Below are 70,685 nucleotides of genomic sequence, written 5' to 3'. Positions count from 1 at the left end.
AAAAGAAGAAAAAGAATGGGTACATTAATGCATCAACAATTTATTTACACCTCAAAAAAAAAATATTCTGCCTTTGTGACAATAATTGATGCTTGAAAAAAGCATCATAACTCCACTCCATTCGATTTGTTTTCTATCAAAGAAAATAAAGATTCATTAGCCCTTTCACTTTCAGCGGGCTCATCGTGCAAACACACGTAGACCCCATTAAATTTCACTAACTAATTTTGGTTCTGAATCAATGATAGCCATAATCGTCAAAAAAAGGTGCATGGAACCTTCCTTTAATTACTCCATGTTCATATATATATGTAAGGAGACACTAATCTTCAACACTTATCCAAGAAAATTCAACTTAAGCAAAAGAAACTTCAATTTCTCGCCCACATTTAAGATCTGCAGAATTTGTGGATTACTTTTCTCTCTTGTTTCTGAAAAAAAAAATGTGATGCAACATATCTATCTAATCTGTGGAAGAACTAAGAATAGCTACTTAATTTTAATTTTCAACTTTTTCTAGATGGGGTAATAGTGGAGTCTATCAAGTGTTAATACGATAAAGAACCTCGAAAGATGAAACTTAGGATGATCCGTATGCATTTACTACATCTTACAGACAGCGTGTTGGATCGATTATAAATTAGCATATTAGAACTTAGGATAATTCCATTTCCCTTTCAGAATTTTAGAAGATGCCTCCCAGTATAAATGCGAATCATTTCGTTCTAATGCATTTTTCACCCATAATTTGTGCCTTGGATACCATTTGGTCACCCACCATTCACCGAACTCTATGTCCTTCAATTCTCGATTCAGGTACAGGATACTATCATTGTAGCCTAGCATTCAACCTGTAACATCAGTTAAAGGAAGAAGTCAATTTTCCCTTCTCAGTGTCAAAAATGAAGGACCAAGCGAATAATTGAGATTGCAAATGTCACACGAATTCAGTAGCAGATATTTCTAGATTCAAGGGAGGGTTGAGAGGTTATTCCACATGTATAGGACAGTGTTAAAAAGTAAAGTCAAGAATAGATTGTAATTGTAAGGATATGCATATAGCTATTCTAATTTGGTTTCTTCTTACCAACGAGAACAAATTTTAATCCTTTTCCGTCTGGGATAAAAACAAAATCGAATTTGTACCAAACTGATCATTATTTCTGAATTTTATTGAAAAAAATTTATAGTTGATTCCGTATTCATCCTCCAAATTGAATTCCACTTACACGTTGACTACTTGAACACACATATATAGTTTGATACCCCTTGTTTCATGGAACGGCTAAAAGAATGTTTTAAAACTATCTTAAACATCAGCAGCCGCTTAATTAACAAATAATTCATGCACCAAAATCTCTTTTCCCCATGCTTGAAAAAGAAAAGAAAGTTCTCAACTCCCAATACCCTTGCCGTTGCCCATGTCCCCATAACCATATTCTCTCTTTCTTCTTTCTTTAAATTTTCTTGTTGCCAGAGACATGCATTGCTGCTTCTTAGTTCAACGACAAATACTAGTACATACTAATGTGGTTTATTATCAAAACAAAATGTATATGTACTCTTAGTACTTTTAGTATGTGGCAGGCGAAACCATCAATGCAACTTTATTATATATATTATTGCCTAATCAGCCTGTTGGTTCTAATTCCTGTGGATAAATAATTTATAGAAATGTGTTTTTAAAATGCCACAACATAATTTTGGAAGCACATTACAAGCTATACTGAACATATATGACACATGGAAACAGATCCAGGTTGTCAGTGTTGTTTAATTTTTTCGACACTTTTCTGCCGTTTCTTGGGGTAAGATTCCTAGGACTAAGGAGCATTGGAGGATGTTGGTGGAGTGGGGGATCCCTACCAAAATTTTGATATAGCATGTATTTGTAGAGTTCCAAGAATATATTGCTAGGGAGGAGTGTTATAGTGATGTTAAGAGGATCTGTGTGTAATACTGTAATCTGATTTCCTGATTTCCTAATTATGTTTTGGTTTTCATTGGATAAGCACAAAATTGCTGAAAGTTCAGAGTGGCTTCTGTGTTTTCAACATAAACCTGTTCTCAGTTTGGGTACGTATTGATCGAGTTAAGGCAGCGTAATGCGACAAACCTATGACTTGTTTGTAAAGATATGCCCATGACTCGATTGTTACTATTGACATTTCTTTTTTTGGTAGGTTTTCTTTGTAACTGTTTGTTTTGAAGGAATCGATTATTTTTCATCCCCTTTTGGTACATAAAAAGTTGAAATTTCTTGCAACATTTTTATTTGCACAATCATTAACCATCTGCCGAATGATTGAGAAGCTTCAAGCAAACGTTGCAAAGGGTTTCATTACGTGAATTGCATGATTTCCAATTTCAATCTTTGTGCTACTTATTAAATCCTGGCTTCAATTTTACTTGCATGCATGCTTTACTCTAGAGAGACAGATTGCCATATTATTGGTGACAATTTTGTAATAGAGTTTCCAATGCCGGTAAACATTGAAGCCTTAAGGGTGTGAACATTCATCTCATAAGACTTGTCAACATCTAAACAAACACCAAAAGATCTAATAGTTTGAAAAATAGCAAGCATAAGTTCCCCGTTTTCTGAAATGAATAGTGTACTAGTACCCTAATCTTGCTATCATCGTTTAAATTCATTAGTCAATTACTCATCAAACAGTTAATCTAGTCAATGGATTTGATGGTGTATTGACTAATATATATTAAGAGCAGCAGTCCTCCAAGGAATTACCCCATTCCGGCCTTTAGACTCACAAGTCACAACTTGGCATATTTATCATGTTTTTTTTTTCTCTTTTGGCACTAAGAAATGTCCCAATTAAATGATTCACTATGAAATTACTTAACCCAACCTACGATAAGGTAAAGATTAATTAAGTTTAAAATGCTTAGAAAAAGTAAAATGATAACATGGACATGGTCCATGATTCAGTGTATAATTTACCATCTCTCTCATGATGATAAGAACTTTTGGACATAATTACTGGGGTTGACTAAAAGATATTCTTGGTTGTTTAGATTTTATGATTTATGTTCACAACCAGTTAAATTATATATAAAAAAAAATGGAAACAAAGTTTACGATATGTTTTTCAAACACTGTTAATTAGGGCATGTTGGAATTACAAACGAATATTGAGCTTATTAAACATCGTATCTATGGATCATATCCTAGTACTCCATGTTTGAATTAAATCAATTTGTTCAATGTATGCATAATTTGGCCTAGTGTGAAAAAAAACTGGGAACACCAACCAATCATTTAAAATATTTATTAGTCAAACGAGGCGAAATATACCACATTCTCTTCCATGGTCAAAAGAAGATTAGTCCAAGTTGAAAACAACTTGTAAATATTTTTTTCCGGGTAAGTTAAGCAACTTTGTTCTTAACTTTTTTTTTTTTTGACCTCCCACCATTCCACACATCTTCTCCATTTTCAACTGTTCGATACAGGATTTGAACGCTAAACCTAACAACTTGTAAATTATTGAAACATTAACTGTTCATTTCAAATCTCTTCTCAGTAAAAAAAAAAAATCACTCTTGCTTAGTACTGTAGTGAGAGCTCACTCCAAATAGCTTATATAACATGTTTGTTTATTTGGAATAATAGATCGATCAAGAAAGAATTAATGGCCATGCTGCATTTTGACCAGATAGTTTGTTTGCTTGCGTGCTTAGGACTCTTAACTAGCGGGGCGGCTTCCATAAAAAGACCTGCACCAAAATTTGCCTTTCGGACACCAGAAATTGCTAGAAATTGTTCAAAGTTACATTAATCATTTTGAGTGTCATAATCATGCACTGAGATCAGTAATTAATCAATACCAATCAGAGGTGAAAGAGTCTTGGATTCTTGCAAGTCGGTGGATCATAAACTATGATGTACATAATTCGCCATTAGTGACATGTGCCACAGTATCAGAATTCTGATCAAACAGGCTTTTAATCATGATATAAATCAACAATTAAAAATAATTGAGGACATTATCTAGAACTTAATTCTCTTTTAGGTTCCATTAGCGGCTGCTACTGAACTTTCTATGGTTCACACAGGAAGATTACTACCAACTAAACAACAATTAGCTCCGTGAGATCCCTTTTGTTCTATCTTTTTTGGATTGTATAAATAATTTATCTCCCTGAATCAACATCCCAATTGCTCTTTGACATCATTTGCCGATTAAAATTATCTTAATCTTAGCTGTAATCAATAAAATAGGTACGTCTGTATAGCGTGGTATGTATAAGTATAACGTTTTCTAAGTAGGGTCCTACTTAAGTTATAGGCTAATTCGTACCAGAAAACAGAGGGTCGGTTAGTTGATTAATCAGTTCTAGAAAAGTCAAAGCTGTTATTATTTTATTTGAATTGGTGGCATAAGAAAAGATCAAATAAAAGGACAAAATTGTAGTAGTTGATTCGACATTTGATTTAAATATTTACCCTAGCTGCTTTTTTTCCACTCAAATATCATGTAGGGGAGTTGATAAAACATGTATGCGGACCAGTTGTTTTATTAATACGACAATGTACTGACCAAGATAAGATTGATGGTATGGTCGGTTTATTAATTTCTTTGGACAGGAGATTTATTTGCAAAAAAAATATTTAAAATAATATTATAGCACTTTTTGTGATATGATATGCATGAGATAAAAAAGCAATTGAAAATTGAGTTACATAATATTAAAAATTGTTTTTTAACAAATCATGCTAACCAAACGGGTTTGAACCGTTTGGTATAAACAACAATATCTGGCTACGAGTTATTCAAACTATATCGTGGTTGATGAAAATAGATTTTAGTGATGACTTATTTGATACTCACGAATTACATACCTAAAAAAATGTAACCATAGAAAATTGATTTAAGTAACAAAAAAAATACTAGTCAGCAATATGCTGGCTCAATATTCAGTAAAGAATAGAAATTCAAACTAATGTTTGAAGGTTGAATAAATGATTGGCGATTTGGTGGATCTGTTGTCATCCCCATAGGAGTAAGAGGGCAGGTTCTTCCATGGTTCGCTATCATTCCAAGCAATTACCAAGTATGTTTTTAGCAATACTTTCGGCTTATGACTTAATCAAGAGTTGGCAATGACTGAGTTTGTTATCATCCAACTTGTCTAAGAAAACGATGTATTACACCAAAATTCTTGTTCCAAGATCGCGTAATTAAGGGACCGATTGTGAAGCATTTGTTCCTCGCAAAGAAAAAAAAAAAACATAAGGACCAACGTACTTGAATTCTTGAAAAGATAGCTATTGAGTATTCATGCATTTCAACCACAAACATTGGTATTCACCTTTTAGCTGAAGTCTAAAGCACTGTGTATGGCAAATTAATTAATTGTTCGTCAAACTTTTCAATTCTTCCTAGTTCTCCAATGCACAAGAAAATGGTCGGCAAATTTTCAGCAGAAGTACATGGAATAGTAACAATCAGCACAAGAAATAGGCTTCTACACACACTTGCACCAAGTCCAAGGTCATTGTAATTCTTTTTTTTCACCCAAGAATGAGCATGATATTTCTGTTTGGTGGTATACCTTTTCCTGTTTGCTTTTCTTCCCTAAAAAAAAAAGAAAGAAAGAATTAGTGCCCAAATCATGAATTTGTGATCCAGTTTTTTCGTATAATTAAAATCGCTGTTTTATATTCACCAGACATAACAGTGATTTATTTTCTGTTGACTAGTTCAAAAATCTAATTTCATGCAAATTAATTAGGCGAAAGCATATCCATCACACAATTTCTTCATATGCATCAAATTAATGACTACAAGATACTTTTGGACTCTTTCAATCTGTTGTGAGGTCAAAAAATACCAAGTCTGAACTGACAACCAACTCAAAAGGAAGAAAAAGAATGGGTGCATTAATCCATCAAAAATTTATTTACACCTCAAAAGAATATTGTGCCTTTGTCACAATAATTGATGCTTGCAAAAAGCATCAAAACTCTAGTCCATTTGACTTGGTTTCATCCAAAGAAAATAAAGGTTCATTAGCCCTTTCACTTTCAGCGGGCTCCTCGTGCAAATTCACATAGATTCCATTAAATTTCACTAACTAATTTAGGATAGCCATAAGGACGTATATAAAGAGACACTAAACTTGAACACTTATCCAAGAAAATTCAACTTAAGCGAAAGAAACCTCAATTTCTTGCCTACATTTAAGATGAATTTCTGTCGAATTTGTGGACATTTTTCTTTTGTTTCTGAAAAAAAAAAAAATTGATGCAACATATGTACTCTGTGGAAGAAATTAGAATAGCTAATTATTTCACCACTTAATTTTAATTTTCAACTTTTTCTAGATGGGGTAATAGTGGAGTCTATCACTTGTTGCAAGCTATTGATGTGAAAGAACTACATAGGTTATTGAAGAACCCTCCGAAGAAAAGTACTTATTATAAGCATCTATACGATGCTCTTGAATTATAAGCATATTTGTGGTTGCTATGGACTATGGGGTTTTCACTTCTCTGTGAGTCACAAAATTGTACGCAGGACATATTGCATAGAATTGAATCCAAGAATTTATCATCATAATCTAATTATCCCAATCAAATAATCGAAATTCAGCTGGACATGAGGCTTGAATGTTTTGCTGCACCAATTACAGGGTTTACAAAATAGCTATGTAATACACAAAATGAGTTAATACAACATCAAACTTCGTTTTTATTTTTAGGAGAATAGATCAACTTAGTTTATTTTAATTGAATAAATTACTTAATGATACCTAGCTATATAGTCACTACACCTTATACCAAAGATGACTCCCAGTATATGCTTACCATTTGGTTTTTTTTTTTACTTTTTGATGACCAATAAAATCTGGCTTGGATACCATTTGACACCTTACCTCTACCCAAGTATAGATGTCCTTCAATCCTATTCCGGCATTAGCATATATTCAAGATTGCAAATGTCGCACGAATTCAGCAGCATAGATATACATATGTAAAGAATTCAGTAGAAAATATTCCACATATGTAGGACCATGTTCAAAAGTAAAGCCAAGAATAGATTGTGAGCATATGCAATGACGGAGCCAAGGGGGGGCTGAGGGGGCCATGGCCCCCCCTAAGTTTTGAAATTTTTAATTCATAGTATGTAAATATATGTATAAGACAAAGTTGACCCCCCCTAAATTTTTACAATTTTAATTTATATTATGAGAGTTTTTATATATATATATGTGTGTGTGTGTGTGTGTGTGAATTAGCCACCTTTGATTTAATTTTTTTCTTCAAAAAAGTTATTTATTTTTTATTGTGCTAATTATATAACATTCAAAAAATTAAACATATAATTTGATGATCCATAGTAAATTGACCCAATTTGATATATTATAATAAAAGACTCAATTCATAATTATGAATGGCTAAAATAAAAATAATTACTTTATTGGTCCATATACAAATATACAACTTACCCTAATTGATAAAACAAAAATTAAAATTAGTGATTTATCCTCTTGTTGACACATATACAAATAATTGCTTGAAGGCTTAGTGAAGACAAGAAATTGAGTGATCTATCCTATTGTTGACAGATTGATTATATTTGTTTTCACTCTTCATGTATCAGCTACAACTATAGAACGGACATTTTCAATTATAAGTATAATCAAACCAAAGCTCCAAAACAAGATAAAAGATAATTTCTTGAATGATTATCTAACAATATACATAAAAAAGGGAAGTTGTTCAAAAATTTAACACTGATTCAATTATAAATGAATTTAGTTCTATGAAATAATGTAAAGCTTAGTTTACTTTTAAGAAAAGAGGTTGAAATTTCAAGGTATGCTAACATAACTTTTATCTTTTTTTTAATTGAATATAGTTATATTTATATTGCATAGTTATATTTTTGTTTTTGCACAAGTGACGTATTAGCTAGATCATCTTCTCATACTGTACAATTTGGATAATTTGTGATATTATAAGATATTTAATCAAAGGCTATTTCTTGTCCTAATTTTTGTTATGACTATGCTGCATATTTACAAAATAGACATACCTTTATAATTAAATTTAATATTTGATATTTTAAGATGTCATATATTTAAATCGATGGAAATTATTTTGAATATAACATATTAAGATAATTTTGTTAAAAAAAATTTTGGCCCCCCTCCCAAGGAAAAAATCCTGGCTTCGTTCTATAGTCTATAGAATGGATATTTTCAATTATGAAGATAATCAAAACAAAACTCCAAAACAAGATAAATGATAATTTCTTGAATGATTGCCTAACAATGTACATAAAAAGAGGAAGTTGTTCGAAAATTTAGCTTTGATTCAATTATAGATGAATTTAGTTCTATGAAAGAACGTAAAGCTCAATTTACGTTTAATAAAAGAGGATGAAATTTCAAGGCATGTTAACATAATTTTTATCTCTTTTTAATTGAAAATAGTTATATTTATATTGCATAGTTATATTTTTGTTTTTGCACAAGTGACATATTGGAGTATCTTCTCATAATGTGCAATTTAGGTGGTTTGTGATGTTATAAGATATTTAATCAAAGGTTATTTCTTGTCTTAATTTTAGTTATGACTATGCTACATATTTATGAAATAGACATACCTTTATAATTAAATTTAATATTTGATATTTTAAAATGTCATATATTTAAATAAATGAAAATTATTTTAAACATAACATATTAAAATAATTTTGTTCAAAAAAATTTTGGCCCCCCCAAGCAAAAAATCCTGGCTCCGTCATTGAGCATATGCATATCACCATTTAGATTTGGTATCTTTTGAAAGGACATTATACTTTCTTGTACACTAGAAAACAGATGCACAATTAGTTTTTTAAATAATGGAGGTTGCAGATGTCACAAGAGTTTAGTAGCATATGATACTAGATTCAAGAGTTGAAGAGGATATACCATAATAATGGGCCGTGTTAAAGAGTAAAAGCCAAGAATAGAGTGTAAAAATGTGCACACTGTCATTTCCATTGGTAATCTTTTCAAAGGCCCTTATGCTTCTTTGTACACTAGAAAAGAATGATAATTCCTTGCTGATGGAGATTGAAATTGCAGAGAAAATTTGTTTTTTTTCTTTATAAAAAGAAAAAAATTTCAACTCTTTTCCACGTTGGGTAAAATCAAAAACCAAATTTGGCCCAAACTGATCATCATTTTTACATGAAAACGAGAACCCTGTTAATTAGTTGAGTTTCACATCAGCTAATAAATTTATCACTGTTCAAGTTTGCATGCACCCAAGAGGAGCAAGGTGTGAAGATATCAGAAACAGCTTTTTCAATTTTTTCATTTCCACTCATAGTTTAAGATTCAAAGTTTTTGATTTTTTTATTGAATTCCACCTGGAGATTGACTAAACATACACTCATGGATGGACACCCCTTGTTTCATGGGTCAGCTAAACTAGTTTTTCAACTATCGGCAGCCGGTTTGTTAACAAATAAATTATGCACCAAAGCCTCTTTAGTCCTTTCCCCATTCTTGAAAAAGAAAAGAAAAGAATAGCAAATTCTCAATTCCCTATGCCCTTGCCATTGCCCATTTTCCCATAACCATATGCTCTCTTTCTTCTTTAACTTTTCTTGTTGCCACGGACATAGACTTTTGTTGCTTAGTTCAAGGACAAATACTATATACTAACATGGTTTAACTTTATCAAAACGAAATATATACGTGTTCTTAGTACTTTTCGTATCAACTTTGTTGCTTTGTAATATACCTAGGCAGCCCCTTGTTCTAATTCCTGTGGGCAAATACTATCTACTATCTAGAAATGTGCTTTTCAAATGCTAAAACATGATTTTGGAAGCACATTATGACACATGAAAACATATCTAAGTTGTAGTATTTTTTTTCTTTCTTGACACTTTTCTGCTTTCTCTTTTTCGATTTTCTATTACGGGGTGAAAATAAACAGTGTATCGTGCCTTAGAAGATGGAGATACAATTCTCTATTGGCATTTCTGGGTCCTTTTTTAATGCGCAAGGACGTTGCATGCGTAAGAGTTCCATTTGTGAGGAATTTGATTGGATATAAGACATTTCATGAATACCAAGTCTACGGATCATAGATATGACTGTCAGCCAACACGAATAAGATTAGATGGTTCTGTGGCTAGACAATTAGAGAAACAAAATGACTCCACTTTTTGGTTTTTAGGTAATTCCTGAACCCTTTTTATCTGATGATAAGCACAGACTTTTGTCCTCATCAGACATGATTTTATCAGCAGCCGATGGCCACTGGCCCCTCCTGTCTTCGGCGGATGAAAGTGCTGAGGATTGAAGTGCCCAACATATCGAAGCTGGTGTTGAGAACATCAATAGACCCGTCAATGTCAACTAAATCACATGTTGATCTTGTCGTTTCGAAATAATAATGGGGGATTGCAGCATTGAGATGTTAGGATTCATGCAATTTGCAATTTATGATCCAGGAAAGCTGAAAATTACAGTTACCTTTGCTATAACTCATGCATGTAATTTTATCATAGAAAAAGATTGCGCTCTTATTTACTTTAATTTGCAACAAAACATCAGAACATGTAAAGCAATTCATAATTTGTTCTTTCCATATTTTATGAGTTATTAACAACCTAAATTATACAGTACGAAAGTAATAATTTTTTGTACTCATAAAAAAAAAAAAAGAATGCCTTTAAGAGCTAATAATAAATTTGACTTTCCTTAAACAATCAATAAAATTTAGCAGAGTCAAATGATGCTATGTGCTTGTAACTTGAGAAAAAGTTCTAAGGATGGGGCAAACTGCGAGTGAGAGATTCCGGGCAGTATTTAATTAGGGAAGTCAGAAGCAGAAAAGTCTTGGTTCAGATCAGGATTTGCTCAACTGTTACATTGGATATTAGCTGGTAAACTAATCACGGAATACCTTATCTCCATTTCTTTGCTTGCTCGCTCGTGCTTCCTCTTCATTATCACCTAAAGTCAAATCCATGCGTAAGGTCATGTAGACTTGTAGCCTTTGTATTTGAAATATAATAGCAGCACGAAAAATGGTTTGAGCAATGGTCTTCAAGGCAACAAAAGCTAATATTAGTTCACATTTAAATTCAGAGAAATGTTATTTGTACTCTCATTTTTGTTAATCACAATCCCACTATTATTTTAATTATACAGTTTTCATTTATTACATCATATAATAAAACAAATTGTGACAATGCAAATAAGAAAAAATGGAGTGCGAATAACATTTCTCTTAATTTATTTGCCAATTCGTGAGGTGATCGGTCAGAACGAATTATAGTTAGATAACAGATATAATAAAGCCACTTTTTTGTTTATCTAATTTTAGCAAAACAACTTAGGTTTCTTGTATCAAAGTGAAATATCATTACGTCAAATTGAAAGGCTGCAGCTTCCATCTCCGGCTCCATGACACCAAGGTTGATTTGTGCTGAATATGTCAGTAGCCAAGATATTTATCATCCAAAAGGGCCATCTTCTAGTGTTAGGATTAATTATCTATTATCTGTTCTCATGCATGGTGTTTCATCAAAAAAGGAAATTAAATAACTCGTCTTCTTATATTGGAATTGGGAGATACATTAGGAAGCCATCCTATATAAATCCACACTTTTTCTTTTTTTTTTGGCAACATAGGGAATGTCCCAACTTTTGCCAGACTAATCTTCTTGTACCCGTGCACCCTGCCCTCAAGGATACACGAGACGGTAGGAGAGGCAGAATCGACCACACGACCTGAAGCCTAATAAGGTTATCCATAGCCAGTGGATCTGTGCCCGAGGGGCCTATATAAATCCACACTACACTACATGTTATTCTTTTTTTTTCACCATTATCTTGGGTAGTGTATAAGGAGGAAAAAGAGGGAGTTTTAACCATTTTCGTGTCTGTTTGGAAAGAGAAATGATGGAGGAATAAATAATTAGGGGCCGGGCAAGGCAGGGAGGTTACCGGGTTCTGCAAATAAGCCGCCTTGCACCGCCGTCCCGTCCCTACCTCCATCATTCAACGTTTACCGGTTCTTGTGGATTATATCATATATTTTAACTACTTCTTTGAAAGGAGGATTAGAAACTTTGTATTTTTACGTTTAATAAAGGTTGCACTTATCGAAAATTTGCCGACTTTCCCGTTGTTTTCGACAAAATTGATGCATTAAAGTGGCTCAAGATTTTTTAATGAGTATGATCCAGCTGAGTTTAAATATGTTCTTAAATTAAGATTTACATTCTACTTTATTCATTGCGTATATTGATAATACAAAGTGACTTGCTTTTTTTTTTTTTTAGATTAATCATCTATGCACTGACAGTGTATACTCTTTCAACATTGGATGCGTGGCATATAATCCAAGTTTGAATTTGAAACTCAAATTTTGCATATGTGTCGTGTATTTGACCATGATAGTGTATACACTGTTAGTGTATATAAGATTTTTTTTTTTTTTTGGTATTAATATGCTTCCAAATTGCAAAGGCAAAACTCGTAGTATCCTATCCATCGCTTGAGAATCGAGAAAATTTTACTTGAATCTAGAATGGTTTTACAAGTCTACAATAACAATTCAAATTGAATCTAGAACATTTCTACAAGTCTACAATTTTCTAAGTTCCTTTTCTGTAAAAGTAAATTAATGATTACAAACGACTGCTAAGACCTTCTGTTTCATTTGAATTTTCCGGTTCTCCTTTCCCATTTCCTTCTTCCTTCTATTTTATAAAAAAAAAAAAACGAAAACTTCCATTCAATAAGAATCGCATGAACTGGATGCTATCCCAAGATTCAAATATATTGACTAGTAATCAGCCAAAGAAAAAGTATGAACAGTCAAAAGAATTAAAGATATCTAGTGATGTAGGTTGAAGAATTAGATGAACCGGCGAAGAAGAATTTTGACTAGGAATAAAATATTCTCAAACTAACTACTGAATGAATGATTGAGAAAAACAGAGGTACAAAAGTACATAAATGGACTAAGAATTTTGGTCCAAAAATTGGACGAATTGGCTGATCAACCCTCATGAACTTCAGCACAAGATCTTGACAAAATAAGCCCCGTGACTAAACTCCCTATAAATTGAATAACAGATTTTCAACTTCTGATCAAGACTGAATATGCAAAGTCCTTTCAATTTTAACAGATTTTTTGGTACACTATTTTAAATTTTTGTGGCTGAAATTATTATGGATTTGATGATTCGTTTTGACCGTGCTGTTCCTGGTAAACGTTATATTCTACCCCGTTGAAATTCAACAAAGGGACTCAGATGAAAAGTTGCGTGTCACGGTTTATAATTTGACCAAAATGCGCTGGGAGTTCACGCGCCATTTTAATTTTTTTTTATTTCTTAATCTTGATGACATCAAGATTAATTAAAAACCAAATTGTGTTTCTGCTCTTGATTCAAAAGGTTCACGAAGTATATGAACTTTTCAAAGCACGAGAAAACCCTTAAAGGGTTAAGGGAAAGTGACATAGATTTTTATCAATATAAGTACTTGGAATTGGCTGAATTCATACCTTTCACGTCAAATTTGCACTTTTGATGCATACCCTTTATTATTTTGTACCATTATTATTCAATCTTATATATATGAAGCGATTTTCATTTTAGGATGGAAGGATGCGAATTTAGTGATTACTTAAATCATGACTCAGTCATTTATATTTTTTTTTAAAAAAAAATGAAAAAAAAATCAAAAGCTATCCTAATCGAGATTAAGAGATAAAGGAATTATTAACATTACCATATGGATCATTTGGTTATTGAGCTATTCGTGTATATTATAACTCGTAACTTCTTTTAAACAAACGGATGCTTCTAATGCTCTATGTTTACCCTTTTTTTTGTAATTCATGTTTGACAAAATTAGCCAAAAAAATATGTAGTGCTGAAAAAGGAATACGACTTAGATTTTTCCGGTTCACTCGTTTGATTACGTATATAATTAATTATAGATGTAAAACATCAACTTCTGTTAATTAACAAATGACAACTGCCAATAGTTTAATTACGTGGACTTTTCTAGAGAACTGCAAAAGATGATGCTCCTAGTGTTTATCTCTTTGTCTCACACTTTTATCGCAACATAAGAAAAATGTGTCACTTGGTTAACTAGTTGGAGCATTATTTTGTAGGGGTAAATTACATATAATCCCCCGTGGTGGTTTTATCTATTATTACATGATCTTTCTAACATTTCAAAATATCCACTTCACCCCCTATAATTTTATGAAAAGTGAAAATTTGATGAAAAATATCCTATGTACTCCACCGTTAGTTGAAATACTAATAGTATCCTTATTTAAATGCTAAATCAATTGACGGTTTAACCACCTTGTATAAAAACATAAGGAGATTACATGAATTTATTCATGCAAAAATCACAGAGAGATAAAATGGATATTTATACAAATCATAAAGAGGTCGCATGGATGTTAAAATTTTATCACACACACTTTTAGAGCACGTTTGGTATAAACATTGTAATCGATTGTCTATTCCGTCCATTTTTCACTTTATATAATAAACGATAGGAGGGTTATGTTAAAATTTTAAGAAGCCATCTGATATTATATAAAACTATAGGAGGTAATAAGTAATTTATCCATTTTTGGTGGAAATACTAGCTCAGTGCTGCAGCAGTCTGGGACAAAGAGTGGCAGTATACTTTGTTTTCGATTCGATAATCCCATAAACGATTAAACAATTGCTGTATGGGATCTTCCACCTATATCAATTCCCTGTAGTTAAAGTAAGTAAATCAGTTCCCAAGTGAAAATTAATAAAGGGGTCCATTTTGATTTTATATAAGTGAAAAGTTGCAAGTCTAAATTAGGACTGCCATGAACCATGAATATTTGTCTAAGTCTTGCATTAAACGTTAAAAAGATGAAATTTGAGTTTATAGCGTGCTTCTCAACAGATAAAATTTAAATTACCGCACAATTATCGTGCATTTTACTGTAATATGACTAGCCACCTAATTTACAGTTAGTGCGTTCTTATCCCTTTTGCCTAGATGCCAAAAAAAAAAAAATTTAGGTAAAACCACCGCTAACAGTTTAACTTTAAACATCATCATGTTTCACCTTTCACGCGGTTAATTACTTTATGGGGGTACTTATTGAACCCAGTTTACAAGGTAAAACGTTTGAATTATCAAACACTTAGACCAAAATTATAGATATGTATTAATAGGAGGAGAATAATTTCAAATAATTAACACGAAATACAGCTATATATGTATACGTAACTGATTTTACCTGTCGAAGAGGTCTTGCTATAGTGCTTAAAGTTGAAATATCAAAACTTAGAGGTCATGAATTTGAATACTTATTCTTCCTCCTCGCTTCTTAAATCTCATTCCTCTTCTATTACAAAAAAAAAAAAAATTAAAAAAAAGGACTTTTCCATACAATATTGTCCCCTTATGCTGTGGAACTAATTTAACCTGCAGTTTAGAGCATGTAATTTAGTTACAAATTACGAGTTATGGTAATACTTAACTACTTTTGTTTGTGTGGTGCTTAACCTTTCAATCCATCATTTTTCCACAAGAGTCAATGCTGCTTTTTAGAATATTTAATTTTGAGTAAATTTTATATACACTGACGGTGCACACACTATTATAATGAGATGTACGATATATATGTAAAATTTGAGTTTTAAATTCAAATTTGAATTATATGTCATGCATCTAATAATGAAAGTATATACACTGTAAGTGTATAAAAAATTAATCCTTTAATTTAATGACCTCCTACAAATTATGGTAATGCTTCACCGATTTTGCTTTTTGTGGTGCTTAACTTTTCATTGATCACTTCCACTTAAGCATAGCACAGGTATCAAACAGTTATTCCTCCAAGGGACACGTTGTCAAGCATTTAACTGGAGCTTTATATCCGTCTAACTTTTTTATTGTTTTCATGGGACATTCATTAAAATATAGTTTATGTTTCAAAATTTTTTAAAAATAAAGTCAATTAATATATATATATATATAAAGCAATAATTGTTAGTGTGTATATTTCCATGATAAGTTAGGTGTGATATAGGTATATCAACAAGTGCCTCTTGAACACTGGTTAAGAAAAAACCCTTATTGATATTACCAAAGTAGACAAAAGAAAACAACAAGAAAATCATTAAAATTTGAGAGACCACATTTTACATGAGCTCGAATTGTATTTGACCCTATAATAAACAACAACAACAAAACTAACCTAAATATCTAAAAAAAAAAAACTATTCATTTTCTTTTTTGTTTCCCAAATTCCTTAGCCATCTTGAACCTTCCTATACCTCTCTCTCTCTCTAGAAAAGGAAATTAAAGCCAAATCTAGATGTTCCCACATCTAGAATCAAAATTTTACTAGTCTTGATTAAGGGGCTTGAAACGTGTACAAGTATTAACTTCTTACACTAATAATATGTTAAGGCTTAAATTCTTGACCAATAAAGCGAAAGATATACCGGGACCATACTCGAAATAGGACAAAATTGGATTTCCCTTATAAACTTCACTAAAACTAGAACAATGGTCCACTTAACTTACAGAAGAAAAATGTTAGTGCATCCTTAAAACCAACTTGAAAATTCATAATGTAAACAACAGAACTACTATAGACTAGAAAACTGAAAAAGAGCCAAAGGAAAGATCCATACATAATAAAATAATGAAAGTAAAAGGGAAGAAGATAGATAATACTTAGTTGATGAGGACATGCATTGTGATTTCACACCTAGCCAAAAAACGCGTAGAACACAAGCTCCCCCGTAGCTGCCACGCCAGATAATAAGGGATGACCTCCCATCCTGATTCCACGGGGCAAGACAAATACAGCCTACCTTTTGCGTGTGCTATAATCATGTGTGTTTATCCAGAAGGACTCTAATCTTCTTACATAAAGAAAGCCAAGTGCTCCACTTTTGTACGTCACACAAAAACTTTTACACACAGACACACACTAATTAATTAATTATTTATTTATTTTATTAACAAGGGAATCGATAGTCGTTATTTGAGAGTGTGCACTGAATAAATTCAATCCCGTGCAATAGTCCGCTGACCATACAGAGGAATAAGACATACTAAGCAAATCCCGTGTGACAGACATATATTTCAAGAGAGATTCGAACTCGAATTGATAGGAAGGCATGACACCAACTCTACAATCTCGATCAATTCAAGAGACAACTGATTATTTATTTTACCAAAAGATAAAAATTAATGCCTAACTTAAATGCTAGTAGTGGTAGAAAAAATGTGGTTAAAGCTATTACAAGTGCCTTTTTTGGGTCAATCGTAAAAATTATAATAGTTAAGTCTTGACTTTAATCTTAAATTTAGGTTTAACTCAGGTTATTGAGGAGCAAGTAACTTTTTTTTAGTGTTATAGTATGTCTGGAATGCACATTATTTATACCTTATTTACACACACTGACTTGCTTGTATCATCAACACATTTTTCAATTACTTTTTTATCTCACATACATCACATCAAAAAAATGCTACAGTATTTTTTCATAAAATTATCTCAAATAATTTACTATCCAAATAATTATATTTAGCCATTTAGGTTTAACATTTATTTTCGGGGGGATAGTCTGCTTTCTTGAATATTATTTGTGTGGGTCTCGTGGGAAGGTTTATCCTGTTATTAGAGAAAATAAAAAAATAATGTAAAAGAAAAAATCAACTTATTTAATTTGTCCACTTTCATACGGACGAAAACAAAAAGCTCCATTTATTGATATAGTAGCAATTTAACATTAAATAATGGGATCTGACCCTTTGCCTCGGTATATAAAGCCCTCCCCTTAAACCTTTCTCTTCATCTCCTCATTTTAGACCTTTCTGCCTCAGCTTGCAAACCCAAAACCATAACAGAGAAAACAGAGCAAAAAGAGATTCGTAGCACGCCATTGCTTTGCTGTTTGCCAAAGTATTTCTGTTCTCTCCCCTGTTTTAGCTAAAAGCTTAGGATATCTTTGGTCTTTTGTATTGAAGAAGCCACTAAATTGCCAGTTTTTCCTCGATCAAGAGGCCAACTTTTTTGTGCTTTTGGTATGTATCTTCTCTTCTTTATCCCTCTGTTTTGTATGTGTATGCAAAAAATAGGAAAAGGGTTGCTTTTGAATATCTATTTGCATGAAGAGATTTGGATAAAGTTTGAGTCTTTCTGTTAAGACAATTCAGTATTGGTATTGACCTTCGAACCTCTGAGTTTTTCTGCAATGGCCTTAATCTGTTTTTTGAAAATTCTGATCTTTTCTTTGTTTGTTTTGAGTTATAGAAGGTGAAAGGAAGTGGAATAGAATATTTATCTGGGGTAGCTGGATAAGGCTTAAGGGGCTTCTGTGAGTTCAGGGGGCAAAGCAAATTTTGGTGGATTATGATTCATGGTTACATTGAATAAAGCTTGAAACTTGGTAGAAGAAGTTCAAATTTTTGGTATAATTTAAGCACTGTGTTTCGTACCAATATTTTTTCGCCATTTGGTATTTACATCTTGATTTCGTTTGTTTTCTTTATTGATGAGAATAGTCCTGGATGATGAAATTCTTGTATGTTGTGAGTCCTTTTTTTTGGACTTGGTATTGGGGGTGTTGGGGGAAAGGGGAGGAAGAAGAATTGGGTATGTTTCGCAATTTAAATTGTGCGAGAACACTCTTGTCTTGTGTATTTGAGATCAAAGCTATGGGGTTTTGATTCTTATCAGTTCACCTTATGATTTCCAGGTGAATCTTGTTAGAGTTTGATGTGCTTAATGAAGTATTCCTTCTTGTGAGTTCTGAATTGTACCATAATTTGCATCTGTGGGGTAGAGATGGCGAAATCTCTCAATTCTTGCCCATCTCTACTGAGATGGGTGAATCCTTCTAGTATTTAGTGCCACTTTCTAGATGCAGTGTTTTGCCAAATGGATGTTCCAGCTGCAAGTTGGAGGACCCCTTATCATGCTAGCGTCCAAGCTTTGACGATGAATTCTGAGCACCTTAATTTGTACCTTTCTTGGTGGTCCTTATATGCCTCAAAATGGACCTTAACAATTTTCTTTCTGGGGTTTTCAGTTTTCATTTTCGACATATGGTGCCTTTCAGTTCACCATCCCTTTTTCCCCCAATATGAAGTATTATCTTTTGTTCTTCTTCCTTTTTTTTTCCAACAAGGACCATAGAAATCGTTCTCTTTTTGATTTTTTTCAAGGGTTTGTTTTATTATTTGACCAGATCTTTTAGATCTTTGAAGAATATATCTTTCAGAGAGTCTTGATTTTCTCTTGGGTACAATGAATACCTGAATCTCACCATTGAATCTTGTGTTAATCAATCACATCCTATATCTGAGTATTGAGTTTCTCTTGTACCACAAGTGGATGTGTTTTTTTTGCTTACACTCCTTTAGTTTGGATAGTCTTCTGGACTAAATGGTGCAAAGAAGATGATATGAAGCAGTTGATTGAGTTGTGGCTCTTGCAACATCTTCTAGAAATATGTTTATCAATCTCCACAATCAATGTTCAGGACTTCATTCTGTGGGTGATATTAACTGTTTTATTCTTGAGGTGATAATTGTTCCTTGTCCACTGTTTGTTCACCTATTTATTATGAAATAAGTTGGGTAGTTGAGTAGAAGGTTAGTGGTAAAGTTTCTTAGAACGTGATAGGATGTTTATGTCGCAAAATTAATTTCCAACCAAAGTCTCACCTACCTGTAGTGCAAAAACCCATGATCTCCTTTTTGCCCATCTAAATATGTTTTCAAAGATAGAGATAGAATAGTAGTTAATCTGATTTTTGAAACTTCCTGATATGTTATTTTGTATGATAGAGCTAAGAAAGGATGAAAAATAGGTGATCTTGATAACCGGATAGGCTCTGCTGTGAAAAAACCTTGTAGAAGATTGTGGTTAGCTATTAGAGCAATAATATAGTTCAATCGGAAGTTTCTTTGAATTTTGGGTGGTTTGCATATTTAACAATTAGAGTAGCTGATGTATACCATTATATCAATGGGAAATTGTTTCTTATTTACTTTCTGAACTGGTAGGTCATGGTTTTCAAGTGGTCCCTTGCCCAGCCAGGACTGGCTACTTGTACGCAACCTGTGCAATAGTGTATTATTACTATAAGCTATGTATTGTAATAGCTAAATGGCAGCATTGTTCAACGTTCTGTTCGATTGGATTACTTAAATAATTCAGTCAAATTGAAACGCCATATGATGGATAGTAACCTCTTTCAGTCTCTGCTTCTGATACCTTTTGGATGAGGACATAAACTAAGATCATGATGAGTGGGATTGTGAAGCTTTAACCACGGAATTAGTGTTCAAACCCGTTCATGCTTTTGATGTTGAATAACACTTTTACCTTGGCAGATATTTATGCATATAGTTTGTCAGAAATAATAGAAATTTGCAACTACTTGTTGTTGTGAGCGGTTGAATCTAACCATCTTTATTTCTGCCCTTTTGTTTTCAGGTAGTAGTATCAAAATTTTACTTGACAAGAAAAGCAAATAGTAATGGAGGAGTATTTCCAAGAGCCAGCAGTTGAAAACAACTTCGATCGAGATGACATTTCATTGACAAAGTGCAAATCCCATTCACCGGATGAGCTGGAAGATAATCCTTCGGGGGGTTTGGACTGTAACATTTGCCTGGGTTGCGCACGAGATCCTGTCGTCACGTTCTGTGGCCACCTCTATTGTTGGCCCTGCATCTACAAATGGATCCATTTTCGGAGCATGCCTTCTGAAAATTGCAACCTCCAACAGCCACAATGTCCTGTCTGCAAGGCTGAACTATCTGAAGAAAGTGTAATTCCTCTCTATGGTAGGGGACTCGCTACAAAGCCTTCCGAAGCAAAAGCAGGACAACTAGGCATAGTCATCCCGCAAAGGCCACCAAGCCCAAAATGTGGAAGTATGCTGTCATTACCCACAACGCCGAATATCTCACGTGCAGTTCCACAGCTTCACCGACTAAGTTACACACAACCACCACAATCTTACCCTCAGTTTTCCAGTGGCACAATGAGTCCGAACACGTATCATCCATTGGTGACGATGCTTGGTGAAATGGTTCTTACTAGGATGTTTCGGAACCCACAGGCCTATTCATACCCAAATTCATTTCATCTGTCAGGTGGTAGCACTCCGAGGATGAGAAGGCAAGTGATGCAGGCTGACAAATCTCTCAGCAGAATATGTTTTTTCCTCTGCTGTTCTATGGTTTTATGTCTGCTGCTGTTTTGATACAGTTTTCTCCCAATCCTCCCAAACGTATACATGTAAAAAAAGAAAATCCACCCCTGTTATACAAACTCAGCCTATTAATTTAGCAATAGCAAATCACAGAGTGTGTGCCATCTCCAAATCTGAAGCTGCTGATATATACTATTTGATCTCAGTTTCTAAGTATGAACAATTCTAAATATTTGGTTGTATGCTGGAGGGACTAATAAACAAACTTCACTTCCTACTATCTCAGTCTTAAATAATTACTACTAACATATGTAGGTTAAAGAAGTACAATAATTTCTCCATTAAGCCCTCTATTCCATGTGACCAGACTTCACCTCCATTCCATTATCAAGCTACAATCATACTCTGCTCTAAGGTTTGGAGCACATTTTTGGTGGTGGTTGATGCCACACTACACAGATAATAAACTGACTTATTGAGTGGCTGGTGGGCCACAAAGTTGATTCCCTTGAAACAATTGAGGTTGGAGGAGTAATTGAGGAGTAAATTGCATCAAAGCACTATAGATAAGATGGATATGTTCATGATTACAAGTAGCATAATGGTCCACTATATATGTTGATAGAGGTAAGGTTTAGTCAAATTTGGGAAGCAAGATGGTTGAATGAATAGGCAACTCGTAGACCTTCAGTCCCATGATCAAGAACCCACATGCATTTAACTTTGGTTGCAAGTCAAATTGTGTTCTCCTTTTTACTTCTTGTCATTTTCACTAGTGTCAAAATTGTTGATGAGGGAAACAGAAATATATGGTGGATGGTGGGGGCTATGGCGGTGGTGTGCAATATCGTACAATATGGTGGCAGGAGCAAGTGCCGTGGCGGCAACTTTGGAAGTTGATGGAGGAGAAGCTTCCAAACTTCGGTGACTAACTAAATTTTGATTGGTTTAGTAATCTATTTTGGACATTAACTTTTTAAGATTCTCATCAAATTCTTTGAGAAAAGGCCAACAAAGGTCATTTCTTTCCTTATCACTAGAAAATTCTGGCCCCTCTGATGGTCCATGGTGATTTGAACTATTAGGCGTGTGGGTTGGGTATTCTTAAATCCTTAATTTCTTCTTATCGGTCCCCATTAGATCAAGACAAGCTCATAATGAAGCTTCCGATTTGCCATCATCTGCATCTTCTCTCTTTTTTCTTTTTGGCTCCTAGTAGTTTTCTCATAATGAACCTTCTTCTTCTCCTCCTCTTTATTATTGGTGCTTTGTCTTCACTACCCTTCTCTCCAGATTTGTTCTTCATAATATACTGTCAATGTGCATGTTGGATAGCGTCTAGCTCACAACTTTGTACACTTGATTCTTAAGAAATATCTCCCATTCTTATCTACTTTCTGCTTTTCAGCTTTCATCATGCAATGGCAGGTAGTTTTCCTTCTCCCATTCTGGTATTTTATATAGAACAAAGAAGTCTACTTACAAGCACAAGACATGCAAAATTGTGTCAGTAGATAATTAACTCAAATTTCCTCTTAATAAGAAAACAATGGCAACTGCTTTGGAGGTGGCCATAGCCCATTAAACACTCAAAAGATCTAATGCATTCTTTTTTCTTTAATCTTTAAGTGAATTATAAGTTAACAAGGTTAACTGGGACACAAGAACAAATACGAGGGTGCATTAGCAACGGAAACACTTTACCAACTTTTTTTTTGGTTGTAACCAACTATTTCTAGAATCATTGACCACCACATGTTTTTTGTAGGGTTGGAGGTCAAAGGTTCAAATCTTGACTCTCATTCAAATCTTGACTCTTATAAAAAAATTGCCACTTAATGTGGCTTCTCTTAGATTTACAGAGGTGTCTCTTGCATCCGTATATTCAATTCCCGTCGGTTTCTCTGTGACTATATTTTTCAGCTAATAGGCTTCTTCCTTTTTTTTTTTTTTTTAATCTTTCTGTACCATGTTTTCACACATTTGCCTGGCTTATTTAGTGATCTTCCAGTACAAGTTGTCAGCTACGATCTTCCAGTACAAGTGATCTTCCGTCGGTTTTAAAGGCCTGGTGGTCACCGTCAGTCTTGGTAGTGTTGTCACTATATGTGGCGATCTCTACTCATATCAGTCCCCCTCTCCCTCCCTCTCCCGCTCTCCCTAGATTATCACATCAGTCCTCCCTTGCCCTTCTCGCTAGATTCGGTTAGATTAGGCTATAGAAATTCTATCGTTGCAAAAAAAAAAAGCCATCCTAATATATATTTGGTTCATTTCTGATCTGCATTTTTCTAGCTCTTCTAGTTGTTTACCGTAGGGCTTTACTCCAAGATCCTTCTACTTCATATCATGGCAATTTGTGCCATGGGAAAAAAAGCAAATCAGAAGGATAAGACATTAAAATCACTTGATAGGATTGGTCACAATGTCCCATTATAACATGAAAGCAATCCAAATGATCACGTTACCTTAATAATTTGGTGTTAGTACCTAACTAGTCTTGATAATTTATAAAAGACATTATTACAGGCAAAGGGCGTGAAACAGCACGTAAATGATGATATACCAAATTTATTGGATAGGGCCAGCATAATGCAACAAGTAACGGTGGAACATTCGACAACAAAGAATAAAAAGAGATTTTAAGAGCTATTTTGTTTCCAAATCGTTGTCTCTCCCGTGAATTATTCAGTCATAGATTCGATTTACATGGTTTCGCCCTCTTGAAAAACTAATAATATTGATGAATCCAACCCAACTTAGCAAATAATTGGCATAATTGAAATTAATTTCGAGCATAGACAAATAAGTCGATAGTTAAATTAGTCGTTGATCACAAGCGGGTCTAAATTATTCCACCATCCTGAGATAATACAGGTCCTCTTAATAGAAAATATGACCACCTTTTTTTTATTGAACCATGATCCATTTTTTTGGGATAATTTCAAGAACTTCCCTTGAGATTTTTGAGTATTTCACTTAGTTCCTTTGAAGTTTTAAAAATTACACTTACCACCCTTGATTTGACACTTTGGTAACCAAACCTTAAAACAGGGTCAAAATTTTAATGAATACCCTAAAATGTCCTTATCTTATAAAGTTTAATTTATTCTTCTAAACAATTGTAAAGTAATTTAGCACAATTATAAAAGACAAAGAGTCTCAAGTTTTTCATGCCCATATTTGTTAATTGATAATCAACTATGGCAATATATCTTTTGATATAATAGGCTATTGTTTATAGTGCTCTATTAAGCATATATATTCTTTTTAAGATAGAGAAAAAAGTGCTATCTTTTTTTTTTTTAAGTTTATGGACTATTTTTTTTTAATAAAAGTTTATGGACTAGTTTAGTGATTGAACTACCATAGTTTGGTAGTGATTTTGAGCCATTTGTTTTTAATTATTCTTGATTTTGATACCAAAAAAAGAGCTACTAAAAATTGGATGATATTAAAAGTTATCAAAAAATTACTTGTTTAACATTTGATCTAGACAGATATTAGGGATAACATTGATAGTTTATCTATAATTCTAATGAAATATTAGAGAAATGAATAAGAAGGAAAAAAAATTATAAAATCCATCCTTTGTATAGACATGGCAACAAGGGAGTTTTATTAAATTATCAATATTAGTATTGTCATTTTAAATGGACAAGGGAGGTAAGTGCAATTTTTGAAACCTTAAGGGAGCCAAGTAAAAATATTAGAAACCTTAAGGGACCAGATTGTTTCTCAAATGCCTCTTTAACAGGGCCCTTAGCGTGAACTTCATGGTATGATTTTGATGCAAAATATTTTTGGGGACAATTCGGCCATAATTAGAGATAAGTCAACAGCAAATGGGACACTCATGCAAAAAAAAAAAGATTAATTCAGATTAATCTTAGGCGCTGGTCTACATCACATTCTAACTTTCCCAATCTCTAGTTCGCCAAAAAGAAAAAGAAAAAGAAAAAGAAAAAGAAATGATTAATTCAGATTAATTATTGTCCATAAACGTTATTCATTGGGGCTTAAGAAAACTAAACTAAAAGCATCTGGAAAAGCCATCTTGCAGACCATTCTTCTTGACTTTGTCCACCAATCCTGGGGTTGCTTCCTTAATGTACCAATGCCTTACTTGGGAGTAAGAACTAAGAATCAATCAGGTTTTACACCTTTAATGGGACTAATGTCCATGAAATTTATTTCCTACAATCCAATACGACAAGAAAAGTACAAATAATTTTCACAATTTGACATTGTACTCCATTTGCACTTACCATAGCAAAAAAAAATAAAAAAAACACAGGTCTCTCTCAAATATTTCATGGAAATAGTTGCACATCGAATTAAGGCACTAAAACATCCCACAACCACTAAATAATCATTATCATGCATAAGACTTTCAACTAAATAAGCCAATTGGCCGTGCCTTCAAACCTCAATGCCTATATAAACAAGGCTTTTAAATTAGGATCAATCTTTCCTACACTGACAGTGTATACACTATCAGTGTTGGATGAACGACAATTATGAAAATTTTGAATTTAAAATTCAACTTTTGCACAAATGTCATAAATCAAATAGTGATAGTATATACACTGTCAGTATATATAAGATTTACTCTTTAAATTATCAGTTTGAGTAAAAAATATATAGATTATTCACCTTTCAAGAAGCTAGTTTTTGCCTTATAGAGAATTATTCTCTTCTTCAAATTGACAATAAAGTATGATTTGTAGCCAGCTGAGGTTGACCAATTGATATACACTACAGCTCAACCAGCTCTTAGGTTCCGGTTCTGGGCATATATGTACGTGCTTTTCATCTCTAATCACCAGCATATTATGTGCAAAATCTCATTGATTAGTGTCTAACACTACTCTTTGAGGCCTGCTGGTGCTGTATATACGATCGATTAGAACTAAATTACCACAAAATGGGGTGCTTTATCAAGCTCAAGAAATCGTCACAGCATCACCAATCCTGTTTCTTTTCCTTAATAGAGTAATGCTGCAGGCTGAGGGACGTTTGCCTGGTCAGTGAGGAGGAGGAGAAGAAGGCCATGGTGGCAAGGGATTTGAGGGAGAAGTTGAAACTGGGAGGCAAAGCAGGTCAAGAATACAGAAGTCTGCTGTATATGCTTCAACGTTACCAAAGCGTGGTCCAACACCTCCATCAGGGTCTAGTCCTATTACAAATAAGGAGTTGTAAAGCCCTGGATGTGTCCTTCCCCCCAAGAAAGTGAAGCAAAGAGTACTTATACTATAGTAAATAAGCAGCTTGGCATTCAAGAATGCATGTTGATGAAATTGTTTTATTTTAGCAGCTTAGATAGTTTAAAGACGGAGTGTAATAAAACGTAAGATAGGAGTACTATAACACCAAACATGTTACCGAAAACCCGAATTCTTTTTTTTTTTTTTTTTTTTTTTACATGTGGGTAAGGGTTTCAAAATGTCTATACGTGAAAGGATGTACTGTATTATCATATTTATATGATGGTTTGTGAAGGAATACATTTTTTTTCTTTACAGATGCATCAATTAAAATCTCCTCTCCTTTTAGTATTGTAAAGAGCATTTATCCATCTGGTTTGGTTCTTTATTTTCTTAGTTTGGTTCAAAAACTTAAAACATGTTTTTGCACATCTTGCAATAAGCACATATTTTCTTGGCCGGCCGGTAATATGATCACAATGAGGTAGCATCTATTTTGAAAGTTTATAATATTGGATATAAAAGTGTAAGTTGAATATGTGAATCTGTTTACATGCGTTATATTTTTTGCTTTTACCAAGAACAGCGCTAAGGTGAATAGTGGATTCAAGAATAGCTATGACAAGATTGGAGGACAAATATGTTCCACTAGCACTACCTTTTTTTTCTTTTTCATCAAGAATTGCATGCAGTATATGGGGACTTTATCTGTCAACAGAATTACTTGTCTAGTTGAGCCAAAAACAATTCATTTAGAAAACTCGGCCTTAGTACATCTCAAATTGCTGGTCCTTAAACTTCACTTCTTAATATATATATATATATGCATTTTCTTAAATTAAGATGAAATTTGTTGATTTGATATTAGAATTGAATAAGAGAAAAGTTCCAAGAATCATAAAAGTCCTCCATAGAAATAACCAGTTTGATTTCACATCAACTCCTCCTTCATTTGAAGTCAAAATTGTTTTTCAACAGCAAGCTAATTGAGCAAATCTTGTTGTTAGTAAATTAATATTTCCTTAAAAGGCATCAAAATTTCGATCACAAAGTCAGGTTGTCAAACTTTTCTCAAATGTGCAAATTTAATTCAGGTCCCTTTCTTTTAAATTTTTTGTCCTAGTCTTAATTTTGTGTTTTCATGTTCTACTTACTACTCTCATGTTTCAATATTCACACATTTGGTCCCTTCTATTTCTAAAAAGGATCAGGAATTGCATTTCTTTTGATTCTCCTTTTCTACTTTTCATTTCCCTTCTTGCTTCTTCATTCCTATTCAAGCCTTTCTGAAATTTTTCTAAAAGGAAGAAAAGCATAAATGAAAAGCATCGCATAGGTAAATAATAAAACTGAGGGACTAAAATCAAACAAGAATAACTCAAAAAAATTAAAACGTGAATAGGATAAAGGACAAAAAGTGTCGAAGCTGAATTATAAGGGACTAAAGTAAAACTTGTCCAATATATCTTTTTCACTTTAAAATGATTTAAACTTACAACTCCGATGAAATATTGTAAATAGTAGGTGTCGAATTTAAAACCTCAAAAAAAAAAATAAAAAAAACTTACAACTCGCCCATACGAAAACCCATAGGTACAAAAAGGGCCTAAATCAGCATACTACCATACAAATGAAACCTCGGTGCCAATATGTGATTTTGAAAATAACCCCCCAATCAAATAGAAGCCTTTTTAGCCTCATAAGTCATAGCCCGGACCAGATCATCATAAACCATTGTAAAATCTCCCTCCACAACAAGAAAGAACATACTGCAAAATCATTCCTCTGCCTGCACAAATGATCAATTCCTTCAAAAACTTGTTGAATTTCTGCAAGAAATCACACTATAATTGGAACGAGGCATCTGGGCTTTTCTCATTTTCAACAAAGACCTCAGTTTCCCCCTCCCCAAACACTTTGTTCAAGAGAATTTTACCAGCTGGAGACCCTCAGGTTTCCATTGTCCCAATTCTTGATCAATGGGTTCGGGAAGGCCGACCCGTTCATCGATCCGAGCTCAAAACCATCTTCAAAATCCTGAGGAAAAACAGACGCTACACTCATGCTCTTCAGGCCTGTCTATTAGATTATGCAAGAAAAATGTGATTATTTGTTTATCTGCATTTATTGAACTTGTTGTAAATCCTGTGTTAAGTGATTTGCTATTAGGTTCTAGGTTGTAAATGCTCTATGGATAATGCTATTGAGGAAAAAGAAAAGAAGTGATCTTTATTACTTTATTGGGTATGTGTGACTTATGTTTATGTGAGTATGCATTAAGACTAATGAGGTTAGATTATGGAAAATTAGACCCTAAATTGAAGGTATTTTATGACTTTGAATTAAATGGGAAATGAATCAATATTTTTTTAGTATGTGGTGTTTAGTTTTGGTCGATGTTAGGGAAAGGAAAGACTGCACTAGCTCAGTCTTTCTGACTTGGTACGCTCCTATTGAACCAAGGTCGGAAAGGTTGAAAAAATTAGTCATGCACGCCCACTGATGAAGGATTTTTGATAACTTTTAATGAAAGGAACTTTTTTAGGCTAAAATGGTTGCTGAATATGTTTGATACTGATGCTGATGAAATTTAGGGAAATGATGGGGTTAACTTTGAAAATTCATGCTTGCATAGCACCTTGAGCGATCAGAAGAAATAGGGTCTTTGATTTCAGAAATGTTGTGGATTTGTGCTGCTGAGTTGGTTGGGAAGTAAATTGAAGCATTCCGATGGGAAATTTCTGTTTTATACCTTAAGAGACCATCCCTTGAGATTTGTACCTGGTGCCTTGATGGATGGTTTGTTCCAAAAGGATATAAGGTTTCGAAAAACCTGGTCTGATGTATTAATTCTATGAAGTCAATTTTCTAGTGGAATTTGGTAAGATGTGAAAAGTCAAATCTAAAATATAAAATATAATTGAATTTGCTAAGCTGTGAAGTGCCAAATCTAAAATATCGAAGACGGTTAGAAATGCAATACTATATTTGGGGGCTGTTTCTGAAAGTGAGATAGACAATGAAATGATTGAAAACAAGTATAATGGGAAGCCAACGTGGTGCTGCAATAACTGCAACTGTCCCACTTGTGAAAACTTAATCAGTGGTCAAGTAAAATACTTGGCTACAGGACTTTACTTCTACTGTTCTTGATGTCACATCTAGCAGGTTTTCCATTCAAATCTCCACAATGCTTTGTTCTTCCTACTCAACATGCATCTGAATCTTCATTGCATTGTTGCCATTTGATAGATCATTCCTACTGTTTTCCCATAACTGCTTTTTCCAATTGTTCTTTGTAAGTTATATGGATCATCAGATACAGATTTGGGAAAATCTAGCTGTTAGAACTTGGGGTCTTAAAATGAGAGCCATGAAACTCGTTGAAATCTGTTCAATCTGAAGTGAGTTTATTATGCTTCAAAACTTCGATCTTAAAGTTCTGCACTTTCAGAACTTTCATGCTTTTTATCATATTTTTTCTTGTGCTCTTGCCTCATCTGAATGATTTGGAGGTTTCACACAAAGAAGTAATTAAGGGTGCTTAACAAGAATGTATTGAAAGTTTCTCACCTGAGCTAGGAATCTTGAAATTTCACCGCTAACATGTATGCAAACTCCTCCACTTAAAGAAAGTGCTACCAGTTAAGAGACTGAAAGAACACTTGGCGTGCTTGTGGTATGAGAATAACCATATCAACCTGCATTTTGATTTCTTCTATAAACAAACAGATGCAATTGTGTAGTGCTTATTATCATATGCTTTTTATGATATTATCAAATTAAAAATCATGATGAAGATAAAATTTTGAGAAACAGTAACTGAACATTAAGAAGTTGGTGCTGTCTTATATCTGGATAAAATTGTTGAGATGTATTACTCCCTCATGTCTGGATTCCAATCAGTCTACTTACATAGGATGTTACAGGTAGTGTTGTTACTTTGGTGTTTACAGAAGTTGCACCTATCTTGAGAAATTGTTGCATTTACTAAGTGGCAAAAGATTTTGTATGTGGCAATAGATTACACTTAGAAAGGCTGGTGCTAGAGTGGTTTGCATAATTGCAGCATGTGCTGGTGAGGGTACATTGCGATCTTGAATCCTTCAAATCTCTATTTTTGGAGAAATGGACAAGGAAATGAATTATCCGAGCTATTCATAAGCTGCGATTCCTTTCAAGAAAATATGGCCAAAGATGGTTTTCTCTGCAATACCTGTATCTTGACATTCTTAGACGAATTTAGAGTTGTCTGCTATGTTGTAATATATCTTTCCACATTGATAATCATCATATACCATCTTTCATAGTCAAGTGAGGTAAATTCTTTGTTTTAAGAATTAGCTATTTTTTTCGTTTTAAGAGTAACTTCATTATCATAAAATTAACAATCAAGTTGTCGTCATTATTTTCACATTAATTTGTGATTTCATGAAAAATAAGCTTCTAGCATTACTTTGATTGGTAAAACTTGTAACATGTTTTATTGAATGGAGAAAAAGTAGTCTAATATGTAACTTAAATTTGTTTAATTGAAAAAACTAATAAGAGAGGGGGTATGATGTAAGAAATCCGAGGGGAGATCTTTATGATGTTGAGAAACTAAAAGGTAGATCAAGTTAATGTAGCCTTTAAGTTATTTTTACCGTGTAGACCACAAAAGCTCCTTGAGCCACTTGCTGTTTCTTCAGTATAATATGCAATTCATTTGAACCTGCAAAGTTTCAAGGCTATATTGTATGAATGCCTGAATTATCTCCTCTAATTGGAGCCCCATGAGTGCTGAAACTTTTGGCTCCATTGCTCATTTCTCATTTTTCTTTCAGTTGTCTAAGTGGATCGTTGACAGTTCTAACCTATCACCTGAAGATGTTGCAGTGAGACTGGATTTAATATCTAAAGTACATGGATTACGAGAGGCAGAGAACTACTTTTTTAATGTCCCGGATAGTCTGAAAACTTTTAAGGTCTATGGTTCTCTATTAAATTGCTATGCCAAGAAGAAATTAGTGGAACAGGCTGAGGCAATCATGCGTGTAATGGGAAGATTTGGTTGTAATATGAAGTTATCCTACTGTATTATGCTGAACCTCTACTCTAAGCTGGGAAAGCGTGAGAAATTGGAGAAGCTTGTTCGTCAGATGGAACAGGAAGGCATAACTTTTGATAAACCCGCATACTGCATCTTGTTGAATGCTTATGCTCTAAATTCTGATATAGAGGCCATGGAGAAGCTCTTGAAGAAAATGGAAGATGACCTTCTAGTTAATGTGAATTGGAATGCTTGTGTAACAGCAGCAAAGGGATACTTAGGAGCTAACCTCCAAGATAAAGCTTCTGACATGCTGAAGAAGGCAGAGAAACTTATCAGAGGTAGCAATAGAGGACTTGCCTACCAAATTCTCCTTAGTATGTATGCCAGTTTGGGTGACAAAGATGAAGTCACACGAATCTGGCATCTTTACAAGAAGAGAGGAAATATGACCAACAATGGGTACTTTCACATGATAAGCTCTTTAATCTGGTTGGATGACATTGATGAAGCTGAAAAGATTTTTCAGGAATGGGAATCTGTGAACACTTCTTATGACTTCCGAATTCCAAACACATTGATAAATGCTTATACTAAAAAGGGCTTGCTGCAAAGGGCTGAAGAATTTATAAACAGAGCTATAAACTGTGGCAGAAAGATTCCTGCAAGCACATGGGATTATCTAGCAACTGGATACTACAAAGATAATCAGATGGAGAAGGCAGTTGATGCAATGAAAAATGCCATCTTTTCTTGGAAAGGTACTTCTTGGACTTTAAACCGCACTACGTTGACAGCATGTCTGGAATACTTGAGAGAAAAGGGAGATGCAGAAAAGGAAAAGTTTGAAAGGTTACTTGCAGATCAGGGTATTGTTTTAGAACAAGTTTCCCGTCTACACGAGAGTCGAAGTCCTAGAACTGGTATCTTTTTTGAACTGGATGAGAATGATGAAGAAATGGATTCATCGTTTTCGGGATCAGATTAGTGCAAATGACGACTGATGAGTGATGCTCCTAGGACTGAGCTGCTCTAGCTGTTTCAAGTACATACTTGACTACTATTTTAATGGAATGCGGGTGCTCCAGAAGGAACATCCCATGGCAGCTCTTGAAAGGAAATCAGCTTCGAAGCAAAGCGAGAATTAAAAAGAAAAGTAATATAAAAGAATTCTTGAAGCCTCGCTACAGAAGAAGATATGATCCCAGATTTTGCTAGCATTGGGGTACAGTTTAGTAGTTTGATGCATGCACTGCAGAGAATGGAAAATGACGCCCTGACTACTACTTCCCTGAGGATTACAAAACTTTTCCATTTTATACCAGTTTCTAGCTGCTTCTCTGAGTTGATTGACCTGACTTTTTCTTCTTGTTGCTGCATTGGGTATATTACTTTAACATAGGCGAGATATATATATATATATATATATATATATATATATATATATATATATGAAGCATTTCGTTTACTAACCTAAACGACAATTAAGGGCTGAACCTTCTGGGAGATATATATTGTTCAAGTACAGCTATTGTTCGAATTCGCATTGCCATGCTATTGACCATTTAGTAACAAGGTAAACATCATTGAGTTGACAAGTGACTTCCAATAATGATTAATTGAGAATTTTCTCTTGGGCATTTTTGGTCCCTTTTTCAGTGAGTAATTGCAACTGGCAATTCATTCAATTGTGTCTAACTCAGAATATATGATTGCGTAAAAAATATGGAAAATCAAGGGAAAGAAAAAAAAGAAAAAAAAAGAAAGCCTCAAGAACAAATCTAGGATAAAGCTTCTTATCATCTTTTTGTCCTCGATAAACTAGGTGGCAGAAAGACGAGTGCTCCAAGATCATCGCATAAAACTAATTCGTGCAATCATAATTTACCTTATTGGATTTGTGATCCTTCTCATAAACGCAGCTAATGATGCCATGATACAAATTTTTATGTCAAAGCAACTTATATGGAAGTGTTAATGTCACCTCTTAAGTTTTATACTGGCTATTAGTACCTTAGTTTGAGAGGAATAGCATTGGTATTTTCTGAGAAGTTAAATCTCATTCACCTTGATAAGCAATAAAGCTCATTCACCTTGTTAATATTTGGGATTGACTCAACTGATAAAATCTCATTTGTCTTGATAAGCGATAAAACTCATTCACCATGTTTAAAGGAAGCAAATCCCACCACTTAAGGGACTCCCTAGGCTTGGAATGCGATAACCTTCCCTTCAACTAAGATTTTTTTTTTTTCTTACCTACAAACAAAACGAAGAAAAGAATAGGTGAGGGAGAAAAAAACACAATGAATATGAACAGTGTGTAAATGAGTCGAGATTAATCGAGTAGTTCGTAAGCTTATTCGATCAAAACTCAACTTGAGCTCGAGTTCGAGCAACTCAAACTATTTGACAAGCTCAAGTTCAAACTTATTATTTGAAGTTTGAAAACTTGTTGAGCTTAATCGAGTTTTATATAAATTTAATTTATTAGTGTGAAATGTTTATCTCATCCCTAATTTTAAGGATTAATTTTCTATACGCTGACAGCGTAAACACTTTTAGATGCATGACATGCAATCTGAATTTGAATTTGAAATCCAAATTTTACATATATGTCGTTAGGGGTGAGCAATTACGGTAAATACCGATTTACCGACCGAAATCGATTTCAATTTGGTAAATCGAATTTGGTAATTCGGTAATTCGGTCGGTAAATCGGGGATATAGTACAAGTTGAAATCGAATTAGGTTCGAAAACGATTTTATAGTTTTTGAATTCGGATATACCGAATTCGAATTCATTTCGGTAAAGCGGTAATAATATACCGTTTTCAATTTCGAAATTCCCGAATTAAGTTACATAGGAAATAGTTCATTATGTCCGATATTCATATTGGTCCAATTTCAGATTTTCAGACGTGGTGCCCTAATTCCGCTCTTCGTCCCCTCTTCCTCTCGCTCCTCTGCACTGCCGCGGCCCGCGGCGCAGTCCCATCTTCCTCAGTTCCCCTCTTTCTCTCGTTTCTTCTCCTCTCCTCATTCTGCTCAGTCCTCTCCTCAGTCAGTCCTCTGTCCTTTCCTCTCCTCTGCTCAGTCCACTCTTTCTCCGTTTCCCATTCTGACCGAGGTTTCACCATTGCTGACCGAGCGGAGCATCCACTATCACCAGGAGGTCCAGGACCACAGTTCGCTAGTGCTGATTCCAGTGAAGCCTTGGATAAGCCTATCAGGTAAATGGGTTTATGAAAAAGACTCAATAATTGGATTTTCATTTGGTGTTTTTTTTTTCTTTTGGTATTTGATTCTGGATGTCGTTGTTTAATTTGCTAGTTTTTTTATATGGGCTAATTTAATTTCAGTGGAACTTGTATGATGTTTGATGCTCAATTTCCTTCCTGATTGAATCTTGATAAAAGTTATGAGTTTTTGAATTGGATAAGAGTAGTTGAGCCGGTACAAACTTGAGCAAACTTGGATCAGTTTCATTCTTCTTCTAGTGCAGCAAACTTGAGCCGGTTCTCCCTCTCTTCTTCTTAATCTTTGCATTTACAAATCATCTAATGTTGATTCCTGGATTTTTTGTCCTGTCAGGTATTATTGTTAATGGAAACATTGCCTGGTATTAAGTGACCGTGGACGTTTTATTCGTGTGAATTGCCAAAATGGATAGACTGTTGAACTCAAGTCAATGTCGAAATTGGTTCATTTCTTCATTTAAAGCTTTAGATCTGTTCCATATATTTTTTTTGAGGTTTTGGCCTCTGTTTTGTCATGGCATTAGTGGGAAGTCTTTTGTACAGATTATCACATGTGCCAATTATCTGGCCACTAGAATACATACTCCAATACCCATTGTCTTCGATTATCTGAAAGGAGAAAAGTAAACATTATTCTAGGCTATCATTAAGCTTCAAATTTACCAGTAGCAACTGATGTTACTGCTTACGATTGCAATGCTGCTTAGGATGAAGATGATTGATGCCCACTTAAATGACTAGGAGTCAAGAGCATACTGTTGCTTGTATGGGAGTGACCTTGTAATTATGCAGCTTTATCATATAATTGGAATTTCGATGTTAGATTAATTACTAATGCTTTTGTTTGTGCGTGGGACTTTGTGGTCTTAGTAAAAACATTCCCAGACAGCACTCATTGTGTCTCTAGTTGATTTTCTCAGCGTTCATTGAATGTTGTCCTGAGTTGGTTCTTCAATTTCATCTAGTCTTTTATTTCAATTTTATTGCTAAATGATTGTTGCACTAAATTGTATAATTTATTTGCTCAGATTCTCGCAAAACTTAAGGTATGTCTACTACTAATGAGGGTGAGAGTAATCCAAGTCACAATGAGTTAGAACAAGAAGGATCATCTAGAGGTCTTCTTCCTAGTCCTACAACACAAAGCTGTGAAGAATCTGGTTTTGGCAAGAAAAGAGGAGAGTACAAGAAGAGGTCCAAAGCTTGGGATCATTTTCATGTAAAGCATGTGAATGGAGTTCGTCATGCAATTTGCAAATACTGTGAGAAGGACATAGCCGCGGATCCCAAAAGTCATGGTACGACTCCCCTTAATACTCATGTAGCTAAATGTCCTCTAAATCCTAAAAATAAGCACACTGGCCAGGCTACTTTGTGTTTGGGTGAAACTGAAACATTAGAGGGAGAGGTTAAAGGGGCACTCATAAGTTGGAAATTTGATGCGGAAGCCATTAGAAAAAGCATAGCTTATATGGTAATTGTTGATGAATTGCCATTTAAACATGTAGAGGGTAGAGGTTTTCAATACATGATGCGGACTGCTTGTCCATCATTTAGAATTCCTTCGAGGTGGACTATTTCTAGAGATTGCTATCAGCTGTATTTAGATGAAAAAATTAAGTTGAAACATCTCTTGAAGAATAACAGTGGCAAAATTTGTCTAACCACAGATTCTTGGACATCCATTCAAAGGATAAACTATATGTGCCTCACTGCCCATTTCATAGATAATGATTGGAAACTGAACAAAAAGATCCTAAATTTCTGTCCTATTGCTAGTCACAAGGGAACTGAAGTTGGTAAGGCCATAGAAAAGTGTCTACTAGAATGGGGAGTTGATGATATCCTAACTGTTACAGTTGACAATGCAAGTTCCAATGATGTAGCTGTCAGCTATTTACGAGGAAAACTTCAAAATTGGGGGAAAGCTGTGTTAGGGGGGAAATGGACTCATGTGAGATGTGTAGCTCACATAGTGAATCTAATTGTTAATGATGGCATCAAAAAACTGGGGGAATCAGTTGATTGTATCAGGGCAGCAGTTAGATATGTTAGACAGTCACCTTCTAGATTGAAAAAATTCAAGGAATGTGTGGAAATTGAAAAAATTGAATGCAAAAGATTGCTCTGTTTAGATGTCTCTACTAGGTGGAATTCTACATATCTAATGCTAGACACGGCTCAAAGGTTTGAGCGGGCTTTTGAGAGGTTCGAGGAGCAGGATCCTTACATGCTTCAAGAGTTAGAAAATCTGCCAACAAAATCTGATTGGACAAAAGCTAGATTCTTGGTAATTTTTTTGGAGAACTTTTATCAGCTAACTGTGAAGGTTTCTGGTTCCAAATATGTGACTTCAAATAATTTTTTCACTGATATTAGTCACATACATGGCATTTTAATTGAAATGGCAGCAAGTGATAATGAAGAATTAAGTTCAATGGCAAGATCAATGAAGGAGAAATATGATAAGTATTGGGGAAAGATTGAAAAGATGAATATGCTGATTTTTATTTCCTCCATGCTTGATCCTCGAACTAAACTTGAATACCTTGAATTTGTGGTTTGCCAAATGTATGGTGAGTCCGATGGTACAACAATAGCTGGCCTTGCAAAAGATGCAATGTTTGAGCTGTTTAATGAATACAAGATGCTCAACACACCTGCCTCAAATTCTGTGTCTCATGTTTCTTCACTTTCAAGTGAATCTCAAAGGAGTAAAACTACATTTTATGGACATGGGAATGCCTCTAAAACAATCACTGATCGGTACAAGTTGGAGTTTAAGAAGAGAAAAATGGAACTTGGGGGTAGGGATGCAAAATCTGAATTAGAGAAATATTTGAATGAGGATTGTGAGGAAGATGATGAGAGATTTGATATCTTGTTATGGTGGAAGGCCAATAGCCTTAGATTCCCAATCCTTTCAAAACTTGCTCGTGATGTGTTAGCAGTCCCAATTTCTACTGTGGCCTCCGAATCTGCTTTTAGTACCGGAGGTCGTGTTCTTGATACATTTAGGAGTTCTTTGACTCCTAGAATTGTGCAAAGTTTAATATGTGCTCAAGATTGGTTTCGGTCCTCCAAGACAGAATTAAATGTAGAAGAAAATCTGGAAGAACTTGAAGCCTTCGAATCTGGTATGCTATCAAAATTTTTATTGCAAAATTTGAAGTATTTCTTTATTTCTAATAATTGCCTTTATGATACTTCATGAATTTTGTTTGTTCTTGCAGAGTTGCTGAAGACCGGAACTGAATCAACTGTAATTGACCTTTGAGAGGTCACAAATGCTGAAGTTTGAGAGTTGAACCACCTATAATTGTTTGTTCTTGTGGATTGTGGATTGTTTCTAGATAATTGACCTTTATGATTTCTGGATTGATTTCTGTAATTTCTGATTGTGGATTTATGATTTCTGGATTTGTGGATTTGTCATTTCTGGATATGTATGAAGTTTGGGATAGTTAGTAATTTTGAAGTTTTCTAGATTCTGTTTGGATTTGTGATTTCTTAAGTAATGCTGTTTTGAACTGGTAGGCGTTAGCTACTGGGAAGAGGTTTTATATGTTGTGATTTGGTAGTGCAATCATCTGGCTATTGTGCCTATGGACGTGATTACTACTTCTATTTTTTGATTATTTTGGTGCAGCTTTATGAATGATAATTGTGAACAGCACTTATTTTATTGCTAGAAATTATTTTATTATACAAAGCAAAACAGGCTGCAATTGCTTCAGGAATTCGGTCAATTCGGTCAATTCGTGTTTACCGAATTCAATCCGAATTGAATTCGAATTCGGAATTTGGTAATTCGAATACGAATTAGGTCGAAATATCCCAACACCATTTACCGAAAATTACCGATTTCAACCTACCGAATTACCGAATTCGAATTCGATGCTCACCCCTATATGTCGTACAACCAACCGTAATAGCGTATACATTGTTAGTGTATATAATATTTACTGTAATTTTAAATTATATAAAATATAAATTTATATTACCTAAACTCAATTAGATTTGATTAGGTTCAATTGAATTTGAATTGAGTTTGACTAAACTTAATTTGATCGAGCTTGAGCTCAAGATAAAATAAAATTGACCCCGAATTTGAATTTAACTTTCAAGAGTTTGAGAAATTCGAATTAAAGTTTTTTAACTCAACTCAACTCGATTAGAATCGATTACACCTTCCATACAACAAATAGGGGTCATTTTATTCCAAGGGAAGTGTGTACTAGGATTAAACTTAGGACTCCAGTGTTGCTTAACAAGGATGAGAATGATTAGAGCCCGGTTTAATATCCTTGATAATTTGAATATCTTTATAAAACTTTTTGGGTTTTTCATCCGTTAGTACTTTCTTTAGAGACAAAAGATAAATGGGAAAATCACCATTTTAGTCCTTAAACTATTTCACTTATGTCAATTTCATCCTTCAATGTCTTTTTAGCCTAATTTAGTCCTTCAACTTAAATTTCTTGTCCAATTAAATCCTTTCACAGACGTACCACCAATTAAAATCTTTCAGGCACAAAATCACCACCCACAAATTTGCCACAATTTGTGGCGGTCTTAAGTGACCTTCATCGATGGAGTCTGTACTCACATCGAACCCCCTCTCCTTCCCCTTAAACTAGACTAGATTAGGTTATAGGACATCTATCGTTTCGACAAAAAAAAAAAATTAAGGGCAATCTAGGAATTACAAAGTTAGGGGCAAAGTTAGAACCCCAACAAAATGATTTCCATTAAAAAGGAGAGAAAAACAAATTTTCCACCAAGTTGGGAAAGAAGATAGAGATCGTCAAAAGAAAATCTGAATTATCCATCTACGTCAAAGCATTTTGCCCAACCCAAATCATACCTAGTCTCTTAACAAAAATTTTCACCATTACTACCATCTACTAATAATTATCAACCACATCTTTCCTTAGGCATCGCCATCTTCTCTCATTCTATATTTCATTTTTTGGATTCCATCGCCTTCTCATTCTTTTCTTTTTTATTTGGGTTCTTTTTTTCACAAAGATGTCAAAAAATTGGGAAAGTTTCAAGGCATAGAACTTACGGAATTAAATTGTCAATGCTTTCCAAACCCGTCGAGTCTCAAATAGAGAGGAGCTAAGGCTTTTCCCTCTTCTCTCTAGGACCATCACCAGTATCATCATAAAAAGCTCTAAGAAATTCCTTCAAGTTCTCTATCTACCTTCCATCAAATAGAGGTTGAAAAAGTTTACATGCCTCCATAGCAAGTCTAGAGGTTACATACCTAGCAAACCATGGTGGTTCATGAAACTATAATTCTCTTAAACATTTCATCAAACACTTTTCGGGCCTCTTTAACAAAATGCAATCTAGAATACATATTGAATAAAGAACTATCACAATGTAGACTACGTATTGAGCAAAAAAACTGTTCACAAAAATATCCTACAAATGAATTTCTTTTACGACAATCACACAGGCTTTTTTCCCAATTAATGAATCATCTGGAATTAATAATGCAGCAATACTGGCAGAGAATATGTGAGAGTTAAAATAGAAAATTGCAGTGCCTCATTTGTAGAAATATTTACAAATTTAGAGAGGAGTTTCGATTGTCCAGTTGAGAATGGCCATTGATTTAAGAGTTCAAAAAGACGACGTCCTTGTTTCGGAAGTTTGCCAAAGAAAATCGGTTGACATAGTTGGTGATGACTTGTTGACTAGTGATAAATGGAGATGAAAATTGGGATATTCTTTTACAGATATTTTATTTTTCTCCCCAATTTAGTGTAAATTTTTTGTTTTACCCCATTAGATGAAAAATTTTCAGATTTCTTTATTTTAACGTAGGACAAGACTTGTACTTCCATTCTTGCCCTTTGTTTAGGTAGTGCTTTTTGTGTCGGAAAAAGTTTATTGGGTGGTGCAGCCGTAAAAGGATTTAATTGGACAAGGAATTTAAGTTGAAGGACTAAATTAGGCTAAAATAACATTGAGGGATGCAATTGGCATAAGTAAAATAGTTTAAGGACTAAAGTGGCGATTTTCCCAAGAGGGATAAACAGACAGCTGCAAGAGTTGGCAATTGCTAATGTAGGAAAACACTATGATGGCCAGAAACCTCCTTCGTTCTTTCACTTCTCCTTCTTCCTTAAACCCTGTAACCAAAATCAAGAACTATTTTTCAATAGATAGAAATCTTGGGCCATTGTCATTCTTCTGTTCCACTGCAACTGCTGTTCCCTCACCAACATCATCACCATCATCGCCTGATTCCTCAGAATCTGTCCCAAAGGATTCACTTTTTGCCAGGCTCGTGCGTGTGCGTAAGCCTAAAGATTCCATCCCTCAAGTACTTCAGAAATGGGTGGATGAAGGTAGAGAAGTAGACCTTGATAATGTCAGAATTATTATCAAATCCTTCAGATCTTATAAACGTTACAGCTATGCCCTCCGGGTACCATACTTAATTACTCTTTTTTTTTTGTTCTATTTTTTTCCTCTTTTTCGTATGGCAATGTTTATTTTGACCAAATTTGAACTGGGTTTATTTTAATTTGTAAAATGCTGTAGCGCCTCTTACTTCTTTGTGTGTGTGTGTGGTGGATGGATGAGTTTAGTGACTATCTTTTGATATTTGTCTAATGTAAATGCTTTGTTTCTACTGTACTTAAACTGTGTTGGTTTAAACTTTGTGAAATATTTCCTTAATTTGTTCATGATCTGTGGCATGTACCTGGGAGATGCTTAAGTGGAAAATAAACTTTTCAGTGGGTTGATTTTATTCTGGAATTACCTGGACGTTCTTTACATGATTGTGATGCTAGATGGATGGAAAGCTGCATGCTGATTTGTCTTTTTTTTTCTTCTTTTTTTTTTGACTCTCTTAAATTTTTTTTTTTTTTTGTCTAATCAGCCTCATGATACATTTACTCTTAATTTTATGAAAAAAGCAGGACTTGCACAGCCATCTTGTATTGGGTTCTTTTTTGTTTGTTTTCTCATTCTTTGCCATACAATGAAAATCATGATTGATTGTTTTGATCGAAATTGACTGTAATTTCCTAGAAAAAATAGAAATTGTGTGGTTACTCTTCATAACTCGCAGATTGAATGAGATGAGGTAATAGGTACAGGGTTGAACTCGTGAGCTCAAGCATCCAAACCTATAACTACGTAAATACAAATTGCAATTCATTTGGTATTTTCTGTGGTTCTAACATGAGCATTAGTTTAATTTGGAATTCCTATGAAGGATTGGTTATTGTTGCTTAGGTCATCCTCTATTTTGATAAGTCCTGAAAGAAGACAACAGAAAGTCACAGTATTCATCATAGACTAGAAAGAGGTGGATTTTTTCTTTGCTGAGGTGATGGTGGCCTTTATCTTTCTCCTTGATAACCTTTCCTTTCAGGCTTTGGTGATATATTTGCAGTTCATTCATGAAAATATTCTTCAATAGCACTTTGAAAGATCTATTTATACATGGAGATAGTTACTTTTTAGAGAGAAAGTTGTGAACTTACCCAGCACTTCCTGGACTCCTTATTAGCAGGAGCTTTTTGGCATGTTGTGGTTAATTGGGTTTCTTGCTAAAGAATGCTGTAATGATTTTTGGGACAGGTTTCTGAATGGATCAATGGCATTCAACATTCTAAACTAAAACCTGCAGATGCTGCAGTTCATCTAGATCTGATAGCCAAAGTCCATGGCCTTGAGCAAGCAGAAAAATATTTTGAGAGCCTGCCAGACAATTTAAGAGTTATTCAAACATATGGTGCTCTTTTGAATTGTTATGTTAAATCTAAGTCATTGCGTAAAGCAGAGGAAATCATGCAGAAGATGAGGCAGTTGGGCTATAATAAGACGCTGTCTTACAGTGGTATGCTGACATTGTACGTTCAGACGAGGAAGCTGGAGAAATTAGATTCTCTAGTGCAAGAAATGGATGGCAAGGGCATTCCTTTTGACAATTTCTCATATAACATCTGGTTGAACGCATGTGTTGTGGGATCTGACATAGTGGGAATGGAGAAACTTCTTATGAGGATGGAAGCAGATCCTGTTATTGTAATGCAATGGAATTCTTATGGGATTGCAGCCAATGGATATTTGAAAGCTGGTGACTTTAAGAAGGCTGAAGTGGTGTTGAAGAAATCTGAGAGATTAATCGAGCAAGCAAAAGCAACTGGTCGAACAGGTTCAAAAGCACATAATAAAGCAGATGAAAAAGCTGGTCAGGCCTATGAGTTTCTACTAACTCTTTATGCTACTATGGGAAGAAAAGATGAGGTACTCCGTTTATGGAATCTGTACAAGAAACCTCGGAAGATCTATAATAGAAGTTATTTTTCTGTTATAAGTTGTCTGTTGAAATTGGATGATCTTGATGGTGCAGATAAGATGTTAGATGAATGGCTAGCTAACAAGGAGTATTTTGACATTAGGATTCCAGATTTGCTTGTTACTGGATTTTGCAAGAAAGGCCATATAGAAAGAGCAGAGTCAATTATTAGCAGACTTGTGGACGGTGGAAATGAGCCGACTGCGAGCACTTGGAGTCGTATGGCACAGGGTTACTACAAAACTAATCAAATGGAAAATACAGTCGAGATGACAAAAAAATCGATTGCTGCTGGTGTCGCAGGTTGGGAACCTGATCTTCCCGTTTTGGCTTCCTGTCTGCGGTACTTGAAAAAAAAAGGAGATATTGATGGAGCTGAGGAGATGTTAAGGTTGCTTAAGCGATGTGAGTTTTCTGCAGAATTCAAGGACGTGATTTCAAGGTACATTAGAAAGGGAGATCCAGCTTTCCAAGAACTTTATCGGGCTGAGGAAGAGTCCGAGACTTTGGAACAAGACATTTTTGGGGACACAGAGCTCAATTTCGAACATACATCCTGATATAATGTAAAATAAATTAAGCAATTAGCCTAAAGATGTCCCTTCAACGACAAAATATATTGCACTGGTATTCTAAGCAAATGTCTTTAACACTTGCTCTTGCCTCTCCCCTTCAGTCCCTGGGGCATAGTTAGGTTCTTTTACTGACAGCATCTCTGCAGAAGCTTTCGCAGGTAAGAGTACGTTGCAAAGGTTTTTTTTTTTTTTTTTTTTTTGACAGCACTTGTATTGCTCAAACAAGAAAGTTTGCACAACTGGAGCAACTGCCCCTACATCATTTTTGGACGTTTGTTTGGATGGTTACTTATTTGTAAAAATTTATTTGCGTGAATCATCAACACATTTTTTACCACATTTTTATCTCACATATATCATATAAAAAAAAATGCTACTGTATTTTTTCCAAAGATTATCTCAAATAATCTACTGTCCAAACACACACATTTGATGAAGGAAAACTAACATTTACAAAACCTGTCTGATCTTTAGTATATTTTCCAGTATTGCTTCAATCATTGGGTCATCTGCACATTCATTTTGGATCTTTTCCACCACACCCTTGCGGTCAGACTGAATATACTTCTCCATCCCATCTGTTTAGCTTTGATAAGAGCTGTTCTAATTTCTTCCACCACTGGTTCACTGCACCCGTTTTCACTTCCAGCCCAAACACTGACCATTTCCCCAGCTTAATGTTGCCAAGTTGTTGAGTTGCTTCTTCTGATTCTCCATTTGTGCAATAGATTTTCTTTTTCACAGCGAAGAAGTTGTTCACTTGTAGCACAATTTCACTTGATTTGCATAATATTTCTCATTTGGAGAAGGAATGTTGTTTTGAATCGTTACCGTGCAGTTAATGGAACTTTGCAACTAAATTAATTGATTTCTCAGATAATGCGTGATAGCTTCTCATCAAGATATCTGGAAGAGGTCTCTGCTATATACACTTGAATATAAAACCAAGTAGCCAATTCATAGTTTTCTAACTACCCATCTTCAACAACTTCTAAGCATGCTTTACGATGAATGACAACAACAAAATCTAAGAAAAGAGATTCATTTTTCACCAAGAAAAACAAAGGAAATGAGGACCTGAGCATTTGCATGTATTCTGAATCACCATTTCCAAGGCGGTAATATACACAGGTAGGTAAAGCTGTCAAATGCAGTGATAACAAGGCACCAATATACAAGGCTAACGGTAAAAGATCTAGAAAGGTACCCCTATTCTAGCAACTGAAACTTCTGAAGCACTAATGGTTTTTAACATCAGAATCATGACATTTACAACAGATTACAGAGGTTACAAGAACTAAAACGTCAAATTGCTAAGTATTTCAGAACGATCCTCTGGCTCTCGAAAGGCAGGTTCAGCTCAGTCATTTTGCACGATAAAAGTGAAGCAACTTAAGTGGTGATACCTTTTCCTGGCAACAGACAAATGTGAAAATGAATCATCATCCAAGATTATACTTTCCCAGCAACAATATCTAGATAGCGATCTAAAGATATTTTCTGAAACAAGCATATAGTAAGGGTAAAGGAAGCTCATTTAATATTTTTATAGCAAAATATTTCTGGTCCATAATGTCCCACCTCATACATATCTTCAGACTGGGCAGGAAAGTAAAATCCTGTCGAGCAATTGGGCAACACCTCAGGACTTTTCATCCATGCTCTATGGGCATCACTTGCTTTAATCTTGTATTTAAACATCTATACACACAGGAACTTCAAGGTTAAAGGAAACTAGATGAAGAACAGCAACCAACAATTTAAGTATGAATATATTCAGAACAAGTATGAAAGATACTGTCTGTTGCCTTTGCCTGTATATTTTCCCATTCCACAACAGGGAAATAACAGTCAATTTGCAGGTTGTTATTTTTGTTCGGCTTCTTCCCTACAGTTTCAGAAATTAATAAAAAGATCAGTCCTGAGTCACAAACCTCAGAAAGAGGCACCGTAGGTTTCTCCAGCTCATTCCCATCAATGTTCACACCAGTGCCCTGGCATTCTGGGCAGAAAGAGGAATATATTTGCTTTCTTATGCCTTTTATCTCGCTAAACTTCCCAGACTCACTCTGCTTGGTTCCAGCTTTTCGTCTTGGTCTCCTTTTTGTTTTGGCTGCATCAAACTGTTTTGCATAGATTTCCATCTCACAAAGCAGTATCCAATGAATGAGGCAAGAAACATGAAATACATGAAATGCCTGCAGTAAAGAACAGTGACTGTGTAAATGAACACCTTTACAAGGAACTATAGCTCAATGAAAAGCATAAGTTCCAAAAGATACAGGAAAATGTCTGCTGAACATAACCAAGTTGAAAAGATTGGAGATCATACTCCAGTCAAATTTCTACTACTGCAAACGAGCCTTCCAGTGCTCCTATTCAATAGCGTGGCCACATCTTTGCCTGGCAGCATCTTCTGTTGACAAATGTCACACATTCTCTCAGAAGCTACTTGCTGCTGGCGCCTCAATTCTTTCCTCAGAGTTTTGCTTGATAATACTCTTGAATGCAGAAGCTGATCATCATACCCATCTAGCAGCAATTTTTTGTTACAACTATTTGAATTCTGAGATTCTTCACCAGAAGAGTCATACTGATTAGCCAGAGACTCACTGACATCCTCTGGATCAGAAAATGACTTCCTCTTTCTGTTCCTTCCGCCACCATTTTCCTCAGATTCTGAATAAGGACTGGGTGGAAGCAAGTACTTTAGGTCATCAAGCAACCCCTTTCGGCCTAAATTATAGCTATAAGGAAATGTAACTATAGCAAAATCATGTTCTAAAACCATCAGGGTATCCTCTCCATCACAATCCTTTCTTCCAAGCCACTCACACCATATTCTTCGGATTTCATTTATAATTCCATTCTTCTCACAGAATCGAGCAGCAATTTGGGCAACACCCAGATATGAAACTTCTAATTGAGACACTTCATCTTTACAAAGGACACCTGGAATAACCAATTGACTGCAGAAAGCGTCAGTCAGATTGGTCGGAGAGGGACTATTATAAAGAGCGGTGCCAGCACCAACAGAATCTGGATTCTTCCCAAACCCAATATCATCATGAGATGCATGGCCATTGCTATTATTTTCGAGGTGCTCATGATAACTAACAATAGCAAGACTGCTTTCATCGTAATCATTATTATCTAACAACTGAAGATTATCACGCTTCGATACAGGTAACTCATCCCGTTCAGAAGAATCACCAAAGAACAGTACACCATCATCAAATGGCCAGGGATTGGGCTTCAACAGAGTAGCCTTAGCAGCAGCAAGCCTTTCACAATGAAGACTACCCTTTAAATGATTGTACAAGATCGAGTCACTATAGCAGGGTGCCAAACATAAAGTACAGAAGAAAATTGATTTTTTACCATCTTTCCTAAGATCAACATATGTATGACCTTGAAGTCTTGCATTACGCAACGTTGTCCTAGCCAATTGCTCTTTCAAATTAACACCACTTGCATTCAGAAATCCAACTTCTTTCCTTCCCGCCATTACACTTTAACAAACTTCAGTCTGCCTAAGGTCAGCCCTTTCCCCACCCAAAAAAAAAAAAAAGGAACTCCAAACTTTCTCAATTTCTACAAGCAAACCCTTCACTATACAAATTGAAAACCCCACCACTGCAAAAGGCCATTTAGTCCAAATACGATATAAGAAAAGCTAACCCAATCCTACGAAATCCTCTGAGCAAAATATTCAACATATACCCGTGTTACTGCCCAATAAGGCTGAATTCTATATTACAACCACAAATATAATAGCTTAATCCTTGAAATTGAATGTCGAATTAACAAAATCCAAGCTCCCCATGGTCTTCATAAATTCAACATCCACCAAACTCCAATCGCGAAAATGTTTTCAATTTCATCCAAATCACAGTCAAATAGATCACCGTAATCAGCAAAGCACCAGAAACTGATCACGGTAATCAGCAAAGCAGCAGAAACTAACTAATTTTCACTTCAATTCAAGTTCAAAAGCAACAAAATGAACTAAAACCCTAATTAACAGAATCTACTACTGAAATTCTTCAGAAAACCCTAAACTTACAACTTCGCGGCTTAGATTGTCCTATAGCTATCTGAAAAATTCCTCGACATATTCGATCCTCAGCAACTTCAACTCCATAACAGCTGTAAATTTCCATTTCCAGAACAAGCGATTCGTCCATTGTCATCATCTCCATTTATCGAAGTAAAAATTTAGATTAAAAAAAATGGATAAAGCAATAAAGACGAAGCAATTAACCGGAAAAACTACTGTGAACTCGCAGATCTAACAGAAGTTCGATAATAATTCGGATAAATTTGAATTCCGTTTACGTTATAGAGATACAAATAATTTGTATGTATAGGTAGAGGGAGAATTCTAGAGAGAGAAAGCGCGAAAGTTTTAGTTGGGAGGGAGAAAGGCGACGGACAATTGAAACGACAATTAACAGAATTTTGATAGAAAAAATTATTATTTATTTTTTTGTCTGAATTTTTGGATTAAGTTTAAGCTGGGTTGGATAAGATACACACCGAAGTCAAGGCTGGAGTTGGGTTGTGCTCTGGATCAGCCGTTGAATAGGTTGACGTTTTGAAAATGGATGGTGAGATGTGATAAATGGTTGGATAGAGGGGGTTTTGTTGGAGTATGGTGGAGTGGAGTGGAGGTGATTAAAAGGGATGTAAGATTCGGATTTTGTTGAGAGGATTCCGATTCCCGTACGCTTGTGAAAATGTTGGGGTGAATTGGGAATGAGATATAATCATGGATTTGTGATTATTTTTTTATTTGCTATTTGTTGCTTTAGCTTATTCAATTGATCAAAATGTTTGGATTCAATTGACCAAAAGGGACATCATTATATTATATGCACAATTTTATTTACTTGCATCATAAATAAATTTTTTAACTATTTTTTATTTCACGTACGTTATATTTAAAAGAGAAAACTTTCTAACAGGTTTCTAAACCATTCATTTTGCACGATTTTGGCTTCTCAGCTATAAATCCATCGATGTTGGGGGTTAAATGTAATGGAATTAGGGGCAAAACCGACCAAACAGATAAATCAACTCATGATTTGATTAAAAACTAGGTATATTAAGCCAACTAATAATATAGAATTTAATGTTTCTTCATATTCTTCCATCTTTTCCGGCCCTAATTTGATGAAATGATCATTCAATGAGGCCTTTTAGGCTGTTTTTGTGGGTTGATTTTTTTGTTTGATCTGTTTTGCCCCTAATTTCGTCACTTCTAACAACCAAAATTGTCGGAAGTCCTTAAAGTAAGTATTTTTTTAATTTAATGGCTTATTTGTGACAATTTATAGTTGAAGGGTCAAAAGCGTGCAAATGCGATAGTTTAGAGGATGTCTGAGAAGTTTCCTCAGTTTAGAGGATGTCTGAGAAGTTTCCTCCATTAAAGAAGTTCTACAGTATTTTTTTCACAAAATTATCTCCAATAATCTCCTATCCAATCACACTCTATGTTTAATTGGGCTATGTAGAATGCAGGGCTAAATATAAGGCTCGAATTAAATGTAAACTACACATAAATTTTATTAGGCTCGGCCAGATTAAAGTCCTGCACAAATAATTATAAATAACGTTTATTATATATATATAATATAGAAATATTAAGAATGATTGTTTTATGGATTTTTCTAATAGCTATCCGCTTGTTAAGACACTTAAATCATACCTAAATTACCATGTAAGTACACATACTAATATTTATTGCACCACATGAATTTTAATACTTTACCGAATGAACTACACCTTTTAAAAAAATTAACACTCGAGGCCCTTTTAGCGAGTGCTCAATGAGTATCGGTTTGCCAAACTGTTGTTTTATGAACTAAGATATATATATATATATATATATATATATATATATATATGTATATATTTATAAAATAGATATATTAAGAATGATTGTTTTATGGATTTTTCTAATAGCTGCCCACTTTTTTAAGACACTTAAATCATAACTAAATTACCATTTAAATACATATACTGAAATTTATTGCACCGCATGAATTTTAATACTTTTCCGAATGAACTATATTTTTTTAAAAAAATTAACACTTGAGACCCTTTCAGCGAGTACTCAATGAGCATCACTTTGCCAAGCTGTTGTTTTATGCACATTTAGTTCATTGACTGTTAACAAAATTGTGACACCTCATCAATGAACGTATAGTTCACCGGTTAACACCCTTCATTCAAATCACAAATACCCATCCTGTATATGACACTCTTCCAGTTACCTACTTTCTTCCTATACCTTCATATTCACAAAAAGTTATCGTTTGCAATGACCTACATGCTACGTACGCTATACTGCCCAGTCCACCATTTTTCCCTACAATTTATATTCCATTCATCTTCATCACAACTACATAGCACTGCAAAACAAGATTAGTTCTTTATTATTCTTCCTCAAAAAACATATTATTTTTATTTGTAACTTTGGTGAATTTATGTCTTTATTTGCAAGTTTGGTAATGTTAAATATAAACCATAGCCTTGTTACAAATTCAAGCAGCAAATCATGGAAGTTAGAAAAACCTATGATCTTCCAGCCTACTGATTTCTTCTCTTTTTTTTTCCGAAATTTGGATGAAACCCCTTATAATGACTTCCCAAACTTCGGACAAATCCCCTCATAGTGAGACTTGATTAATGCATCTTAATTGGAAAAATCCAATCAAGATACTTCACTTCTTGGTCTTGAAATGTTGTATGTACAAATCCCCTCATAGTGGGACTGTCTAAGAATAAAAGAGAAACTTAAAATTAAGATTCAAACGCACAAGTACTTTTTCTTTGGAGCCACTGAGCCATACTTTTTCTTTGGAACCACTGGGCCAATGGCTCAGTGGCCACCAGGGACGGACTTAGTCCCTCCTTGGGCTGTTGGTGAGAGTTCAAACCTCACAAGTAGCGAAAAAAATTTAAAGGTTGTGTCATAACATTCCATTGGTCTAGTTGAATCTGTATACCCACTAACTCCTACAACAGCTTCTTTAGGCTCCCCTCCCCCTAGATTAGGATAGAGTAGGTTATACAAATATATCGTTGCTGATAAAAAAAAATACTTTTTCTTTGATTTTTTTTCGTCTTTCTGATGAAACACATAAACATGTACATAAGGGGTAAATTATGTCCAATCACCCTGCACAACTAAAATTCAGGTAAGGAGAGATTTTTCAAGTTTGTCTTTAATTACTTACTTTATTTTAATAAGGAGTCACCCCTCGACCAAAAAATAAAAAATAAACAATGCTTTAACTAAGTCAAAAGATGTCATGCATCTCAATTAGAAAATAGTAGTACTTTAAAAGAAAAATCTTACCAAAGAAGAGGAAATGTGGGATTTGAAAAGCAATGAGGAGAAAAAAGAGGGATAAAATGAGGGAGAAAAAGAGCAATGGGGTTTTTCATTAGCTAGAGTAGATGATAAAATTCTACTTTTACTCTATGCATTTACACTTGCTAACATCTTGACCAAAAAAGAAAACAAATTTAAACTTGCTAACATGACAAAAAAGAGAAATTTTTTACACTGACAAAGTAAAGTTACAAACCATTCCTTAGAAAAAAACAAAGATACAAACAATTCATTTTCTGCAACAGCTTAACAACCACTCCAATTTGCTCAATTGTTAGACACACTTAAAAGTTTATCTTAATTTCTCACAATCTAGAATACTTTTAACAGGCTGGGGATGTTTAAACATAGTATTCACTGCTGTCAAATGAGAGTTCTACTGCGCCTGGATCCGAGTACACAAGCGCCGAGAGAAATTTTTGTTTATGAATAACACAAGAAATTGTTAAGAGCAGAACGAACTGAACAGGGTTTCCTGCAAATTTGATCTTGGCTGCAAATTAAATTCCAGGTACAAGCTTCTGTTGTTAAACTGGTATGCTTGAGCTAGAAGAGTCTAGTTGTCTGGACCAGGCAATGAATCAAAACAGAGAAATAAAAAGCAGAAAGAGTACTAGAAAATTGTAAATTTGCTATGCTACTGATGTTGTTTCTCTCTATATTAGAGTTCCCAATGGCTTTCTCATATTTTAACTACAAGGAATTCAACTTAATTTCAAGATTTTGTTTTTTTTTTGCCAAGTTGATAAAGATTTAAATTTCTTTGCCATCTCAATTCAAAATCAAAACCATTCTTTCTGCTTTTCAATTTTGATGAATTTGATTGTAATAGATTTCCTGTTCCATGTCTTTCCTAGCAATATGGATAAACCACAAAATACATCATCACATCACCTAAGGGGCACAGCAACAAAGTTAATGAATCTCAATCAATCTTGTAACATAGTAAAAAGCAACTCAAGCTCAAGGATTGAGGGTAGTTGTAACAAATTGAAAGATGAAAAGAAACCACAAGAATTACCCAAACTCCCTTTACATGTATCAAAACCACCTACCACAACTAAACAAAACTCAACTGGTAAATTAACCCAAAAAATTGTCAGAAGCAGAAAAAGAAAACGTAAACAATTTTTTGGCTGAGACAGAACAAAATCCCTGAAATCATTTCTTCCTAATGTGCTTGAGCTTGTACCATCCCTTCTTGCATGAATCTCCAACAATCTTCACCCCTTTCTTGAAAAAGATCTTCAATTCCTTGGCCCTTTCCTTCACTTTCTGCTCAAAGCTCCCCATTTCTTGAAAAGCAAGAGCAGGGAAGAGAAACAGAGGCAGGCAAAAGAGTTTCTAGATTGAGCAGGTGGGCTTCTGAAAAATATGTGAACAGCCGCTGGAGAGTGGTTTAATCTGAGGTGTTATTTAAGGTAGGAGGATTGGAGGGATCGTGGGATCCAACTCATTAGAGCAGACGTGGCAATGATCAAGAGCAATTCTGCTTTCATCGATCTGAATAGCTACCATTGATCGCGGGGATAAGGCTTTGAAAGACGTGTAATGGTGGTATTTTATTTTTTATTGGTTGTGAGGTGTGTCTAAGCAGGGACAAATGGTCCTTTACAAGCTAGCAATTTGTGGACTTCAACTAAATCTGGTAATTTCCAGTTGGGTAGAATGTAGCCGTTGGTTTGGACAGTGGGACAAAGCTTGATGATTTCTTGGGACCACGACAGGGCAATGTAACAGTAACATACTGATATATAAACGTTGTATATTTTTTTCCCCCAATTTTTGATTCTTTCTATTTCTATTTATGGGTGTAAACGAATTTAATCAAGTCGATACTCTAATTTTTAAATTTGTTTGATTATTTTAGGTAAAATTGAAATTTTGTTCAAATTTGACCTTTTTATTCCAAAGAAATTTGGCTTGGTTATATGATGAACCAAATTGGAATGAGTTTTTTTTTTATTGATTTTGAAAGTTATCGAACATAAAATTCTGTTCAAACTTGATTTAACTAATTAGCGAATCAAGTACAAATTTCTTATAAAATCGAACTCAATTCGAGTATTTAGTGGTTTGGTATATCTTTCAGCATCTTTGCATCACCATTGTTTGAATGTAGCGCACAATGTAAATTCATGAACAGTGGGAATGTAAAACTTGAGTTTTGTGGCACTAATAATTTATGGAAAATTCTATTTTTTTTTTCAAAACACTACCAAATAGAATGAAAGCTAAGAAATAAATACCCAAAAAATAAAAAAAAATTACTACCACTATATAAATGCTTGATGATTGGCGGCATTGTAATAAGAACATACAAGTGACATGCTAGACTAATAGTGATATTTTAGGGTACCTCCATTCAAGTCAATCCCTCTCTCTATCCAACCATCTTGTCTTCTTGTCTTTGTTTTATACACCTATGTTTCTACATTTGGATTTATAACATCAATTGGGTATGCTGTTTTGATGTTTAGATAAACAATAACAATAAAATTCATCGACCAATTCAAACTATGAAACTTTTATTTGGAAATTTTCCTTCTTGAATTGTGAATGAGTGAAGTAAAAATGATTCGATTTGCCTACACTAAGTTAACCATTCTCCTAAATGAGTTTTAGGGATGTAGTGGACTTGAAAGTTTCTCAATGTCCTACGAGTCTTTAAACACCTGCATGTTTGATAGTAGTATAACTATTTGTCAAGAAAAGAAGTAACACAAACAAGCAAATGCAACTTTAATTGCTTTCATTGCTCAAGATGGTAGGTTTCCCTCTATAGCTTTCACATTTTAGCCAAAGCTATTGAATGATTCCTCCATTTTTCTTGCATAACACATCAACAAGAATGTGACTTGCTCCTGAAAATAGAAGCCTCTAAGCCTATTATTGTCTTCCAGATTTTGTATTCTAACTCAGAAGGTAAAGCAATAGCTTGTGCTTTCTTCAAGCAAAGAAACTCAAAAACAGAGAAAAGCCAAAAACTTTATAGTCTTAAGAAACCAAAAGGAATCTCCACCATGTTACTTTCAGTTTGAAATCATTTGAATGATTTGAATTAGCCGACTACCTGCTTGGTTATGCTTTGATCATGCACCATCTTCCATGTGTTTTTGAGTCAATAAACTTAGTTTATACTCCAAGAGTATCCATGTGGATTCTATCAAAATGAAAAGGAGAACAGCAGATACCAGGTGGCCAAGCAGCAATCCTCCAACCAATTACCTGCTGTAAACCACTATCAAATCATTTGTATTCAAACCTAATCACATTCACACCTTCTTTTGAACTTCTTGTTCTTGCACACTTTTTGAAAACTTATTAGGCTAGATGGGAAAAAAAATAGGCACAGATTACAGTAGATGAAATATATAATAGGGATGTACCAGAAGCTGCAAAGGGCTCTGAAATGTTATGGACTAGCTAAACATGGTTGCCTTATCCAATTTGTATGAAGGAAGGGGTCCAAAATTGTACTGGCTCAAGTGGGCCTTTTCTCTTCAGGTGTAATTTTCAGGTATCACATGTCCTGGAGAATGTGAATATGGATTGCAGAACCACTGACAATGATTGGCATGAATAGATTGACCTACCAAGCAAACTTTGCAGATTGACGTTCGAGTCCCTTAAGAACTGGATAAATTGGAAAAACACTCAAAAAGAAGATCAAAGACACTGAAAGTTAGAAATTTCTTTACTCGTGCTCTATAACACTGTTAATTTCCAAATTGATTACGAGGAGATGTCAATTATTGTTACATATCATCTTCTTTAGTCAGTTAACCTTTATCAGGATCTGTAGCAACATTTTACCTGAAGGGTTAGAGATTATTCAATGAAAAAATCTCAATTTGCTTTTCCCTCCTAGAACTGTATGTTAATTGATTATGCAATGCTCCATAAAAAGCGAGCTCCTGAGACAACCCTTTTTTTTTTCCCCAGCAAAAGGGCATATTGAGTATGAGATGTCTTTCCCACTAAAAATCAGCAGCATCCATAGTGGACAGGAGATGTCTATTCTGCGGCCCGAGGCTTCTCTGTAAAGCTGAGAGGACAAGCAATAATTAGTTGTCATTGTAAACGGAATCCATAAAAGGTAGATAATTTGTCCAAATAAGTAGAAGGAACGCGCAGAATCAGCATCAATATTCAAGAAATATAGGTTATGTAGAGGATGAAGGCATTGTACAACGAGTGTACGAGGACAGATGAACTAAGGTTCCCAGACCAACAATAAGAGCATCCAAGGACACAGCCAATAACGAATAACTGCAGGAAATTCTCAGCAGAGAAGTGAGATGCACTGAAAAGCAAAGAACTCAGCAGAACGGCTTGCTGCCACTTCATAGTGCAGGAAAGAGAAGTCAGCAAATACCCTCTGTAGACAATCTCTTCCAGGAAGGGAGTGACAATGCAGTAGACAAGAATGCAAGCTGTAACAGAGATTGAGCCGCTTGAGAGGAGTGCTTGCAGTATTGGATTGTTTACCTCCTATCCACATGGAGAGAAACTATCATCCATTACGAACATGGCATCATGAAGAAACACTATTATAACTTTTAATCCAATGCTAAACTTGTTCACCAGTCCTAGATGGTTGAAATAACTGACAGAAGTTGAGCTTGGCTTAGAGAACAGTTGTTGTTAGTACTAACAGCACCTTAACATAAAGGTAGCACAATATAAACCAAAAAAGGGAAAAAAAAATTACAGGTAATGCAACATCTCCTCTTATAATGATCTGTAATAAGCGATCCCTTATAGTCCTAATAAAGCACCATGAGAGCTGGCAAAAGAGAGATACTTCAATCTTTGCACGGGAGCAAGTCGCTATGCTTTATGCTGGTAACTGAAGGCACACGGGTATTCCATTTCCATGCACAAGCCTCCCATTCAGTTGGCTTACAATTTAGATTACAGCTATGTGCTTTTGCAAAGCATTCAATTTATTAGGAGAAAATCAGAATTCAATAATTCAACATTGCCAGCCCCTCTAATTTCCTGATATGTTTCCTTCTTCCAGCACTTAATGCCCAAAACCTGATGTAGCTATCCTCTACTCTGTCAATATGCACCTGCTATTTTGTATTGGCTTCCTTGCTCCTTTTTCCTTCTTTTGTCATATCCTCATACCTAAAGAACCAATGTATTTATAATGTCATTGATTATTCTAGATATTCATCACCATTTGCAAATTCTTTATGTAAGTCAAGAGGAGTTATGGAACGTTTGCAATCCTAACCAGAAAACAAATTTGGTATGTGCACAGAAACAAACTGAGCATAACAACAGTGTAATCATCAAGCGCCAAAAAACCCAGCAAAATACAGTTCATTCCATGTGAAGTCCAAACTTTCCAAATGAGAGCAAGTTCAAGGATCTGGCTAGTAGCTTTATGTTATGTAAACTAATCTCATTCTCTCCTATTATGAAGCAGAAGGCTATACAAGCTAATGGTTATTTTCAAGTGAACTGAAATTCTAACAGAAAACTGCCAAAACAAATAGAAAGATAAGGAAAAGGAAACAGAAAAATAACAGATTCAACAAAGCTGACCTTAGTCCCCAGAAATTGATCAGCAATAAGTGATGTTACCAGCACCAAGAACAAAAGGAACAAAAAACCAATCAGTGATGCCAGCAACCAGCTTCTTTCTCCTGCTAACTCGTTAACTTGGAATAAGTCAAGAAGCTTGTACTGGGGCTCCCCAGGGCGTTTCAGCAGCAAGACAAAACCAATGAACTCTAAAATTTCAAGACCAAGTAATGCCAACACCTGTACTGATGATAAAGTAAATATAAACACAAGTCAGCATGCACTTTTATCATTCCTAACGTTCATTCCAAACTACATAAAGTAACTAAGGAAATCCTTTGCTTTCTCAGCGTGGTTTTTACTTTGAATAAAGAGGTGCAACAGGGAATTAAGTTCGTAACCATTTTGATTACTGAATTGATTTTCCTGGTCAGTAAATATCAATGATAAACATAAACCAAATGCACTGAAACAGTACCCATTGCTTATATCTAATGGGGGTCAAGCTCTCCAATTATTGAGAAGAATGATCTAAGAGTTCTCACAGATAAATAATAGATATCAGTTGCTAATGACCTCCACCTTTGGTGTATTTTGTTAAAAACAATGAACATGAAAGATCTTTGATAGTCATTTTTATACCTCTGAGTTTGTGATCCATAATAAGATTAGAGGCTACATCTTGATGCCATTCTTGAAACCCATAATGCTGATAAAGAATGCAGTCTGAAGCATAATCAACATGAACACAGAGACTAAAAACTAACTGAAATATGGCACGTAACATAAAGGATAACTTGAAAGATTTTTTAATAACTATCAATACTATCTTGCCCATTTAGTTGAAGCCTATACAGATTGGAAGCAATGATATCCAGAGGAACAGAAAGCCCATTCACTGCTTGAATGGAGAAGAAACCAAATGTTTGTCCTTAGGCAGTTCATTTATAGAAAGGACTGACCAAAGAGTTTTAACTCCACAATAACAAAACAGAAATCATTTGTAACCAATGAGGCACTTGGACAGAAAACAAGTACCAAAACCTTTTGAAGGATACATGATTCTTATAACATTACGCTAGTGACCAGTGTAATGTGATGGACCTGTATTTAAGGTCCTAGATAAAACATAAAATATTCATATAAAATGCAATGTCCTCTATCAAAACATGTAATTCATAGAGAAATTGAACTACGGTGCACAACATGCAGGATCATGTAGGATGCATAATCCCTTATAAGTGGCAAGACCCAGCGTTCCAGGTTTAACAGATTATTAATGTTTTGCGGGAGAAATAAACCATGGCCCAATTGCCATCAAGAGAGGTCTTGGATTAGACAGGGTAATGTAATGCTGTCAGGTATGACAGAAGAACTACAGACATAGTCTTCACAACAAAAGGAATAGATAAGACGTAAAAATAAAATAAAATAAAAAATCACAAAGAAAGAACAACAAGCAAAGATTATGACTGGAAACTACTTGAGTTTTCAATGTCAATCAATTTGGGATGAAGGGTAAAAAGAAATAAAATTTAAGGTGAATAATTGTACTTCTATTTTTATTCTTTTTACCGTTCCATGCCATTTTTTGTGCTGAGAACACTTGGAAGAAATTTAGATGACAAATGACAAAGATATTTCTCCCCATAACCCTCTTCCTGCCAAAAGATAAAAATTTTGGTGCCACTGTAGTATGCCATTTAGGAATATGCAACATAATTCCTGCCATCACCAATTTCAGCAGTCATTGATTGAGAAGTGTAGACCATTACATACCTCAGTCTGTGGCTCAATAACTTGTTGATGCAATATGGTGGCAACTATAGCCAGCCCGCCAAAACTTAATGGAATATGCAAACTGAAGACATAGAATGCCATAGTGCTATATATTATCCCTCTATCACATTCAACGTCCTTCTTAAGCACCGAGAAACCCTACACCAGAAATCTTAGATCAATGTGAAGAGACCACTTTATAGTTCAAAAGGAAAATTTAACAGCATCTTTCATCCATGCTTGGCAACAAACTCATGATTCTTATCTCAGTCCCTACTTTTCTATATATTCATCTTGGATATAGATACATGCAATCCAATAATCAAACTCGAAGCTAATTAGATCCAAGGATCAATCTCTTTAATCTATGATACTAAAATAATTCTCAATCATTTTGTCCTTTCATTTTTTTCCTATTACTTCTTAACATTCTGTAGTAAGGAAGAATCTCCATTAGTTTGTTGTACCAGAGAACTCATTTAATTAAGAACTGCCTTATTCACTTTACAATAAGACCCATTCCTCACATGGTTCCTTCAAAAGGCTAAGTCATGACAAAAAGATAACAGTCAAAACAAACATCTTCAGATGGTATAAATTAAATCTAGATTTTCTATTTCCTTTTTGATTAAGCTAATCCATAATTAATAATGTAAGACATATCATTTATGCTTTCGCTATTGTTACAAGAATTTACCATCACCCTAACCACAACTGTTATATTGCACTATGAGGAAAAAGTATAAAACATATCCATAGTTCTATCATCTTGGTCGTATAGAAAAATAAAGCTACAATAAAGTATACTATATGCCACGAGAACATCAAGTCATCACGGTACTTTAAAATTTACATATGGATAACACAAACTTGTAAATGCGTACAATCACAGCAATAATCTCCAGACTTAGGCCTTGTTTGATATCCAATTCAGCACTTAAACTTAATGGATTCAGATCTTAACATGTTCAGACACGTTTGATAACAAAAAATTAAACATTTGAATTAATTAAGTAGCACTGAATTACCTAGGCAAAACTTGCTCCCACAAATCAGTGATAAGCTATTCACTTATCACTGAATATGATATACACTCAAATGTATTAGATTTAATACTTAACAATTTAATAACTTAATGGATTCAGATTTCAGATTTCAAATTTATCAAACACACCCTTAGCATTCCCTTTTGAATTATCCAGTCCCTTACCACCATATTCATCATTCTATCATTCTTTCTATGGATTCTTTCTGGCAATTGTCATAGACATATGCTCCACTATGCACACTTACCTTTTTCTTTTAAACATCAAGTGCTAAATTTATTCATCCTTGAAGGAGAAAAAGTTGACAGCCTCCAAGTAAGCATAAGGCATCAAAGCAAAACCATCACAGAATCTTGATGATACAGCTTCATGTACACTTGATTCCATTGAAGAAACAAACCATGCTTTAAGAACTATCACCATTTTGGAGAATCAATAAATTAGACTAGTATATAGTCATGTGCAGGACCTCTTGCCTTTGACACTCTGGAGCATGTTTGTTTTATTGCACGAGATAAGTGCTTTTGGGTCTTGTACAACTCACAAGGTTGACATTATATCAATTCGGCAGGAAGCAGCATAAAAGACTAATTCCAAGTCATCTTTAAGGATTCTGCAGATATGCATTTAAGTGACTCAATCTTTCAACAAATTTAATGATATGTCTATTTAAAAGATGAAAAAATATGACTCCAGGGACCTAATGAATTACAAGGTTAAGAAATCCTGCATTTTCCACATAGTTCACAGAAATTAAATCAAGAAACATGTAGTACATGTTCTGCCCTATTCTCTTAATTGTTACGGAAAATATCACTGCTACAAATTTTCACAAGATGGCCGTACAGATTTATCAACAACTATGTTCCAAATGCAAGTAAAACCAGCAAATTTCATAAAATTCAGCAAACAGAAAGCCGAAATGCAAGAACTTTTTCTAGTCCAACATAATTTTTCTTGACAAATTTCATGTTTCAGTACTTCTCAGAAAAGATATTCAACAGAAACATCATTTGAATGAGCCTGCGAAATTGATGTACAACTGATGGAAAGAGTTCTGGACTAGCTATTTGCCAAATGAATATTTTCTCGGAAAATGCAAGTATTCCTCTTCTTTTCCATAAAGAACACAAAATCCATTTACTAATCTACCCTTTCTTCCACTACCCTTTCTTCCACAACAAACAGGACTACATGCAAGTAATGTAATCCAAAATCCCAACTTTCTTCTCCAAAATGCTAATTATTTCATTCAAGTAAAGCATGGACAAGAACAAGAAATAAAACAGAACCAGAAACGGCAAATCATTACTATTATATTTTACAATTATTTGACATGCAAATTTGATAACCCTTTTCAATTTCATAATTTTAAAGCACATAAGAGTGAAAATACCATCTGAGATTCCTGGGATTTCTCATCTTTGTTGGAGCAGCACCTGAAAATTAAAGGGTTGCTGTTGCTCAAGGAAAACTTCGAATTGGAAAATTCCTGCCGCAAACCTTTACTAAATTTCATGGGCATGAAACATATTAGAGGACCATGTGCTACAACTGTACTCATTGTTTTCCTTTCAGCTTCTCATCTTTCTCTCCCTGGATGCCTGAGGGTTTCTACGATTTCTGTTCTCCCAATCGAGTTTCCGATTGAAATTTTTAAAAATTTGGGTAAATCAAGTATCCCAAAGTAGGTTATTTCTACTTTGGGACCTTACTGATTTTAATAATTATCAATTTACACCTCAACCTTTTCAACATAAGTAGATAACGTGCCAACACCATTCAGCCAAAAGTTTCGTCGTCCTCTCACGTGCCGCGCATGTGGTTGAGAGCGTTATGTTGTTCGCGCATGGCGCTTCAGTTTCCGATCTGGTCTCCCATGTGCCTGTATTTCCTTGTTTCTGTACTTCTGCTGCATTTGCTTTCTTTCCACTACCTTCTCTGTCTTCCTTTTTTTAGGCAATGTTGCTCTGTCGCTTACCCAGACATATCCTCCACTTCCATCTTATCTATTCACTTTAGGGTTAGATATACAGAACAACAAATGCCTCTCCGCCCCTTTCCTCACCAAAATTATATGACCAAAATCTTCAGCAGCGGTGAGCCTCCTTACTCTTAACTTCTTTTTTTTTTTGTCAATTTGTAACTTCCTTATTTTTTGTCAAATTGCAGCTTCCTTATTTTTGTCAGTTTGCAACTTCGTTAGGCGATGGCGATTGGAGAAACTGGTATTGAAATTCTCCAGAGTGTGTTGTGGGCATCATTTCTAGCTCAAAGTTTGAGATTTTTGGTAGACCTTTGCATAGCTTTTGGGTTAGAAAATCTTTTATTTTATCCCATTTACTTCTCTTGGTCGATTTCACCGATCTTCAGGTGGCTTATGGGTTTTTTTTTTAAGGATTCGTTGTTTCCGTCGGGTATGCGCTGATGTTTTGAGCCTTTGATTTTTGTTTCCCTGATCTGTTTTTTTTCTTGTTCCTTTTTTTTTTCTTGTTTTTTTATTTCGTTTCTTCTTTTCAGCTGTGAAGATGGAGATACTGATTTTATTGCCTTTCGCTTTTAAGTTTTATTACTGAATCTGGGTTTTTGGTTGTTCCTTTTTTTTTCCCTTTAGAGTCTTCGATTTTTGGCTCACTAATAAACATGCCGCAGCTTTCTTCTTCTTATTATTCTTCTTCTTCCCCGTACTGCGCTATTCTTTACAGACGCTTGTAGATCGATAGCTGATTGTGCTTTGTGTGTGAAATGTGCAAGTTAAGGAGGGAAAAGGTAAGAAGAATCAGCAGTGATGGTGGTGCCTTTGCTTTCGAAGAAGACAATGAAGAAAAGGGTCAAGAATTTCAAGCAACCCCAGAGTGACTGAAAAATCTCCATCAAGGTATATCACCGTGATTCACTTGAAAAAAATTGTCCTTTTTAGTTTTTTTAATATTTTAGGAAATGCACTATATAAGGCATTTGCAGATTGATCTTTATTTTTGTGTTCTGTTTGCGAAATGGGAAAATAATTGTGGAAGCTTTAAGAAAATGATCAGAAATGTAAAGGAACTAACTTGGAATCTTTGACTAGGTTTAGATTTTGTTACATTAAGGATGATGCATGTAATGTTAAAATACTCCTAGAGGGAGGCACAAGGCCAAAACATGGCAATAAACTTGGTGCTTTATAACATTGTGCTTTATAATTTTATAAACTTGGTACAGGATGAGCTATGAGTGTAGTTATTAGCATTATTAAAGGTAATGGATTCGGAGTTTGAAGTAGTTGAGGAGAGATTGAAGACTTTTTTGGGTCAGCTGCAGACAGAATTTGGAATCCTCGATAGAATTGTCTACAAAAATAAGAATCAGCATCGAAGGTGCTCTTATTTTCAATACCTGCTTAAGGTTGGTTTTTTTTTTTTTTTTGCCTAAAGTTTCAGTTTTTACTTGCTCAGTGAAAAGCACTAACCTGTATGCCTTCAAGCATTTGCTTATTGGTTTTGTTGGTTTAAAATTAATTGTGATTTTGTGACAGGTTAGAAGGGATTTGAGGCTTCTGCAATCAGCAAAGTTGGAGGAAATCTTGAATTCCTGCTTTATGGTAATCCATGGCAAAAGGCCTAAACAAAAATTGCAACTTTTGGAAAGGTATAAACATAAAGAATGGCATATTTTCCATCATTATTGTTTACCATATGCGTTGATTAGTGATTCATGCATTTTTTTTCTGGAGGAAATAGCAAGATTTCATTGAGTTTCATCAGTAGATCGCAAAGCCATAAATTCTTAACGTTTTCTTAGTAATTTGATGTGGAGGCTTCGAAAAGTTAAATTCGGAGTTGAAAGTTAATATCCAAGAAAAATTGATTAAATGACCAGTCTGTGAATGTAATGTACAATTAGTAATGATTAGACTCTTGCTTTCTGTCAAATTGCACATACCAAAACTTTTGGCCTTTCATTTGGGTTTCAGTCTGAAGCGGAGAAGGTGTGATGGTGGCAAATATAACTTTTTGGAAAGGCTTCTTGGAGCTGTACGTTTACTATCAAAGGTAGTACATTTGTTTGTGATTTGTTGCTCACAGTTGTTTCTTTAAATTGTTATTCTATCTTCAGTTTTCTACGCGCCTCAGTTGAGCGTATGTTGCGAGGCATGTCATAAACTATGATCTTACATTTGTGCTTTTAAAAAATTTCCCATTCTTTTGATGTCCAAATTAGTCCAAGTCATTGTCCATCAAAATCTTTGGACCTTAGAGGATTAAACTTGTGTTGATTTCAGTCTCTTCCATTGTTCTTGTGTTATCTTCATGTAGCAGCAAATAATTAACAAATCACTGCTGCCTTCTTTCTTTACCATCCTCTTTCATCTACTTCTCTGGTATCGTTGTCCACGAGACAAATATAATTAGTTGGAATCTTCGTTCTTTCCCAAGGAAGTGTATCTGCTCTTCCACTTTACACCACAGCCAGTGGGAGAGCTAGAGTAAAGATGTGGTTATTTTCAATTTCTTATGGGGCTTTTAAGTGATTAGTTTCCTTTTGGTCTATTTACATCCAACAAGTACCAAATGTAAGCGGTTGGGAAGATTCTCCCGGATCCACTTCTCGATGTAAGCGGTTGGGAAAACTCCGTCAACCTTGGTAAATTACCAACCTTTTAAATTTTTTTTTTCCAGTTGGAGATTGACAGATTCTTTCTTTTCCGTTCTTCCTATCATCCTCTCCTCCTATATAGAATTTCTCATCTATTTTCTCCATCATTTCCTTCTGCTAGAGACACGTCTTTTGCAGTGAAAAAGCAGTCTTTTTTACACATATTAATGATGTTTATTTTTGAGTAAATTTAAGTCATGACCTACGTTTTCTGCATTTTTTGTACTTTTGGTTTCTTGAGGATCTCAGGTTTTCTTACTTCAATTTCTATGGGTTCTGTGAATAATATATTGGTGTTCTGCTTTAATATTGTGGGTGGGGAGGGAGGGTCTCAGCTTTTGTTATTTATGTGATTTTATTGTAAAATTTTGTTTCTGCCAAGTTTAGGATTGATCTCAAGTTGGCTATGGAGGTTTTCTTCCTTTCTTTCATGGAGTCTAATGTAAATTCGGAATGTCAAAATTTTCCTTTTAACTGGTCTAATTTTCTAATTACTATGGGATTTGACACATAAAATCAAGGCGGTGTTAGATTTGTTCATCTGTGTTTTTCTTTGGTATTAATGTGAGAAATTCGTTTCTGAAAGTGTAAATTTTAATTTCTTGAGTTAATTTATTTTGTGGAGTTTGAGGAGGAAAAAATGTTTTTGAAAAGGCATGCTTATCTTAGTTGAATTTGTTGACTCCCTATTGTGCTGAATTGTGATTGTTTTGATTCGAATTGTAGATGATGGTGGCCAATTGTCATGCTTCTTTAATTACTAAACATGGCTTTGTTCTTATATGGAGCAGCAACTGTAGGCTGATATTAGTGAGACTGAAGCTGATAAGGTTGATGAGGTTGCCCTCATTGGCAATGAAAAGCATGAATCTAAATGTATAACTAGTTACTTTTAGAATATGTTTCTGTTTTATCTAGTGTTTCTTTCTGGTGTCCAAGACGGCATCATCTCTGCCTTAGAAGTTGCCGAATTAGTATTTTCTCTAAAATGTATTTTTCCCATGCTTTCCTTCAAAACAGAGGTGACCAAAGGAAAAACATAACATCTTTCCATTACATGTTTGTCATATACTTTGGTTTCTCTTTTTTTCCTTTCTTTTTGGATTTACCCTTGTCCTTTGCTTCTCGTGTTTTATCCTTGTGTTTTGATCATATGTGACTTCTTTGCACATTTTTCTACAAGTTTTTTTGCTGCAATGGCGCTTGAATTGACTTGGTTGGTGAAAGTTTTTGTGTTACATGTATTTTATGTCCCTATGATTTTGTTCTATCCATATATGATATTTCTTTATGTCTGTTTTCTTGACTTGATTGCTAGTTTTGTTTTTCAGTAATATTCATCTTCATTCCAATGGGAGCTCACTGCTCTAAATTAGGCTTTTGCTGGTAGCCTTCTAACCTCAGATCCAACGTCCCTTATTCCTCTGATCTTGGTAATTCTTAAAACTCTGTTAAATGTATAAAAATGCAATATTTATTCCTTTTTTCTGATTTTTTTCTTCTGGGGTTTTAGAGAAATGTGGAGAAAATCAGAGGATGAAACTGCCAGCATTTAAAGAATGCAGTTTAGATGAGCTGAAGGTGGCACCTTCAAGATTCTCAGTTGAAAACATTGTATCAGAACATGGAGATAAAGCTCGCAATGTTGTCTACAAAGGGTAGCTTGAAGATGACGCCTCTTGGATTGCTGTCAAACATTTCAATAAGTTTGCTTGGCCAGATTCTCGACAATTCCTGGTTGTTATTACTTATTTTAAGCAAGTCCCCAGCTATAGTCTTCACAAATGTGATATTATCTTATTTATGTACGCCATAGTACTTAGTTAACCATGAGTATGGTGGATGTTATTCAGATTTAAGATTTGTTGTATGCAATTTGTAGGTTGATAAGTGAGGAAACTTGTGAGAACCCAGAAAAAAAAAAATTTTTTTATTATTTTATTCCTGTGCACCCGTTTTCTTTTATTTTCTTTATTCTATTACTTTTCTCAACATTTTAACAGTAAATATAGCTTTTAAATCCATTTTCTAGTATAAGGTAGTTCGTGAGAAATTTGGAACGTCTTTTGGTCGTGGGACCCGCTAGTGCATTAAGTGAGAGAAATTTGACCAATTAGGTTAAATTTTGCGTAAAGGGTTTTTGCTACTAGGTATTAGGAGATAATTGGAGGTTGCCTAGATGGTTTAGCCATGAGGGACAAGAAGATAGCTCTAGCAAAATAATGCGCCAAGTGTCAAATTGTTGTTGGACTAAACTTGCCTAACTTTGCCTAACTTTCTTTAACTTTAATAAAAGACCAAAAATTGACTAAATCATCTTCATTTCAGCCTTGTCTTGGCCGAACCTCTCTAGCAAGCAAAGGAAAAAATTCTTCAACCTTCCATCTTCTAATCTTGCTCAAATCTTGAAAACTAGCCGTTTGTTTCTTGAATTAGTCCATAAAAACATCTTGCTAAGGGTCTTTGAAGAGTTTAGTGGTGTTGTTTTGGAAGAAAACCTCACAAGCTACAACCTTTCTTGAAGAACTAAGGTATCTTGCTTGGAACTCATCTTTTGTTATAAATTTTGGCCAATTGGTGCATTATAGTAGCTATTTACGCGATTTTACGGAAGATTTGGTGGATTGGAGTGAAGTTTCCTAATTTTCTGATTTTTCTGGAATTTTCTGTTTTCCTATGATGGATATGATTGAGCTTGAATTAGTGGTTCTCAATGGTATTAAATAGCTCTCTTGTGCGTTAATTGTGGTTAATTGCGAAAAATTTCCGCTTGTGCGGAAAATTTCAGATTTAGGTTTTCAAATTGGGGGTTTTCTATTGTTGATTGTTGAACTTCTAATTGGCTATAATTGAAGGGTATTGTGACCCTAATGACGCATATCGAATGACTTATATATTGTTTGGGTGCTTGTGGTTGTGTTGGATGGCTTTTATTGGTTGTCTTGTAGGTTGGAAAAGCTGAAATTTTAAGGAAAATGCTGTCCAAGTGTCGAGGGTATTGGATTCTTATGTGTTGGGTTGAGATTTCATAGAAATGAATAATCTTAGGGTTTATTTCTACTTTTAACCCTAAATGTTAAGTATTTTTCATTTCCAAGCTATATTTGGGTCTTGCCTTAATAGTTCCTAGAAAAAGGTATTCGACTTGTGTTTGCGTTTTCATTGTACTTTCTTGATTGTTATAGGGCGTGCCGGTGATCCGAGGCTCACGTCGGGCGAAAACTTGTGAAATTTCTTTGTTGAACTTGGTGAGTGTACTACTCACATATTTGTTATTCCGTGGCTTTCTTGTACTTGAATTCTGTGATTTGGGCTAGTTGTGATGATTGTTTGAGCTAGGTGAGGCGAGGCTGTACTTTACCACTCTCGTACTCTCTGGCCTCCTTGACTGGTTATTATACTAAGCTTACTTGACTGTTTATGATATTACTTGAATATTCTTGACTATACTGGATTTGGTATCGCTTGGATACCAATCTTTACTGTTCACTCTGAGCTCTACCTCATTGGAAGTCAATGGACTCGAGCCAGTAAGGACTTGGTCGGGGACATTTGACAAGCCATGGGGACTGTATTTGGGAATCTTTGGGTATGAGACCCTTGATTCCGGTATACTCGAGTAATACCAATTCTGTACTGTTTGGTGTTCGGGCCCGGTAAGGGGAAAGTGAGGTGGACGGATAATTGGAGTAAAGAGGAGTCTACGGTCATGATTACCTGGTATACATTGACGGAGAGTCAATGAGATGAGATCAAGCATGGCAAAAGAGGAAAAGGGCTCTTGAGAGCCATCCGTATCCTTTTATTTCCTACACTTGGGGGTTGTTGATTTTACTTACTTGTCGTGCATATTTGGACTGAATATTCTTGTGTTTATGTGATCCTGGTATATTTTGGTGATGGTACCTCATTGGGCGAAAACTCACTCCGTGAATTTTGTTTTCCTTACAGGGATTTACCTTTTGGACTTTTGAGTTTGAAGATGAGTTGAGTAGAGCTAGTTGAGAGATTTTGGATAGCTCCTCAATAGTTGGCAACTTGATTGTACTTGAATTTACATGTTTCCTTTTGGCTTGTAATCATACCAATGTGGTTGGTAACAGTGCGTGTGTATTCATGTTCCATGTATTATACTTGGTTTGTATATATATTCCTTTCAGGGATTGTAAGCAGTTATTTGCATTTGATTGGGTCCTAGCTGATTGTGACGTGGCAGTCATTATTCACTTTACGTTTTAACTGTTGTTTTTCGTTTCTTGATTGATGGTTAGGTTAAGCGCATTAGTAGTATCCCGAACGACTTGTATTAATGTTTTACCGTTTTAGTAGTCCTGGCGAGAGTTGGGCAGGCAGTCCGCTAACCCCTTTGGTACGCCTTAGGGGAAGGTGGGGCTGTCACAAAACTTATTGCAGGCTGATGTGATTTGAGACATTGATTGTACGGTTGTTATGCCATATGAATTGAAACATTGATTATACGGTTGTTGTACCTTTGTTTCCAGTCAAATGGGATGAAGTATTTTGTTTCTACCAATAACATAAAGTCGCTTTCATTTTTTTTCTTACTCACTTTGGGTTTTACTATTTTGCATTTTCCTGCGTACAGCCTTATTAACTCTCCTCCTTCACTTTTCTTTTTTTTTTTCTAATCTTGAAAATGACCTGAGAGCATGGAAAGTAAAATCTAAGCTCTAATGATGCTTATAAGTAGCTACATCATTAGGAAATTATTGGACCTTGTAATTAAATCATAATGCAATATAACCTTGAAATAGCAAGTGCAGATGACAACTTAGACGAAGTCTTATAATATTTTGGTTCTTTAATGAGAGTAACACTTACTATTTTTGACATGGTTACATACTTAGCTAAAAGTTTACTTTAATTTTGCTTTAATATTTTATTTTGGTTTATTTGTAACTAAATTCCATCAAACAACAAACAAATTTCATTAATGATCCATTTTGAATTAGTACAAATTATTTTATTAAATTGGGCATCCCCATCCTTTTTCCCACCATCCGTGGCACGGTTTATGCCTCCTAGTTCTCTTAACAATCATGACAGAAGCCAGTCAAGCCACCATTCAACCTGGCATAGTAGGCCTAAACAGCACAAAATCCATTTGCTCATCTAGGCCTGTCAACGGGCCGGGTCCGGATCTGGGTCAGAACTAATAAATTCGGACCTGGACCCGTTATACTATATTAGTTCCGAATTTGACCCAAATACCCGACGAGTCTTCTAGTCTTTCACCCGGAATTGCACCCGATGGGTCCCGAATCCAGGTCGGGCCTACCAGGAAAAAAAGGCCCGTCAAAACCTTTTTTGCTACAACAGGCCGAGGCTGATTAAATGCTACTCTACCAGTGCACTCACCTCACCTTATCATTCCCCATACTTCTTAACTTCATCCACACATTTCTCAATTCTACCGCTTTCAGGTAAAATTACACACAAACGCTCTCCTTTACCTTTTGCAAAACATTTGCTAAGCTTTGAAGGGACCCACAGGACATGTTAGTCTGTCATCCAGCAATCAAGAAATGGTTTTTCTGGGCTTGGAAATTTGACCTTCAAATGCAAGGAACAAATTTTCTCCTGGCTTTCAACACAATTGAGCTGTTTCGGATCCAGGCTCTTATTTACAGTGATGAAGAGAACTGCTGTTTCTCTGCTCACTTGCATCTTTGCTTTAGGCAAGTTTCTTTGACTCCCCAAGATTTCGATTCTTCCCTTCTTGAATTAATCAATTAATTTTTCATCAAACTTTTGCTTTCCGGGCAAAGGTTTGATCTTTTGAATCTAACATGGAGCCCTACTTTCCTTTGAATAAATGGCTTACTTCGTCGAGAAAGAGAGAGATTGAGGGATTTTATCTTGGAAGCTTACCCATTTGATGGCGGACTGGCGGAGACAGAGCAAAAGAGAAAAAAGAGTGACAGGGAATAAGGGATGTGCGGCGGCGGGGTATTAGGGTTGGAAAAATTTGAGAATGAAAGTAGTAGTAATGTAGTATTGATACGGTAGGTTGATATATATTTTTTTAATTATTAATTAATTAAAACGGGTACGGATCGAATACGGGTCGGAATGGTATATCCCGTATCCGACCCGCTTTTTTGTTAGATAAAATAGGTCCGGGTCCGAGTCGCGGATCTATATACCTACCCGTACTCGAAAAATATTGACGGGTCCGGTCCGGGTCCGGGTCCAAACCCGAACCGTTGACAACCCTATGCTTATCCACCATTTTCATCTCCATATCACTACGATTCTTTTTTTTTTTGGTTCTGTGCGTGTGTGTGTGGGCATGCAATGCAGGTACAGGTGTGTGATTGCCTTTTCTTGTACAGTTAATAATTCCAATTGTAGAGATGATCGTCGTTGTGATTGCCCAAGTTCTTGCAAGTATCTAGTTCCTTGATGTGATTTTGGTCCTTTAGACAACATGAAAAGAATAGCAGAAAACTATTCCAAATGATCCGGTTCGTACAACTCGTTTAGTCATGTAACTGATTGTCTGTTAAAGAAACATCAGAAGAAAACAACTATAGCTTTCCTTGAATAGCGGAAAGTATCGGTTACAATTGGTTAAAAATTCAAAATCCACCATGATCCAAGA

The 70,685-nt window shown here is 34.9% G+C and overlaps 6 protein-coding genes across 39 annotated transcripts; 4 read left to right on the top strand and 2 right to left on the bottom strand.

Annotated features, from left to right (window-relative positions):
- Window positions 1-17,969: 17,969 nt before the first annotated feature.
- LOC113688532 (E3 ubiquitin-protein ligase RMA1H1-like) lies at window positions 17,970-21,423 on the top strand. 2 transcript variants are annotated; one of them, XM_027206374.2, is made up of 2 exons: window positions 17,970-18,108; window positions 20,528-21,423. In XM_027206374.2, exon 2 carries the CDS (start codon window positions 20,571-20,573, stop codon window positions 21,300-21,302), a length of 732 nt encoding a protein of 243 aa, XP_027062175.1. In that variant the 5' UTR covers window positions 17,970-18,108; window positions 20,528-20,570; the 3' UTR covers window positions 21,303-21,423. The 2 variants fall into 2 exon arrangements, with proteins under 2 accessions (XP_027062175.1, XP_027062176.1); XM_027206375.2 differs by lacking the exon at window positions 17,970-18,108 and adding an exon at window positions 19,471-19,609.
- Window positions 21,424-28,101: 6,678 nt separating this feature from the next.
- Window positions 28,102-32,834, top strand: LOC113743500 (pentatricopeptide repeat-containing protein At2g20710, mitochondrial). Its single transcript, XM_027271545.2, has 2 exons — window positions 28,102-28,531; window positions 31,285-32,834. The coding sequence occupies exons 1-2, from the start codon at window positions 28,256-28,258 to the stop codon at window positions 32,476-32,478; spliced, it is 1,470 nt and encodes a 489-aa protein (XP_027127346.1). The 5' UTR covers window positions 28,102-28,255; the 3' UTR covers window positions 32,479-32,834.
- A 7,982-nt stretch (window positions 32,835-40,816) lies between these two features.
- On the top strand, window positions 40,817-43,734 carry LOC113687850 (pentatricopeptide repeat-containing protein At2g20710, mitochondrial-like). Of its 3 annotated transcripts, XM_072048862.1 has the most exons (3): window positions 40,817-41,195; window positions 42,362-43,030; window positions 43,137-43,341. In XM_072048862.1, the coding sequence occupies exons 1-3, from the start codon at window positions 40,845-40,847 to the stop codon at window positions 43,146-43,148; spliced, it is 1,032 nt and encodes a 343-aa protein (XP_071904963.1). In that variant the 5' UTR covers window positions 40,817-40,844; the 3' UTR covers window positions 43,149-43,341. The 3 variants fall into 3 exon arrangements, with proteins under 3 accessions (XP_071904963.1, XP_027061171.2, XP_027061172.2); XM_027205370.2 differs by having other exon boundaries at window positions 40,818-41,195; window positions 42,362-43,734; XM_027205371.2 differs by having other exon boundaries at window positions 40,853-41,115; window positions 42,362-43,734.
- A 982-nt stretch (window positions 43,735-44,716) lies between these two features.
- LOC113687852 (uncharacterized) lies at window positions 44,717-48,132 on the bottom strand. The gene is made up of 4 exons (XM_027205372.2): window positions 45,990-48,132; window positions 45,592-45,855; window positions 45,239-45,358; window positions 44,717-45,069 (listed from the first exon to the last, which is right to left on the bottom strand). The coding sequence occupies exons 1-4, from the start codon at window positions 47,163-47,165 to the stop codon at window positions 45,022-45,024; spliced, it is 1,608 nt and encodes a 535-aa protein (XP_027061173.2). The 5' UTR covers window positions 47,166-48,132; the 3' UTR covers window positions 44,717-45,021.
- A 5,645-nt stretch (window positions 48,133-53,777) lies between these two features.
- LOC113743297 (uncharacterized) lies at window positions 53,778-61,126 on the bottom strand. Of its 6 annotated transcripts, none has more exons than XR_011814351.1 (7): window positions 60,819-61,126; window positions 58,377-58,535; window positions 56,619-56,837; window positions 55,252-55,553; window positions 54,876-55,107; window positions 54,449-54,695; window positions 53,778-54,290 (listed from the first exon to the last, which is right to left on the bottom strand). XR_011814351.1 is itself a non-coding variant. In XM_072048836.1 (5 exons), exons 1-5 carry the CDS (start codon window positions 60,984-60,986, stop codon window positions 55,077-55,079), a joined length of 879 nt encoding a protein of 292 aa, XP_071904937.1. In that variant the 5' UTR covers window positions 60,987-61,126; the 3' UTR covers window positions 54,734-55,076. The 6 variants fall into 6 exon arrangements, 4 of the variants coding, with proteins under 4 accessions (XP_071904937.1, XP_071904938.1, XP_071904939.1 ...); XR_011814352.1 differs by having other exon boundaries at window positions 55,438-55,553; XM_072048836.1 differs by lacking the exons at window positions 53,778-54,290; window positions 54,449-54,695 and having other exon boundaries at window positions 54,734-55,107.
- A 145-nt stretch (window positions 61,127-61,271) lies between these two features.
- Window positions 61,272-68,232, top strand: LOC113688491 (uncharacterized). Of its 26 annotated transcripts, XM_072048840.1 has the most exons (11): window positions 61,272-61,521; window positions 61,595-61,839; window positions 62,128-62,300; window positions 62,627-62,809; window positions 62,940-63,052; window positions 63,378-63,456; window positions 64,787-64,936; window positions 65,392-65,493; window positions 65,574-65,797; window positions 67,246-67,308; window positions 68,012-68,232. In XM_072048840.1, the coding sequence occupies exons 4-8, from the start codon at window positions 62,666-62,668 to the stop codon at window positions 65,392-65,394; spliced, it is 489 nt and encodes a 162-aa protein (XP_071904941.1). In that variant the 5' UTR covers window positions 61,272-61,521; window positions 61,595-61,839; window positions 62,128-62,300; window positions 62,627-62,665; the 3' UTR covers window positions 65,395-65,493; window positions 65,574-65,797; window positions 67,246-67,308; window positions 68,012-68,232. The 26 variants fall into 26 exon arrangements, 22 of the variants coding, with proteins under 22 accessions (XP_071904941.1, XP_071904958.1, XP_071904959.1 ...); XR_011814354.1 differs by lacking the exons at window positions 67,246-67,308; window positions 68,012-68,232 and having other exon boundaries at window positions 63,378-64,048; window positions 65,574-66,025; XM_072048857.1 differs by lacking the exons at window positions 67,246-67,308; window positions 68,012-68,232 and having other exon boundaries at window positions 61,629-61,650; window positions 62,182-62,300; window positions 65,574-66,025.
- The last annotated feature ends 2,453 nt before the right edge of the window (window positions 68,233-70,685 follow it).

The sequence above is a fragment of the Coffea arabica genome, chromosome 5e, assembly GCF_036785885.1.
Source record: "Coffea arabica cultivar ET-39 chromosome 5e, Coffea Arabica ET-39 HiFi, whole genome shotgun sequence".
Lineage (NCBI taxonomy): Eukaryota > Viridiplantae > Streptophyta > Magnoliopsida > Gentianales > Rubiaceae > Coffea > Coffea arabica.
Note: the sequence above shows the minus strand (reverse complement) of the source record. Positions and strands in the feature narration are given on the sequence as shown.

Excerpts from the sequence above, each read along its gene's own strand:
- LOC113687852 (XM_027205372.2), bottom strand. The coding sequence starts at position 47,165 with ATGGCGGGAAGGAAAGAAGTTGGATTTCTGAATGCAAGTGGTGTTAAT. Across the intron at positions 45,856-45,989 it reads GTAGTAGAAATTTGACTGGA|GCATTTCATGTATTTCATGT; the intron begins GTATGATCTCCA and ends TCTTTACTGCAG. Across the intron at positions 45,070-45,238 it reads AGTCTGAAGATATGTATGAG|GAAAAGGTATCACCACTTAA; the intron begins GTGGGACATTAT and ends GTCTGTTGCCAG.
- LOC113688532 (XM_027206374.2), top strand. The coding sequence starts at position 20,571 with ATGGAGGAGTATTTCCAAGAGCCAGCAGTTGAAAACAACTTCGATCGA.
- LOC113743297 (XM_027271277.2), bottom strand. The coding sequence starts at position 60,986 with ATGAGTACAGTTGTAGCACATGGTCCTCTAATATGTTTCATGCCCATG. Across the intron at positions 58,536-60,818 it reads AATCCCAGGAATCTCAGATG|GGTTTCTCGGTGCTTAAGAA; the intron begins GTATTTTCACTC and ends TTTCTGGTGTAG. Across the intron at positions 55,554-56,618 it reads ATCAATTTCTGGGGACTAAG|GAGGTAAACAATCCAATACT; the intron begins GTCAGCTTTGTT and ends CCATGTGGATAG.
- LOC113688491 (XM_072048840.1), top strand. The coding sequence starts at position 62,666 with ATGGATTCGGAGTTTGAAGTAGTTGAGGAGAGATTGAAGACTTTTTTG. Across the intron at positions 62,810-62,939 it reads ATTTTCAATACCTGCTTAAG|GTTAGAAGGGATTTGAGGCT; the intron begins GTTGGTTTTTTT and ends ATTTTGTGACAG. Across the intron at positions 63,457-64,786 it reads CTGTACGTTTACTATCAAAG|ATGATGGTGGCCAATTGTCA; the intron begins GTAGTACATTTG and ends TTCGAATTGTAG.
- LOC113687850 (XM_027205370.2), top strand. The coding sequence starts at position 40,845 with ATGATGGCCAGAAACCTCCTTCGTTCTTTCACTTCTCCTTCTTCCTTA. Across the intron at positions 41,196-42,361 it reads GTTACAGCTATGCCCTCCGG|GTTTCTGAATGGATCAATGG; the intron begins GTACCATACTTA and ends TTTTTGGGACAG.
- LOC113743500 (XM_027271545.2), top strand. The coding sequence starts at position 28,256 with ATGATCAATTCCTTCAAAAACTTGTTGAATTTCTGCAAGAAATCACAC. Across the intron at positions 28,532-31,284 it reads GCTACACTCATGCTCTTCAG|TTGTCTAAGTGGATCGTTGA; the intron begins GCCTGTCTATTA and ends TTTTTCTTTCAG.